Raw genomic sequence first — 72,089 nt, forward strand, 5'->3', positions numbered from 1 at the left:
GATCCAAAATAAACTTTTGGCACCAAAGTGAGCGCCGTATATAACTTTTGGCACTGATAGTGTACTTACCCTTATTAATGAGCTTAGACTTGGGCTCCCTCTTGGTGATCTCTTCAAACGAATGTATTGGGTTTCTATTGTGAGCTTCCAACAAATATTCGAATATCCGAATTAAGGGGAGCAAACCTAATATTGAGCTCATATGTAATGGGAAGATTTTTAGGATGTGTGAGTGAGTTGTGTTAGGGAAATCCTACTTCGGTATGGTATAAAATAATTAATATATACTAATTGGCCTGTAACTCATCGGATTTCTATTGTATGCTCTCAACAAAGAGACATGCATATCAGGGTTTGCAATTATAATATAGGGGTCCTCTATAATTTTCCTTAATCATCTCATTATTTAAAATGAAATATATTTCTTTTTTGATACAATGGAAAAGTAAAAGGATGGCGATAAAGTAGACAACAACTCGAGAAGGGGAAGTTGCAGGGATCATGGAGGTGATGTTGATTTAATTACTGAGTGGTCAAAAGAGTTCCTATCTCGGCACCTAAACTAACGATGGATTACTTTGTTAAATGTCCTTGTCCAATCATGTTTGACTTCCCTTTCAGCAGATCGATAAGGTAAATAAACCTCACCTAAATCATCATCATGTCATTGCCATACAAGAAAGTGCGAAAAGTATCAAATCGGATGGCAAGAGTGGTGGTCGGTGCCCTTTCCAATGACCTTTTCTTTTAACTTGTGGGAACTTTGTTATGAATCATCTATAGACTAAGTATTCTGTTCGGTGGTCTTGGACCTCTCTCATCCTAAAAGCTAGCTTAAGGGGTGAGACTTTTTCTCACGCTTATAAACTAACCACCAGCCCCTTTCACATCCCCTTTCACAATCTATGTGGGGACAACCTCAACAATCTCCTCCTCTCACACTGGGCCAAGGTCAGAGACGCAATAACCCGTAACTCTTCCGTGTGACTTTTTTTGGGTCCAGGCTTATTGGCAACCTAGGTTTTTGTGTAACATTCGAAATTCGGCCGTTTCGATAAAGTGAAATGGGCGTCTCGTCGACGTGTTTAGAGTCCTTTTTCTTTGAGGATGATCACTCATGAGTTAACTAACATTTGGGTGAAGCCGTTAAGGGATGTATCTGCAATAAAATCCCTAAAAGCTACTCAATTTGTTGGATTAGACTAAAACCACGTCGATCGATTTTTAACCACGAAATTGAACTCGATTTCGGGAATCGAATTTTAAGCGTGTCATAATTAGCATTTTTTAGGATCTTTGTCTCGTCGTTTGTCAATTTATTGAAGTCAAATTTCAAAAAGAAATTATCGGAAGAAAAATTGAAGCCCGAAAAGAAATAAAAAGGGAAAGAAAAGAAAAGAAAAAATAAAATTAAGGCTATTGTTTTATTTCTTTTCTCTCTCTCCCTCTCTTTTCTTTTCTTTCTTTTTCTTTCTTTTCTCTCTCCTCTCCCCTCCCCTTCGTGCGGACAGCTCTCTTTTTCCCCCCACCGACTTCTCTCTTCTCTCTCTTTCGCACTCTCTCTCCTTCTCCCTTCCGCGGATTCCAGCGAACGAAGACAGAAGCTCGAGCAGAAGCTGCAGCCCCCCGTCGCCGCCCTTCCCTCCGTCACGCTCCGTCGCCCGCACGCCGCCCACGCATCCCGCCGCTCGTCCCTCTCGTCCCCGCCGCCTAGCAGCTCCGTCCAGCAGCTGTTTGGTCTCTGTCCAGCTTCGGGAGTAGCTGAAGAAGCCGCCGAACCGCCGACCAGCTCCATCTCCGGCCACCGTTCGGACCGCCAGAGCTCCCCTTGCCCTTCGCCGGCCTCCCCTCGCCGCCCTAGCCGCCGGAGCAGCTCCGACCAGCCCAACTCAGCAAGTTGCCGAGTGGGTATCCAGCACCTTCGGGCCCGCTTTTGGGCCGTTTCCGGGCCTCGAACCCGAGCCGTGCTTTGGGAAGAATTGTTCCTCGCGTCGCCCCCGTCGGATTGATCCGATTTGGGCGCGATTTGGTGAGTAATCTCGCTAATCCCGGATTAGTTGGCTAATTATGTTTAAGGTTGGTTTAATTTTAATTAATTATGTTTAGGTTGTTAGATTAGAATAAATTAGCAATTATTAGTTAATTGTGATGCGATTTAGATAAATTGAATGTGTAATTAGCAAGTAGACGTGGTCTATTTATTGGAAGTGCCTCGGGATTTTTCCCGACCCTTGGTGGGCTCAATTAGAACTTTCGGGCCTAAGTGGAATTTTTAGTATTTAAATATTAATTTTCGGAATTAAATTAAATAATTATTTATTTTCCGAAAATTCAATTGAATGGTTTGGAACCGGAATATTATGCTAATGACCGTGGTGAAGTCCGTTTATTTAATCGGGCTTTATTTTGAGCTAAATTGAATTTTTAATATTAATTATTTAATTTCGAAATTAATTATTTATTTATTTATTTTCCGAAAATTCAACTGGGATGGCTCGTGACCGGAAATTTATGCTGGTGATCGTGGTGCAGTCCGTTTATTTAATTGGGCGCTTATTTTGAGCTAAAAGGAATTTTTAATATTTAATAATTAATTTTCAAAAATTAATTAGCTAATTAATTATTTTTCGGAAATTAAGATTGAGATGGCCAACGACAGAAATCTTGTGCTGATTGTCGTGGCGTAGTCCGTTTATTTAATTGAGCTTTAATTTGTGCTGAATTGATTTAATTGTGGATTTTTAGGATATGTTCCTAAATTGACTATTTGGGTAAATTGAGTACAAATTAAGGTTGTGGATAATTACTTTAGAAATGGGATGAATTATCATGAAAGGCACGTGGCTCAGTGAATAGTACATCATCTCGGAGAATGCACGTGGCTCGGTGATTTGGTATATCGCTTCGGAGAATGCACGTGGCTCGATGATTAGTACGTCGCCTTGGAGAATGCATGGGGCTTGATGTTTAGATATGTCACCTCAGAGAATGCACATGGCTCAGTGACGAAATATGTCGCATTGGAGAATGCATGTGGCTCGGTGATTGGTTCTATCAGTTATGACTGAATAGCAATATATTATCAGCTTTGGGTGAGCATATGGTATACTATATCGGCCTTCGAGCGATATGTCAGCTTTGGGTGAGCAGTATACCGGTATACTATATCGACCTATGGGTGATATGTCAGCTTTGGGTGAGCAGTATACCTTATTATTAGCTTTGGGCGAGCAATATATTATCAGCTTTGGGTGAGCATATGGTATACTATATTGGCCTTCGGGCGATATGTCAGCTTTGGGTGAGCAGTATACCAGTATACTATATCGGCCTTCGGGCGATATGCCAGCTTTGGGTGAGCAGTGTACTTTATTATCAGCTTTGGGCGAGCTATGCTATCTATTTATCAGTTTTGGGTGAGCAGTCCTGATTTGATAGGACTTCATAGATAGTATTGAATATGCCGACCGAGCATGGGCCGTGATGTCATGTAATCGACTAGGTCGATTGATCATTACTTTGATTTGATGTTGTGAATTGATTGACTGAATGGAAATGACCATGGGTGGTCTCTCGATGCTTCGATCTGTGATATGATTATTTGGGTGCCTATTGTGAATTGTACTGACTTGCAGGTGGGATCTGAGGCCAAGGTAAGTCATCTGCCCTGTGCGTGTTTAGGCAGCCTATAGTATAATGGTTTAGTAATCGGGCTTAGTGTGGTAGAACTCGAGACGTAGTCTCATCCAGGTTTGGGGAAAACATTTCGGACCCCGATGAGGAGCTGATGAGGAGGAGTCTCGAAAGGAGAACTCGGAGGTGAAACTTGAGGAGAAGGATTTTGGAAGAATAAGATAATCCCGAGGGGCCTTAATCTGACTGAATGGACTGAGAGTCTATCTTCTTTTGAGAATTCCTTTTGAAGTGAATAGTTATGAATTGGTTTGTGTTTTGTATAAAAGTTTGATTATAAATTTCAATATGAAAAATATGGCCTACCTTTTCTATCCCATCGTTTTATTGTCTCATTTTAACTTTCCGTGTGCTTAATAAATGAAAGGGTCGGCGATACATTGTCCTGGGATATCGCATTATAAAATCGACCAATTGAGAATGATGTGTGCGTGCCCGAGGATCGGGGCGTGACACTTTGATACCGTGTTGGGTGGTCTTGAGCCTTCCGCATGCCAAAAGCTCAAGGGTTGAAGATTTCCCTCACACTTATAAACCAACCATTAGCCCATTCCACAGTCAATATGGGACAATCTCAACACCCTCCCAAGACCAACATTTCAGTTGAACATATACAATTTCATGCTTAAAGCACGAGCAAAACCCAATTCGGCATAATATTGCATGACTCTTGGATGAGAAGAAATTATTCCTAGCGAGTAAGTATAGAAAGCTTTTATTTGACTAGATCCAAGTGAACTACACTAAATATCATCTCACCACATCATCATTGATGTTCCGACAGCTTTGCAACTCCACATACATCTAGCTGGACAAGTTTTTAAATAGATGCATCTAAATGTGGAAATCCCAACATGATGAAACATTTTATTGGCATGCAAATTGATCCGGCAGAGTCATTCGGATAGCATATTAAGGATTCAACCTACGCCATCAATTTGCAACTCCAAATTTGTGTTACTAACATCTAGCTGGACAAGTTTTTTAACAAATGCATCTAATTGTGGAAATCCCAACATGATGAAACATCCTATTGGCATGCAAACTGATCCTGCAGAGTCATTTGGATTGCATATCAAGGATTCAACCTACGCCATCAATTTGCAACTCCAAATTTGTATTTCTAACATCTAGCTGGACAATTTTTTTAATAGATGTATCTAATTGTGGAAATCCCAACATGATGAAACATCTTATTGACATGCAAATTGATCACGCATTGATCACGCAGAGTCATTCGGATTGCATATCAAGGATTCAACCTACGCCATCAATAAGTTAACATGTTGGCTCTATAATCCTTAAGTCTGTAATGAGAGAGAGAGAGAGAGAGAGAGAGAGAGAGAGATGGCATATGCAATTATGTAATTATGTTAGACTAGTAGTCTTTTTTGGTCAATTGGGTTGAAATTAGGAAAGGGATTGGGGTCAAAACTGAAGGCCTTGGGTGATGACAAAATGAAGGAAAGTCTTTTTTGGTCAAAAATTTTCAAAACTGAAGGCCTTGGGTGATGACAAAATGAAGGAAAATTTTAAGAGAAAATGATACATGGACCACTTTTCTTTCTACCATGTTTTCAACATGTGTCACCATATCACATTGATTTATGAGGATGAATTGAGTGTAAAAATTCAAAAACTCCGTACCGTAAAAAAGAAGAAAAAGAAGAAAAAATAACTCCATGTGACTTTCATCTTTGAATTTATACTTTAATATAAATTTTACGGCTTACGCATTTTGATCTTCTTAAAAAAAATTAACTTTTGAAACTTTCACAACATTCAAATATTGATGTGTAAATGTACATATAATTTTTTTTCGGCAACTATCAGAAATATGAATAATAATTCTAAAGCTGGCCAATGTTTGTCTTTTTCTATAGCAAGTTGCGCAGCTTGGTGACGATATTGCCTTCTCCGCCTCATTAAAAATCTCTTACTCCTTGGGCGTATCCAACGAAAATATCGCAAGCCTGTCTATTCGGAGCTTGCTTTCAAGACCATGACCGATCATGGTGACTAGTGAGGTATAATTCGGGTCACTTGATGCTTGGACTCTTGCATCCCGCAATATAGACAATTTGCAATGACTTTGGAGTCTATTGAATTTGGCATTTGTAGATGATGTATCGATCCGATCATGACATGTGTGGCCTATAACGTATTGAATTTAGAACTATTTTTCTTTCTCTATTGACTAGTAACGACTCGTGGGTCAACTTGCTATGTGCACCCCCACAATCATGTGATAATGCTAAATGTCTATTATTTGCATCATAATCCTATCACAAAATTGTTGTTGTGCTATATTTGGTCCTCATGGTTATAGCTATCGTATATAGATGGTCTTCGTAATACCTATCATATGCCTATTATAATTATGCGTGATAAAGATTTGTATAAATCTCTCCATTTTCTCTTTTCTCCTCCTTCCTTTGCCTCCACTTTAATAGAAATCATTTGATAGGTCGACGATAAAAGCATAAGATTCGGTGAGGGCGACCCTTGCCTTTGGCCAGTAGACCATGGAGCCCACGGAGAAAGAAGAAAAGAAAAAAAAAAGAAAACAAACAAAAAAATTATTAAGAAATTTGAATTTTTCAAAGAAATTGCTAACATTGTCTACATTAATGCTGATCATATCACATAAGATGGCCGACATCCACGTCAGTAATTCCTAGCCAAAATTGGTTGGAATGACTAAATTAGCAAAAATTGATAAGGTTTAGTACACAATTAGCACAACTAAAAGATTTAGGATTGAACTAGCACAAGTGCAATAGATTTAGGATTTCTATTTTCTAGATATGAAACTTATTGATCTCACGATGATGCATCTCATGTGGTCCTTGATATCAACCAAACTTGTTTATTCAAAAGGCAATTTCATGGGATGATAAAACATAATCAAACTCATAATTTGTCAATACAACCGGAGAAAAAAACACTATACATAGCCACCTAATGGAAAGCTCAAAGTGCCAAGTCAGAGCTACCAAATACCTCTCCAATATTAATAATGAGGAAGGCCTTACTTCTTGTTTGCGTTTGCTTCATCTCGTTCGCTCTTCTCTTCCTTCCTTCCACTGAAGCTCGAGCACTCCTTCAAAGAGGTAATCTCTCTCTCTCTCTCTCTCTCTCTCTCTCTCTCAATGTTGGTTGAAGAAATACGATAAATCTTTTATCTCATAATCTAAGCAGGACCGGAAAAGGTGCCACCGTGCAGTCGAGAGAGAGGGAGAAGATATACACCGTGCATACCGTCACCAACTCCGCCTCCGCGAAAAAGGTGTGAAATTTATAGACGTGCTTGCCCTCCGTTAGTTGGCCCTACAGAGCCATGAGACCAGGGACCTAAATTAAGCCGCTCATGATGGCCAAATCACTTCATAGTATGAAGTATATTTCGCAGCACTGTCGTTGCGAACAAATAAAGAAGTGCAGTGAAGAAGACAATGAAGCAATGTAAGAATCGTTTAGTTTAAGATATTGTGTCCTTTAAGGAAATAAAAGGAATGGAGACGAAGCCTGTCTCTCAGGCTTCTATCTTCTTTTCAAATGCCAATGTAATAAGTAATCAAAATGTATGTGCAATGAGGTGCTTGTGCTGCAATCAATTATTGTTTAATGAACTCATTGGAGTATTTAAATACTAAATCCTACCTTTATTAGAAAAGCTGGCATAGTTTTCCCCAAGAAGAAGATAATTCTCTACTTCTTCAGGAAGAAAGAGATGAGAACACTGTTCTTTAAAAATGCGTGTGTACATATATATTATAAGTAAAATAATTTCATTGCAAAGATCCATACCTAGAGAAAAATTGTCCAAAAATTCATAAATTTATTACACGTTTACCAATTTGATCATAAATTTTCTTACATTTTGTCTATTGAGTTTTAAATTTTCTCACATTTTGCCAATTTAGTCTATTCGAAAAGTGTTGATATGGACCGGCCAATGTGGCACGGCTAGTGTTGACTTGGATAATTGTTGGAAAAATATTTTTTGTTCATTCATTTTTGTAACAATACAAACAATCATTTTTTGGGAACTTTTTTTAAATCATCCATTTTTCATGAAATAAACAAAGCCTAAAGTAAAGAAAATGAGGAAAAATCCAGTGATAGAGAATATCCTAAAAACAAGGGGAATAAATGAAATTAAAATCTTTATGCTTGTCTGGCATGAATTTAGAATCAGGCGGAGTGACAAAGTGGGGTAATCTTTGCGAGATACGTAATCGCTCAATCAAAAAAGGTGAAACAAACTTTATTCCTTATCTGTTCACAAGCATGGGTAAACGGAAACTACTGATATGTGGCGAAGCGACAAGGAGGACATGACTCCCTCCTTTCCGGCCACTTGCTGATGCACTCTGGATGGACATATTTCCAATTTGTCCGAGTGGCCATAGACTCGGCTCAAAGCTCCTCACGATAGATCAAAGGAGCCCTTTCAATCCCAATCTTGCGCTGTGACTCCCCCACCCTGCAAGTTTCAATCCCAATATTGATCTTGTTAGAATTCAAGTCGGCGGAAGACGACTTACCTGATTCCGATGCGTAAACAATAATTAACCTCGGAACGAACATTGAATTACGGATAAATCACGAACAACGCTACCTCACGTTGGTTTGAATGCAATCACAAGGAAAGCACCTGATTTCCACGGTGTAAATGCAAACTGTTTTCGTAAAAGAAAGAAAAAATGGAACGCCTTGATGGAAAGGGGAGAGAAAGGAGCATACGTTCGCTCTAAGCGTATGTTCTGCCAACAACAACTATCAACGGTTGTCTTCAGAAGGTTTTTATATGTCTTCCTTCATACCCTTTCGATGATGTCTTTCAATCGTAGCGTGTGAAGGTGAAACAGTGCGTTCTAATCGCACCCCATCATGGATGAATCATTTAGTACAACGTCTCCCACTCAGACATGATGGGCTTGATAGTGCCCTATCAAGAATATAAAGCATTCAACATTTATCAACTTTACAAAATAATTTATACTGGTAAGTAAGTCGTGCGACCAGTGAGTACACCTGCACTTGGGAGCTTAAATTATATACCTGTTAGGGATGACATAATGGTTACAACTCCGAAAAGAAATAAACAATCGATGTCTCACAGTGCCCCAGACATATTTTGTTACGTCAGTCCAAGTATACCTATCTCTTAAAGGCTACACTTAACTATTCTCAAAATACCACGTATTTACAATTATATCTGCAACCACAAAAAAACGATATAATTGATCGACCAGTAAATATATGTAATAGATGTAAAACAACAATAATCTTCCTTCGCACTCATGTCTCTCTCCATTTCAGAACAACTATTTTCCTAGACACGTCCCATAAAGCCATATCCATTTATGACCGCCGAAAACATGCTAAAGTAGCAACTTTTATCTTTCACTTTGAGAACATAGTCAGAAGTAACATATGGCACAAAAATGAGGTAAATTATAAATTACCTCAAAGGCTCACACGATGAGTAAATAGGGATAATTTTACTCACCTTCCCTTATCGGTCGTATAATGCACATGTAGTATGAATTACATGCTATAGTGGATTTTTCTTTCTATAAGAGCGTATGCCATTTATTAAATATATCCACTATACAGATCTTAGCCTAAACATAGTCACGTGCCTCTCACGTACTCATGTTTAGCTTGAGTGCTATATTAGCTCGCTTTCTATAGCGTCCAATTAAGTACTCGCATTCGGCATCTTACAGACATACATGAATTATTATAAACAAATCACAGACCTCATCTTGACTCTAATCAAGGCGACATATTTTATGTACCAAACTTGCTCTTCAATATTTATTTGTACATAACATCTCATCTCAACATGCTAACTATAGCATTTGAGGCGATTGCTCGTGTGAGTGAATCAATCATTGCTTGCTGACATACTTTCCAATAATATATGTGTAGTGCTAGTCTCATATTGTATTCGTACTTATTGATAAAACATCAAGTCATTGATAAACAAACAAGTACAATACATATGTTCACAAATACATAAACCAATGATCCTCTGCAATAATACATATCACATTCTACGCAATCCTAGTGACATCCTGTGGGTCAAGAATATGTCTCTAGGAACAGCTTTCGTAAATGGATTAACAACCATTCGATTGGTTGAAACATATTGTAGGATCACTTCTTTATGCGCTATTATATCTCTTATGAAGTTGTTCTTTATGTCAATGTGTTTTGTCATTCCATGATACTTGGGATCCTTCACATAGGCAATGGCTGCTTGACTATTGCAATAAATTATTACCGGTCTTAGAACCTCAGTCATAGTGGCTAAATTTTCTAAGAAACGTTTTAGACATACTGCTTCTTGTACTACGGCAGAGCATGCAATAAATTTTGCCTCCATCGTAGATAAGGCCGTGCATGTATGTTTCTTACTATTCCAAGAAATCAAACCTCCATTGAGCAAGAACGCATATCCAGAAGTCGATTTACGCTCATCCAGGTCTCCACCCAAATCGGCATCTAATTAGCCTAATAAGCGTAAATCATTCTCTTGGTAATAAAGTCGATAGTCCATGGTGCCCTTTAAGTATCTCAGAATCCTCTTCACTGCTTTCCAATGTGTTTGACCAGGATTTGATTGATATTGGCTCACCAATCCCATGGCATGACATATGTCGAGTTTAGTACACATCATAGCATATATTAAACTTCCGACCGAACTAGCGTAAAGAACAATTTCCATCACTTTAATTTTTTCTAGAGTCTTAGGACATATCTTAGTACTTAGGCCTTCATCTTGCATGACAGGGGTATTACTGGGATTACAATACTGCATATTAAAACGCTTAAGAATCTTCATTATATAAGACTTTTGTGATAAAGCAATGAGTTTCCTTGATCGATCTCTTTCAATCTTAACTCCTAATATATAAGCAGCTTCTCCCATGTCATTCATTTCAAAATTGGAGGATAACCATTCTTTTATGATGATAATCAAAACCTTGTCATTTCTAGCCAATAGAATATCGTCCACATAAAGTGATAAAATCACAAACTTATCTTTGGATCGCTTGATATATACATAGTAATCTTTTTCAATCATCGTGAAGCCAAAAGTGGTTATGGCTCAATGAAAACGAAGATACCACTGTCTAGATGATTGCTTAAGGTCATATATTGAGTGATGAAACTTGCAAATTTTACACTTTTGACCTTTAGCTATGAAACCTATTGGCTGCTTCATGTAGATTTTTTCATCTAGTTCTTCATTGAAAAATGTCGTCTTTACATCCATTTGATGTAATTCAAAGTTCAAATGTGAAATGATGGTTAGGATAAGGCGTATTGACGTAAACCTTATAACTGGTGAAAATGTTTTCTCATAGTCTATACCCTCTTATTGAGTATAACCTTTCGCCACAAGGCGAGCATTATACTTTTCAATGGATCCATCCGCCCTTTACTTAATCTTGAAGACCCATTTGTTTCCAACGGCCTTACGATTGTGTGATAGATCAACCAAGTCTCAGACATGATTTGCCCCCATTGACTCCATTTCATCTTCCAAAGTTTTTATCAATTCTTCCTTATCAGAGGATGAGAGAGCCTCTTGAACAGTCTTAGGGTTGGCATCGTTTTTCTGAGCAATCATAAATGCTTCCCCTTCAATCTCAAAACGACGACGATGAATACTTTTACGATTACTTTTACGCAATTGAATTTCTCTTGAATTCAATTCGTCAGGTGATGCAACACTTCCACTAGGTCTTGCATGTTAAGATAAATTTTCATTTCCCCCTACAACATTAGTGGGTGTGTTATTAGAATCTTCCATCTCATATAATTGGATATCCTTATCAATCTCACATTTACTAGGAAAATCGTTCTCCAAGAACGTGATATCTTGTGACTCCATTTCAATTACACTTTCATCAGCTTGTTCATCTATGAACGCGTACCATTTGGAGTGCTAAGAATATCTTATAAAAATACATTTCTTCCCTCTAGGGCCTAATTTGCCATATTTGTGGGAAGAATCATGAACATAAGTTGCACATCCCCATGGACGTAGACTACTTAAGTCTGTTTTCTTACCAGTTCATAATTCATAAGGGGTGGAAGTGACCAATTTTGATGGCACTCGGTTGAGTACATAGGCAGTAGTCAATAACGCATCTCCCCAATAAGAGATAAGTAAATTTGTTTGCGCCATCATGGACCTAATCATTTCTAATAGGGTTCTATTCCTTCTTTCAACTACTCCATTTTGTTTTGGAGAATTAGGAATAGTCAATTGTCGTACAATTCCCTTTTCATTACAAAAAACCTTGAATTGCTCCAATAGCTATTCATGTCCACGATCGGTTCTCAATGCCTTTATTGTTTGGTTCAACTAATTCTCTACCATCGCTATATATCGTCTAAAGCAGTCTAATGTTTCTGACTTATGGGAGATCATAAAGACATAACTGAAAAGCGTGAAGTCACCTATGAAAGATGAAATATGAGGCTCCATACCTCGCCCTCACACTCAAAAGATCACAAATGTCAGAATATATGAGTTGCAATAGAAATTCAGTTTTAGTCTCTTTATCGAATGGTTTTCTAGTTACTTTTCCTACTAAATAATGTTCACATACAGGTAAATCAACATTAGTGAGTGACCCTAAAAGGCATTCTCTAGCTAATCTTTGTATTCATTGCAACCCAATGTAACCTAATCTAGCATACCAAGTATTTGCATCAATCTAAACATTATTAGAAGATGCGATTAAAGAAAAACAACCATCGACTTTAATATTGTACTGATCATAGTCAATGTCTAATACAATAAAACCATTCAATACATGACCTGAACCATAATAAACTGTTCCATACAAAATGTCAACACAATCACCATGAAAATTCAATACATAACCTAAGCTAAGAAGAACAACTACGGAGATCAAGTTTCGCTGAATATCTAGAGTAAAAAAGACATCATGTAGGGAATATGTTTTGACCACAACGTAAAATTAATTTACATGTGCCGATACCCTTCACTTTAATTCTTAAATTATTTCCAACATATATCCATATTCTTCCAAGCTGAATCCGACGATACTCCACAAATGTTTCTCAGTCTCTAGCTACGTGGTCTGTTGCTCCTAAGTTTAGAGTCCACATTGGATGGGATTCAGCAAGCATTACAATGCTAGAAATGAAAGCATTACTTAAAGTAATTGAGTAATAGGGTACCTCTTTCGGCTAAGTGCATTCACGAGTAAAGTGACCAATCTTGCCACAATTATAGCACTTCATCTTGGTCTTGTCCTTCTTCCCACCACGTTTCTTGCATTGGAAGGTCTTAGCTCTCTTAAGTGCATGATTAGTCTTCTTCCCTTTTGTTGTTGAATTGAAAATTCCTTTTGCGCTTAAAACCCGAAGCCTTGCGCGAACTCGATTCAGCAACATAAGCATGGGTAGAGGATCTCGCAGCCTCTAGGCACTCATTCTCTAATTCCAAATTATGTGCTATATCATCAAAAGTGACAATATTCTCATTATGCGTCATATTGATCTTCATATGCTCCCAATTGTTGGGAAGAGATCTTATAACAGCCTGAACTTGCTGTTCATCAGTAAGGGAGTGACCTGCCGATTTCAGCTCACGAATCATGTTTGACATCTCCCGAAGATGCTGCCTCATCATTACATTTGGGCTCTTTTCGGAATGTATAAAACTTGATGGTAAGTCTCCTCAGTTTAGTTGCAAATGTACCCCCAAACTTATCTTTCAAAGCAACCCACATAGCTTTGAGCTTTATCATAACTTTCAAACTCGCACATGAGACTATCTTGCATACAACTCAACAACGTGATACGAGCAATGCTATTTTTCTTTTTCCAAGCTTGATAAGCTTCTAGATCTTTCCTGTGTTGAGCTGAAGTTTCATGCTCAGGTTCATCCATGGTGTGGTTGAGGGTTTCCAAAACCTCTTGCTCCTCAAGGATGTACTGAACTTTTCGATGCCAAATATCATAATTGTCACCATTCAGCTTCTCACCCTTATTGAGGTCAACCACAATGGTCTTGGATGCCGAAACCATAATCAATTGTTATAACACATTGACATAATAAACGCAAAATAAATACTAGCACACTTTATATAGTAACACACATATTTAATTTGCAGTAAAGATAAACTAAATTAATGATAATTCAACAAAGACACAGAAGCAAAAGTTCACTATGTTCCTAATTAATTTCTATGTTCGATTGTTCTATTATTATTAATTAGTTTAATTTGCGCAAATTTTAAGTTCTATGTGAGAACTCATTCGAATTCTACCAATCTACGAACTCCCACTAGAAAAAATAATTACATGACCTCATGTAATTTCTACATTTTTCCATTAACACAAAAAGCATAGCATGATGTAAACCAACATACAAACAACAATCATGCTTCACTTATAATCAAAACCGCAATTTAACATGTAACGGAAAGATATGGATTTTCTACCATTATTCGAATTTTCTTGAAACTAGAAAATTGCAAGCATATTAAATTATATACATGCTACCATTGAACCAAGCTATACTCAGCATATGTGATATCATTTTCATAAAGGCCAGCTACTGTATTTCCTAAAACTTAAGAAAATGCAAGCTAAAAAAATGAATAAACCATGCATTTGTACCTTAAAATAAGGGTAAATTGGGTTCCGTACACAATTTCATACATTTATAAAATTCAAACATAAAAAATAAAAATATCACAGTGTAGAGGACACTCATACGAACCAAACGTCGCTAACCATGCTTCAATCAAAGTTCCCACGCGCCCACACGCGCCGCCTTTGAGTGTGCGACGCTTGTGGCGCACGTGCCGGTGAGCCAAACGACTCCTGGCTGGTCCCACCGGTCCGATCGATCCAACCAGAGATCGGTCCGATCGGTACAACTAGTGACTGATCCGATCGGTTTGACTGATCGGTACAACTGGTGACCAATCCGATCGGTTTGACTGCCGGACCGTTGGGCGGTCCGACCCATTGACCAGTCAGGTCGGTCGGTTGAGTCGGGTCAGCCTTGGGTCAAGTCGCCAACGGATGACCGGTCAGCCAACCGCCGCCGACGATGACATCATCGATGACGTCATCCGTGATGTCACCACGCGTCGTTTTGTCGACGCACACGTGTCGCTCACGCGTTGACGTCACGGTGACGTCATCACGTGCCCGGCTTTCCTAGAGCTTCAAGCGCGAGGCCCACGCGCAGCGACTTCGGCCGTGCATGTACGCTTGTCCGGCGTCTTTCAGCGGCGTTTGACCCATCGTTAGACTCATCTCGACGAGTACTTTCACCCTGTATATTTAAAAATTGATTTTGGCCGAAAAAATATTTCGAAAAATTGCAAAATCCGTACGGGTGTGCATGACCCCAAACCCTTTCTTCGCTTTGGTTCTATTTCGAGGATTTAGATTGCAATTCTGAGTGATAAACATCCAAAATAGAATAGAATTCAATCTCTTGATCTCGATATCATGTGGTAAATGAAAAAATTTGATGAAAACATGGCAGAAAACACGACCCGAGCTCTAATACCAATGTTAAAATTCAAGTCAGCGGAAGATGACTTACCTGATTCCAATGCACAAACAATAATTAACCCCAGAATGAACATTGAATTGTGGATAAATCACGAACAACACTACCTCACATTGGTCTGAACGCAATCACCAGGAAAGCACTCGATTTCCACTACATAAATGCAAACTGTTTTCGTAAGGAAGAAAAAATGGAACGCCTTGATGGAAAAGGGAGACAAAGGAGCGTATGTTTTCTCTAAGTGTATGTTCTGCTAACAATAACCATCAACGGTTGTCTTCAGGAGGTTTTATACGTCTCCTTTCATACCCTTTCGATGCTGTCTTTCCATCGTAGCGTATGAAGGTGAAACAGTGCGTTACAATCGCATCCCATCATGGACGAACCATTTAGTACAACAGATCTTAATTTGTCAACTGTGATATTGATTTTGTAAAATCATTATCAGACATCCAAAAATATGCAGATACTTACAAACAAAACATGTGGAAGAAGAAGAGATGCTAAATTAGAGAGTACTAGGATTAAAGATTTACTAAAATGACTATGAAAAATAAATTGCAGAGTAAAGCTCGCGTGGGAACAGGCAACATGGCTCGGTGTGACAAGAAATTTACCCACATTAATATGCTTTGAAGCGCTTTGCTGCAATCAAATAATGTCCAACGAAGTCACCCATGTTTATCCCAATATTCAATTATTGTTCCCCAAAGAAGATTATGCTCTACTTCTTCAGGAAAAAATTATTAAAAACAGTATAGTTTAAAGAGAACACTTAGAAAACTTCGTAACGATGCATACATACGCATCTCGTTTTCCTAGGTAAGATCATTCTACTGCAAAGAGATATGCATTTCAGCGTGTGCAATTGTAATACAGGGTAATATTTCTTAATCATCTCAAATTTGAAATAAAATATATTTCTTTTGTTATATGGATAAAAAAAAAAAAAAGGACAATAAAGCAGACAATAACTTGAGCGAGGGAGAGTCGCAAGGGGTCATGGAGGTGATGTTCCTTCAATTAGCGAGCCGCAAAATAACGTTCCTAGCTCGGCACCTAAACTAATAATGGATTACCTTGTTAAATGTCTTAGTCCAATTGTGATTGACTTGCCTTTGAGCAGATAGATAAGGTAACTAAACCTGACCTAAATCACCATCACTGCATTGCAATACAAGAAAGTGTGAAAAGTATCAAGTCGGATGGCGAGAGTGGTGGCTGGTGCCCTTTTCAAATGACCTTGTCTTTTAAATTGTGGGAACTTTCTTATGAATCATGTATAGATTCGGTATCCCTCGCAAGACCAACATTATAGTTGAATAGATAAAATTTCATGCTTAAGGCACGAGCTAGATTAGTCAATATCTCAAGTTCAAAACCCAATTCAGCATAATATTGTATGGCTGTCGGTTGAGAATAATTTATTCCTTTCTAGTAAGTCTAGATGGCTTTTATTTGACTAGATCCAAGTGAACAGCTCTAAAATATCATCTCACCGCATCATGACCCACGTTCCGATAGCTTTGTGGCTCCAAATTTGTATTTCTAACATTTAGCTGGTAAATTTTTTTATAAATGCATCTAATAGTGGAAATCCCAACACAATAAAATATCTTATTAGCATGGAAACTGATCCTGCAAAATTATTCAAATCACATATCAAGGATTTGACCTATACCCTCACTAACAAGTGTCCAATTTTGTGATATGGGTTGGCTCTATAATGCTTAAGTCAGTAGAATATGAGAGAGATAGAGAGTTGGCATTTGAAAGGGAAAGGATGGTACATATATGCAATTATGGAATTATGTTGGACTAGTAATTTTTTTGGTCAGTTGGGTTGGAATTAGAAAGGGATTAGGGTAAAAACTGAAGGCTTTGTGATGACAAAGTGTGGAAAGTTTCAAAAAAATGACAAATGGACCACTTCTCTTTCTATCGTGTTTTCAACATGTGTCGCAATATCATTTAGATTTATGAGGAAAAAAAAAATCAAATACTCCGTACAGTTAAAAAAGAAATAAGACGAATCAACTCCATGTGACTTTCATCTTTTAATTCATACTTTAATCTAAATTTTTGCCATTCAGATCTTCTTAAAAATTATTTCGTAAAACTTTCACAATACTCAAATGTTGATGTGTAAAAAGCATAAATAGTTTTTTTTTTTTTGTAACTATGTGAAATATGAATAATAATTCTAAAGTTGGCAATTTATGTCCTTTTCTATAGGAAGTTGCGGGGTTAGCGATGATATCACCTTCTCCGCCTCATTAAAAATCTCTTACTCCTTGGCGTTATCCAATGAGAATAATTCAAGTTGCTTTTAAGACAATGACCGATCTTGGCAAGGTACCATTATGGTCACTTGATGCTTGGATTTTTGCGTCACACGATACTTGACAACTCGCAACGACTTTGGAGTCAATTGAATTTGGCATTTGTAGACGATGTATTTTCAACAAAAGAAGGACTTGAACTTGAGACACGTGATAATGGGTGCCGTTAGAAATGTCTATTTTTGGATTTAGTTAACATTTTGGTCCTCTTTTAGATGCTTTATCGACTCGTAAGAAAGACTTGTTTTGGGGTCAACTTGCTAACGAGGTCTATGCACCCCATTTAGCACAATCATGGGTGATAATGCTAATGGTGCCGTTAGTTACAGCAATGTCTATTATTTGCATTTTATCTCACCTTAGACAATCCTATCACAAAATAGTTATTGTGCTATATTTGGTCTTCATAGTTATAGCTATCATATATAGCTGGTCTTATACCTATTACATTGCCTATTATAATTTATGTTTGATAAAGATTTGTATAAATCTCCCATAGTTTCCCTTTTCTCCCCCTTGCTCTGCCTACACTTTAATAGAAATCATTTGTTAGGTTGACGGTAAAAGCATAAGATATCATTTGAATTTTTTTAAAAAAGTCTAGGCCTATTGTGTTTGTTCTAATTTAACGTTAAACATTTTAATTGTGCCAATTGAGATTTAAATCTTTAGATAATTTACCAATTTACTCATTTTGGCTAATTTCAGTAGGAAATTAATGACGTGGACATTGGCCATCATATGTGGCATGATTACTACTAACACGGACAATTTTTGTAATTTTTTCTCAATCGAATTATTTAATAATTTTCTTTTCTTTTCTTTATCTTTATCTTTCCTTCTTCCTCCACCAGTCGTGATGGCAAGTAATCATCAAAGGCGAGGGTCACGCTCATTGAGGCAAGGTTCAAACTCGTCGGCAAGGTCGATCGGTCCTTGCTAGATCTAGTGAAGGTACCCTCGCCGGCCCTTGAAGAAGGAAAAAGGAAAATAATAAAAAAATTAAAAAAATTCCAATTTAAAAAAAAATTCCAAAAATTGTTCATATTAACATTGGTTGTGCCACGTAGGAGGAACAATATGAACATCAGCAATTTTCTGTCAAAATGGTTGGAAAATGGACTCAAATGACAAAACTTTGTGAAAATATCATTTATATGAAAGTTATTGGTCTTACGACGATGCATCCTATGTGGCCAAGCTTGTCTATTAAAAAGACAATTTACACCGGATGATAAAGCATAATCAAATTTACAATTTGTTACTTCAACGGAGAAAAACAATATAAATAGCCACCTCATGGAAAGCCCAAAGTACCAAGCCTAAACTACCAAATACCTCTCACCAAAACTAATAATGAGGAAGACCCTTGTTCTTGTTTGCGCTCTCTTCATCTCCTTCGCTCTTCTCTTCCTTCCTTCCATTGAAGCTCGGGCACTCCACCCTGTTGAAGTCCATCCAGGTGAACTCACCATCTCTCTCTCTCTCTCCCTCTCTCTCTCTCTCTCTCTCCATCATTTCAAATTGATGTGAATGGTCGAAGAAATATGATGAATCTTCTATCTGATGACGTAAGCAGGACCTGGGAAAGAAGCCACACGTTGCACAGGACGGAAAGTAGGGGCATATACACCGTGCATACCGTCACCAATCTCACCAAGTGTGATATTTTTCAACGTGGACGTTGCCCTCCGGGAGCTAGTCCTCCAGAGCCATGAGACCGTGCAGCCAAAGTAAGCCGCTCATGATGGCCAAATTGCATTATAATAATATGAGTACTTTTCGCGGCACCGTCGTCATGAACGAATAAAGAAGCGAGCGAAGTCAATTACTTGAATGGAGACTTGTCGCCACGAACCAAATATATTAGGGATAATATTATGTCGGATGCATTTTAAGGTAGGAAACAGTAAAGCAATGGAAAAATCGTTTTGTTCAAGGTATCGTGTCTTTTGAGGGAAAAAAAAAAAAGGAATGGAGACGGAGCTTGTCTCTCAGGTTTCATCTTCTTCTTAGACTCCTATCTAAGTGTGTGTGCCATGAAGTGCTTTCGCTGCGATCGATTATTGTTAAATGAACTTATTAGAGTATTTAAAATACTAAATCGTACCTTTATTAGAGCAGCTGGCCATAGTTTCCCCCCAAGAAGAAGATATATATTTCATTGTAAAGATGCATACCTTTATATCAATGTGTACAATTGTAATAGAGGGGGTACTTTGTAATATTTCTAGATATTTGGAGAATATGAAATGATATATCTTCGTTACGCGATGGAGCAAACGTCACTTCTTATCAATTGTTCTTAAGTATCATCGATGCAATGTTTCTTGGCGACTTTGCGTGATGAACATGTATTCTCTTACGATTGTTGCGGCTCTTGTCAATAGAGCTAATAGTTCGTCGTGTTATATCATATCTAGGTTAATTTAATTATGATACTTTCGTCAAATGTGTCGAAACCAAGTAAGATCCTACACAATAATCCGTCATTTGACAGGTTAAGGAAATGATCTCACATAAAACGCGTAAAAAATATATTTTAGCTTATATTTGTGTCTAAACGAGAGGGTCACTTTGCTATGGTTATTAACATGCAGACCTGTTTGTAACAAAAATGCGATGATCAACATGCGTAATTAACTACATCTTGTGTATTTGTGTAAAATGGTCATATAAAAAATTGCTAACCTTACTTATCAATATACCTAAACAAGAACCCATATAAAACGTAAATGATATTATAATATATATGTTCCAATTCGTAGCGAGGTTTTCATGCTTTTCCTTGTAATAAATTTAGGGTAACTATAAACTCTTAGCAAATTTATGAGGAGAAGACAAATTCCATGACTTATAAATTCTAAACTTAGCGATTTTTTATTTTTTTATTTTTTTTTATTTTAGTTTTTGGCTGTAAAAAAATGAAAATAATCTATGATTTTAATTCAAACACTGTACGATAAATTGTTGATGAACCATATACTTTTATGCATTTTCGTGCATAGCCCAAACGTGATTCTAGTATCTTCTCCAATTGGAGAATTTATTAGAGTATGATCCATCAGGAATAGGTATGCCATAAGTCAAATTCACAATCACCTTTTTCATCGACGAGAGTAGTATCCTTTCGAAACAAATTCAATGGAAATGAGGAATTAATCCACATGATATAGAATATCCCAAAAATAAGGAGAATAAATGAAATTAAAATCTATAACATTGTCACAAGCGAATTTAGAGTCACTTGGTAGAGTGACAACGTGGGCTAATCTTCTGCGAGATATGTAATCGCGCGATCGGAAAGGCGACACAAGCTTTATTCCTGATCCATTCATAAGCATGTGTAAACGGGAGCTACTGTCAACTGATACGTTGAATGGTAGGGAAAAGTCAGGAGGATTAGCTTGGACCATAAGACGGCATGGCGGAGCGACGAAGAGGACCCGACTCGCTCCTCTCTGACCACTCGCCAATGCACTTTGTGTGGGCGGCTGCAGACACGGCTCGAAGCTCCTCCCGACAGATCCAGGATCGCCCTTTCAATCCCAATCTTGCGCTGTAACTTCCCCGCCCTGCCTGGCAAGTTCCAAGGCCATCATGTCGTCCAACGGCATCACTGCCGCAACAAGGACTCGAAGACCAGGGGCCGAACCGCTTCCATTCGGGGACGCCGCAATTTCTTTATCAAAAGAAAAGGGAAAAACAACGAGGTCCTCTCTACTTGGAGACCCGGGGCCGAACCGCTTGCATTCAGGGAGTTGTTTTCAGGATGTAAGATGGGCATTGACGGGCTGATCTAACAACTTGGATCTTTTACTGGTGATTTCTTCCATTATTATTCAATCTTGCCACATAATACACGAGGGAGAAGTCTTGGTTCGCTGTTCTTAAAGGCATATTAGTCAAGTTTATGGTAGCATCTTATATCTACAAGACAATGGATGGCAGAATGTGACCATACTAAAGATATGCAGGGCTATGGCTATGACCATATGGTGGACAAATTACTTTGAGTTTGGAGAGTTAATAATTCAGAACGGAACTCTCTTTTCTCATCTTTCAGTAGAATTTTTTGGAATTTGAAGATACTTTGAATATTTCACTGAATATTTCTTCTTTCCCGCTCTGACTTGTGCTCTCTACCAAAGACAATGCATAATAGCTTGGCTTCCAGTCCACAATCAACTACTCACCTGCAAATTCAATGATTTTAGTGTTAACTCTTCAGGACATCTTTCCTCGGCCAGCTAATTTATTATCAACTTTTATTGAATGGCAAAGTTGATACCTAGGAATAACTTATGCAGGGCTGGTATAGAAAATATAATTCATTTATTCTTCCTGTGTGAATGTACAAGCCGCATTTGGTATAGTATCCTTGTGCAAGATGCGATTAGGTAGTCTTTAGGAGAATGGAATGAGGAACTTCAATGGATGATTAGGACAACAAAGGCCAAAGATTTGGCTGCGAAACTCCTCAAAATATCTTTCCTAGCAACCATATATTTCATTTGGATGGAGCACAACCATAGACGATGTCAAAACAAATCAACTAATATCCATATTATTTTGGCTAAGGAGCGTATAATGTAAGAGGTATACCTTCACTTTACCAAAAGATTGAACCTTCCCAGTCAAATATTGTATTGGCTACTATGTGGAGACTTCCTACCTCCATGTTTTTGAATTATTTGATCTATTTGTAATGTTGGGAGATGCCCCTAAGCTGTTGTACTTCATTTACTCTACAATACTTACATATTAAGCCAAAAAAAAAACTTTGACCGAATGGCTTAAGGTCAATCTTCACTTCTAATTTTTCATGGGCAAATAAAAGCTATGCACGCAAAAAGATGGAAAAGATATATTTAGAGGTTAATGGCACTTGCTTCATTTTTCTTTTCTTTTTGCTGCTTCTTATTATTATTATTTTTAAATTTGTGCAGTTGACAAACCTCATTATTCATATTCTTAATTCAACTGATATCCAATTTCACCAAGAAATAAAGAAGAAAAGCGATTTCACATTTCAAGCCGGTTTGTCAAGCGTGCCATAAATTAATCATTTGTGGTTAATTGCAATTAATTATTCTAGGATGGCAAGATTGGTTAAGACCTTATTTGGTAACCACCCCCAGCTATTTCTATTCTTTTGTTTTTTGGAATGAAAAAAAAAAAAAAAATAGAAATTCGTTTGGTAAAATTTTTGTTCTCGTAATAAAAATTTATTTTTTTGTTCTCAGGATAAATTTAGAACATAATTAAGAAGTCGAAAAAAGTTACTTCTTGTTTTTAGGAACAATTTCAAGAATCAAGCCTAACTTTATATTTTCTCTTTTTTTTTTCTTTTCTCCTTCTATCTTCTTCTTCCTTCTAGTCCCAACTAGGCATCGACCATTGCCGGCCACCACCGCTGTCGTTGACAATGGCCAGCCGACGACTGGGTGAGATCTAGCGAGCTTGTCAAAGGTTCATTTGGCCATGATGAGCCTCGGATCGGCGAGGCTGAGCGAGGCCAACTTCACACTGCCTGGGCAAGGTTGGGACTTGCCTGGCACCGAGGCCACAAAGAAGGAGAAAGAAAAAGAAAAGAGAAAAAGAAAAATATAGTAAAAGTATTAAAAAAATTAAGAATTCTACCAAACACATTTCTATCTCGAGAATATAAATTTTGTACAGTTATCAAATACGTTCTTTTGTTCAAAAATTATTCTCGGTAACAAAATAAAAAAAAAATCATTTCTAAAAAAAAAATTGTTCTTGGGAATATAATGGTTACAAAACACGCCACAAATGACTCTTTTTCGCTACGAGGAAGGAAAACTTAGCGTGTGAACTCGAGTCTTACCGACCGGGATGAAAGATCAAAGTTGACGAGGACATATCACAGCTTGCGAGGGCCCGGAGACATCAATTACGGTTCGGGCCAGGTTTCATTTTTTTTTTTTTCCTTCTTTTTCTTTCCTTCGTGCTCTTGGTCGCGGCAACAGCTCCAAAAAATGGAATGCCATGGACGGATCTTGGGATCCGCCGCCACAAGGATGGATCCTGAAATGCTTATCTGCCACGTACGGGTTCAGCCCTTGAAATACTTCCAGAACTTTGAGGCCATGTTGAAGAAAGTCTGTCTGATCTAACCAGCCGTCCCGGTTCATCTCGTTCCGCAAACAGCATTTAGCATCTCGTGTGCAAGTCTGCAGAATATTTTGTCACCCCAAATGTTCAATTTAAGAAGCCTTGCTCCTACACCGAGAGCAGTGTTGGTAACATGGTTCCACCTTGTTCAACCCCGCTAAATCTTCAGTACTCTGACGCCGCGCACTCAACCCTTTTTATTTGATTTTAAATCGTGTTCATATATGTACAGAAGGTAGATACGTTTTTTCATGAAGAAGGGGAAAGTAAGGTGTTTGATTTTTGTTTTTCCCTTTTCTGGATGTTTCCCGTTGCATTTTCCAGAATCTGTGGCGCTGAGAATAATAGATGCGCAATAGGGAAGAAGAAGAAGCACAAAAAAGAGAAACCTGAAACCCAGCTCAGCTGAAATGATCATGGTTCGAGTCACATTTGGTTCAAATCAAAACATGCACGCATCTCATATTGTTTGGTTCAATTTGGGTATCATGGAAATTCGATCTGAACCTTAGACACCCCTAATACAAGCAACTTGCAATGACTTTGAAGTACATTGAATTAGGCATTTGTAGATGATGAATCTATTTGTTAATGACATAAGTGGTCCACATCTCATTCTGGCATAGCTTAATGTGTAGGACACGGTACAGACCCCTTGCAATTACTCTCTCTCTATATATATATTTGGCATTGTTTACGGTGACTTTGAAGTCAATTGAATTTGGAATTGTAAATGATGGATCTTTTTTGATAATGACATAAGTGGACTGCATTTCATTGGCCTTTATTCATTATCTCTAGTTCTTCGGGAAAAGAGAGATGAGAACAATTTTTTCAGAGATGCATACTTGTATATCTTTTTTATTTATCAGCAAAACTATATATCAACGTGCACAATTTAGGAGAAGGAAATTAGAAATATTGAGAATTATGTACAATGCTCAATTTAATGTTAAAAATTGTGGTCGATTTATTTAAGTGCCAAATCAAAGAAAAAATAGCCACTTAGATACCTTCGATGACCAACCAAGAAAAAAAAAAACCTTTGGCGAGAAATTCAGGCTGACATTTTTTAAAAATAAAAACCAGTCCACGGGGGTGGATAATTGTGTAAAATGAGGTAGTTCCCTTTCACCATCGTCTACACCACTGCCTATGGAGCCACCACCCACCATGCTTAGCACCGCCACCTCCTCCATACCTTGACGAATTTGGCGACCGCGGCGAGAGCGTTGACGTCAACTCATCAATCTCCTTCGAGAACCCTTGCATTCACGACGCCTTCGGTGCTCCAATCCCTGAAGCAGGCCATCATCACCGACCCCAACAACTTCACCGCCAATTGGATTGGGCCCTTGCCTTCGTTGCTTGCTTTCCCTTATCGGTCACGACAGTGATAAGGTTTGCGATCGAGAAAACCACAGTAGAGAGCCCAAAAATATGCACCACTAACCTCACGAAAAAAAAAAAAATCCTCTCTCGAGGAGTTTGAGAAGTTTCTATCATTGGCAATCCTTCTCCATCACTTTTTGAACGTCGTAACCATTGCTGATTGATCTGTTCACTGCCTTCAAGTTTTACCGACTAAGCCTCTATTCTACTCTGTTTTTCTGATTAGAGTGACCGAGGTGCTTTGCGTTTGCCTGATCCTTCTTCGTCGGCGCCGATCACCATCATTGATGCCTCTAGGACATCATCGATGCCTCTAGTTGATCCCGTTTGTGATCAACAATCGCACCTTCAAGGCCATATCCACCACCGCACATAAATACTTTGTTCTGCCCTGCTTCTGGGCCAAGGATTGTGAAGTGCCTTAGGTTCGTTCATTACTCCCTCAATGGCTTCAATCTCCGTCATCCGCATTTCCAGGAGTTCTTTTTTTTACTAACATGATTACTGTGAGATTTTGGTAGGACTACAATCAATAATTATAAAAGCTTAAGTCTTTAGATGAATGTATGGTTTGATATTTAATTACTCTAACACTCCCCTCACATTTAATTTAGTCTTTTTTTCCTAGTATTAAGCGTGAATATATTAAGCTTTTAGAACAATCAACTATGATTCCACCAAATCTCACATGATATCAGAGTTGATATAATAAGAGTAAGAGGTCCTCAATTCAAATCTTCCTAGGCTCCCATTTGCCTCTCAAATTTAATATTTCCATGCCTAGTATTAAGCAGGAAAAAAAAAAAAAAAACAAACTAAGTGTGAGGGGAAGTATTATAATATTTAAATAATAAATCACGTCTTCATCTAACAGCTTAAATTTTTAAAATAATTGATAGTGGTCATAAAAAATCTTATAATTATCAACTGCAACTAAGATTTGCTTCATTAACAAGGTAATATCTCGTCCTCAATTCTGGTAAGCGAGAGACCGAGAAGATGATTTAGGCTTTCCATTTTGAGGCAAAACACATAGACGATGTTGTTTTGGGCTATATATGATAACCGGGCACTTCAACTAGTCACATTGGAGGGAAATTAATAAAAAAAATGGTTATGTCAAATTTCCGATTACAATGGTAATTAAGTGATCATTTTTTTAAGTGACACTTAAGTGCTTTAGATTTTTTTTTTTTATTATAGTGATTGTTGTATATAATTTTTGACATTTTTTAAGTAATTCTCTAGCATGGTTGTAATCGTGGGGGCTTTGCAATTTTTCACATAATAATATTGAACAATATATTTTTGTTACGAGGAAAAGCAAAGAAAGATGGGGATAATTATTCTCGGATGTTAAGATTGGCGCACCGACTCCTTTTCACTCGCGAGGTATTACGGCGTGGACTCAGGTCTTTCCCAGCCGGGACGAAAGATCAAAGTTGACTTGGACATGACAAGTCGTGGGTGGTAGGACACCAATTTTAGTGCCCTCACTCATCCCATACGTAGAGACTACTATATCTAAATATCTTAATGGTAGTTAAAATCAAAATCTTAACGTGGTGTCTATTTTCATTATCGTGAGGCCTCTAAATTTCCTATCTATTTTTGTATTCCCGATAGAGAGGGAATACGGAAGTGACATTACAGGGTCTTCCACCCCAAAACAATTCTCCTGCCTTTTTCTTCCTCTTGAGCATTTTAAAGACTTGCCCAGATTGTAGGAACCTATCTTACGTAACACCCAAAAATAAAATAAAATGAAGATGTATTCATAGTAATTGCAATAATTATTCTCGGACGTCAAGATTGGCGCACCGACTCATTTTCACTTGCAAGGTATTATGGCGTGGACTCAAGTCTTCCCCAGCTGAGATAAAATCAAAGTTGACTTGGACATGACAAGTCTTGGGCGCTAGGACACATCAATCTCAGTGCCCTCACTTATCCCATATTTGGGAGACTATTATATCCACATAACCAACGGTAGTTAGAACTGAAGTCCCGATATGATGTCTATATTTACCATTACGAGGCTTCTAAATTTTTATCTATTTTTGTATTCCTAATAGAGAGAGAATACAGGGGCGATATTACGGGGTCTTTCACACCTAGGGTGGTTCTTCCGCCTATTTTTTTTCTTTGAGTTTTTTAAGGACTTGTTCACAGATTGTAGAAACCTATCTTACGTAACACCCAAAAATAAAATAAAATGAAGAGGTATTCGTAGTAATTGCATAATTATTCTCGGAGGTCAAGATTGGCGCACAGACTCCTTTTCACTCGCTAGGTATTACGGCGTGGACTCAGGTCTTCCTCAGCCGGGACAAAAGATCAAAGTTGACTTGGACATGACAAGTCATGGGCGCTAGGACACATCAATCTCAGTGGACCGGAAAACGTCCTTTCAATCATCGATTCACCCGATAGATATGAGCTCTCCGTATCCCCTAAATTACGTCGATATGGGGCTAAGTCAATTGACAAAATCACACGGTGTGTGATGTCCACATCAATCATCCCGTGGCTCGTGGAAAGCCACATACTACTCCTATGGTGAAGATAATGCCATTTTTAACCTAGCTAAGTTCATCCTGTTGGAAGCACTATAAATTAGGCCACAATCCAGTCTTCCCAATAATTTCTCTTGATTAAATGACTCTTTTTCGCTGTGAGGAAGGAAAATTTTTAAGCATGAATTCAAGTTGTGATGTCCTGAAATTGGAGTCCTTTTAAAGGATGAATGAACATGAATTTCTTCAATACATTATTAGTTGTTCTCACTCGAAATTAATCACTCCCGAGATACTGATTTTGAGCGGAAAGGCTAATGAGGATAAAACTTATGCGACTAAAGAACTTAACTTGAGAAAACGATTTGACCGTGAAATTTGCGTGAAGACGATCTTGTAGATAGACAGGCCATATGACTTTCATCTTTTAATTCATACTTTAATTTAAATATTTGCGATTCATATCTTCTTAAAACTTTCACAATACTCAAATGTTGATGTGTAAAAAGCATAAATAATTTTTTTTTGTAACTATGTTTAATATGAATAATAATTCTAAAGTTGGCAATATATGTCATTTTCTATAGGAAGTTGCGGGGTTAGCGACGATATCACCTTCTCCGCCTCATTAAAAATCTCCTACTCCTTGGCGTTATCCAATGAGAATATTTGGAGTTGCTTTTAAGACCATGACCAATCTTGGCAAGGTACCATTATGGTCACTTGATGCTTGGATTTTTGCGTCACATGATACTCGACAACTCGCAATGACTTTGGAGTCAACTGAATTTGGCATTTGTAGACGATGTATCAATCCGATTGAGACACATGTGGCTTAGAACATTTTGGATTTAGAACATTTTTCTTTCTTTATTGACTCGTAAGGACTTGGGGGTCAACTTGCTAACGAGGTCTATGCACCCCACAATCATGTGATAATGCTAAAGGTGCCGTTAGTTATAGCAATGTCTATTATTTGCACCACAATCCTATCACAAAATAGTTATTGTGCTATATTTGGTCCTCATAGTTATAGCTATCAAATATAGCTGGTCTTATACCTATTACATTGCCTATTTTAATTTATGTTTGATAAAGATTTGTATAAATCTCCCATAGTTTCTCTTTTCTCCCCCTTGCTCTGCCTACACTTTAATAGAAATCATTTGTTAGGTTGACGGTAAAAGCATAAGATGTCATTTGGAAAAATTTTAAAAAAAATTCTAGGCCTATTGCGTTTGTTCTAATTTAATGTTAAACATTTCAATTGTGCCAATTGAGTTTTAAATCTTTAGATAATTTATCAATTTACTCATTTTGGCTAATTTCGGTAGGAAATTAATGACGTGGACATTGGCCATCATATGTGGCATGATTACTATTGACACCGACAATTTTTGTAATTTTTCTCAATTGAATTATTTAATAATTTTTTTTTTTCTTTATCTTTCTCTTTCCTTCTTCCTCCACCAGTCGTGATAGCAAGTGATCAGCCAAAGGCGAGGGTCGCGCTCATTGAGGCGAGGCTCAAACTCGTTAGTGAGGTCGATCGGTCCTTGCTAGATCTAGCGAGGGTACCCTCACCGGCCCTTGAAGAAGGAAAAAGAAAAAGAAAAGAAAATTAAAATTTTCTTATTTAAAAAAATTACAAAATTGTTCATATTAACATCGGTTGTGCCACATAGGAGGAACAATATGAACATTAACAATTTTCTATCGAAATGGTTGGATGGACTCAAATGACAAAACATGAAAATGTTTAGGATTGAATTATCACAGGTACAAAAGATTTAAAACTTTTTAAGTAATTTTCCAAATATCATTTATATGAAAGTTATTGGTCTCACGACTATGCATCCTATGTGGCCAAGCTTGTCTATTAAAAAGACAATTTACACCGGATGATAAAGCATAATCAAATTTACAATTTGTTACTTCAACGGGAGAAAAACAATATAAATAGCCACCTCATGGAAAGCCCAAAGTACCAAGCCTAAACTACCAAATACCTCTCACCAAAACTAATAATGAGGAAGACCCTTGTTCTTGTTTGTGCTCTCTTCATCTCCTTCGCTCTTCTCTTCCTTCCTTCCATTGAAGCTCGGGCACTCCACACTGGTGAAGTCCTTCCAGGTGAACTCACCATCTCTCTCTCTCTCTCCCCCTCTCTCTCTATCTCTCTCTCTCTCTCTCTCTCTCTCATCATTTCAAATTGATGTGAATGGTCGAAGAAATATGATGAATCTTCTATCTGATGACGTAAGCAGGACCGGGACCGCCGGCACGTTGCGGACGAAGTGGGGGCAGATATACACCGTGCATACCGCGACCTAAGCCAAAGAAGTGTGGTATCTATGAACGTTGCCCTCCGGGAGCTAGTCCTCCAGAGCCATGAGACCATGCAGCCAAAGCAAGCCGCTCATGATGGCCAAATCGCATGATAATAATATGAGTACTTTTCGCGGCACCGTCGTCGCGAACGAATAAAGAAGCGAGCGAAGTCAATTACTCTAATGGAGACTCGTCGCCACGAACCAAATATATTAAGGATGAATATTATGTCGGATGCATTTTAAGGTAGGAAACGGTAAAGCAATGGAAGAATCGTTTAGTTCAAAGTATTGTGTCTTTTGAGGGAAAAAAGGAATGGAGACGCAGCCTGTCTCTCAGGTTTCATCTTCTTCTTAGACTCCTTTCTAAATGTGTGTGCCATGAAGTGCTTTCGCTGCGATCGATTATTGTCAAATGAACTTGTTAAAGTATTTAAAATACTAAATCGTATCTTTAGGAGGATAGATTGAGGAACTTCAATGGGCGATTAGGGCAACAAAGGGCAAAGATTTGGCTACCAAACTCCTAAAAGTATCTTTCATAGCAATCATATATTTTATTTGGATGGAGCGCAACCATAGACGATGTCAAAACAAATCAATTGACATCCATATTATTTTGGCCAAGGTGCGTATAATGTAAGAGGTAGACCTTTACTTTACTAAAAGATAAACCTTCCCAGTCAAATGTTGAATTGGCTACTATGTGGACACTTCCTACCTCCATATTTTTGAATTATTTGATCTATTTGTAATGTCGGGGGATGCCCCTTGTTGACACCTAAATTTTACAATTTTATTATGTACAAGATTAGAAATTAGTCACCAAAAAAAAAAGTAAAGAAAAAAAAAAAAAAAACAAAAAACAAAACATAAAAAACGCTTAGAGGTTGGGTCGGGCCGTATCCGGCCATGGCCCAGCCCGCCCCCTTTCTTCCTCTTCTTTCCCCCTCGCATGGGCCTAGGCCCAGCCCGGCATCTTTTCCTCCTTCGCGGCCCATCCCATTTGTCTTCTCTCTCTCGAGCTCAAACCTGCAAAAAAGTAGAAACAGCAGCGGAGACAGAGAGGAGCAGGAGATCGCGAGGGGCAGATGGTAGCGTGATCCGCGGGTCGGGATCGGTCTGGCCAGCAAGCTCGCAGTGGCAGAGGCCATGTGCGCCTGCTGGTCACCCTTAAAAGTGAAGGTCTCGCTCATTTGCAACGGGGGGTGTTCTGGGCTGTTTTTTTGGGGTCGAGAGAGAAACAGAGAGTACCGAAGAGCGAGCTGGAGAGAGAGCGAGCTGGAGAGAGAGTGCAAGCTCGAGAGAGTGTTTGGTCGTCGCCGGAGGTCCGTTCGTCAGTTGCCATTCGCCGCAGTCCTCCTCTCGAACCAGGTAGGCTTTTGTTTCGACCGTGTGTCCCTTGTTTCTTGGGAGGCGTCGGGCCGGAGCTTGTGCCGACTAGTTCGCGCGAGCTTCGGTCCGAGCCAGTTCTCCCTGAAAGATGCTAGCTGTTCTAGTACGCGTCGTAGGGGTTTAGATTTGTCTCGCATACCAAATAGAAATGCCTAAACGATAGCTAATGTTCTGCAAGTTTGTTGAAGCTTGGAGATAGTCATTCTTCGTCCATATCTGTTTCGACTGTGATTAACCTGTCCATGAGCAGATCTTTAGCATTGCTTGTGCATGTCGTGTTGATGTTTGCCCAAATCTATGTCCCAAGTGAGACTAGGTTCCTTTGTTAACCGGTGCATCCTACATGTTCGACGAAATGCCTCAGAGAAGGCCGAAGGCTAGCACATGTTTAAACCGGAGATCAGCCCATCTTTACTGTTGTAACGGTTGTTCGATGTTCGAGTCTTGTGTGTTGCTGTGCTTTGGCGTCATTTTCGTGAAATGGCCATGTATTGTCGAATCGGCAAGTGTTTTCCTTCGCGCCGAAGAGAATGTCAGTTGGTTGCCGGAGAAAATGGCCGACGGCAGTCGACGCCGGTCAGAGCGGACGACCGTCAGGTGGTGGTTGCCGGTGGCGATTGGCGCTAGTTACTCCGACCGGTGCTGGTGTGCGGGCTAGCTTCAATGGTCAGTGTCGGGCGTGGGAAGAAACCATCGAAGAAGAAGATGGGTAGAAAGAAAAAATAAAAAATGTAAAAGTGGGAAAAGACAAAAGGGAAAAGAAGACGTTCGGAGAGGAAAATTTGTGGGGAAGAAGGCCAAAAGGGATGAAGGAAAAAAAAAAAAATTGCAGAAAAAGTGAAACACAAAAGCAGGCTTCGGGAAGAGAAGCCGCAGAGAAGAGACGTAGTAAAAAGATGAAATAGGGAAAAGACAAAAAAATCGATTAAAATATTAATATTAATATAAAGAACGAAAAAACAAAAGAAACAAAAATGGGTTTTAAGAAATCGATTTCGTCTTTTTTAGTTTTACTCCGAGTTTGTGTCAAGCCAGAGGACCGGGTTGGGTTTACCGGTCCGGACCCATTTTCTGATTATAATATTATTAACTATTAAAAGAATATTAAAAAGAACAAAAAAAAATTGAAAATTCGAGTTTTTTAATTAAAAAATCAAAAAATCAAAAAATTGGAAAATGTCAAGAAATTCAAATTTTCTTTTGAAAAATTTTACAAAAAGATTTTATGAGCTTTTTTTTTTTTTAAATGGAAGTTTCTTAACTCTAGAGTTGTGCTAAAAATTTGATTAAGCCTTTGGGGCTTTACCTTAGGGTTTCAACCTTCTTTGAGTGCACAATGTTGATATGTGGAGTTTGGCTTCTCTTTAGTCTAGTCAGGATTAGCATTTGTCATCTCTATAGTATTAATTCTTTTCTTTCTCGTGCAATTTATTTAACATTTTCCTTAGTTGCTAATTGTTATTTTAATGACTACGCATTCGCATGATCACCTCACATGTTAGTGGATAAGTATAAAATCAATCAAAACTGCCTGCCAAAAATCATTTTGTTAAAATGAACAAGATTAGGTATCGAAATGTCACTAATTGGTTAATTAGTGTAATCAAGTCTCCAACCGTAGATTATCTGGTTGCGTAGGTGAGGCACCCTCTCATGCTTCACTTGGTTTCTAGCCGACCCCAATAGGCTAGTGGCGACTCCGTTTGTGCAAAATTCCTAAAATATATCCTAACGTCACGCATGGTATGGGCTTGGGAGCACCTACACCTAATCATGAGCCTTAGGTCGATGATGTAGGCAATACCCCTAAACCTGTTTCCTCCCCCCGATGGTAGATCGCGACACCCCTAAACTGTTGTAGTTCATTTGCTCTATAATACTTACATATTAAACCCAAAAAAAAAAAAAACTCTAACCGAATGGCTTAAGGTCAATCTTCACTTCTAATTTTTCATGGGCAAATAAAAGCTATGCACACAAAAAGATGGAAAATATATCTTTAGAGGTTAATGGCACTCACTTCATTTCTCTTTTCTTTTTGCTACTTCTTATTATTATTATTTTTGAATTTGTGCAGTTGACAAACCTCATCATTCATATTCTTAATTCAACTGATATCCAATTTCACCAAGAAATAAAGAAGAAAAGCGATTTCACATTTCAAGCCGGTTGAATTTGTGCAGTTGACAAACCTCATCATTCATATTGTTAATTCAACTGATATCCAATTTCACCAAGAAATAAAGAAGAAAAGCGATTTCACATTTCAAGCCGGTTTGTCAAGCGTGCCCTAAATTAATCGTTTGTGGTTAATTGCAATCAATTATTCTAGGATGGCAAGATTGGTTAAATGACTTTTTCACTACGAGGAAGGAAAACTTTGCGTGTGAACTCGAGTCTTCCCGATCGGGACGAAAGATCCGAGTTGACGCGGACATATGACAGCTTGCAAGGGCCCGGAGATCTCAATTACGGTGGAGACATCAATAAGTGAAGGAATTTGGGTCATAAGACGGTTCGGGCCGGGTTTCATTTTTTTTTTCCCTTCTTTTTCCTTCCTTCGCGCTCTTTATCGCACCAACAGCTCCAGAAAATAGAATGCCATGGACGGATCTTGGGATCCGCCGCCGCAGTGATGGATCCTGAAATGCTTATCTGCCACGTACGGGTTCAGCCCTTGAAATGCTTCCGGAATTTTGAGGCCATGTTGAAGAAAGTCTGTCTGATCCAACCAGCCGTCCCGGTTCATCTCGTTCTGCAAACAGCATTTAGCATCTCATGTGCAAGTCTGCAGAATATTTTGTCGCCCCAAATGTTCAATTAAAGAAGCCTTGCTCCTACACCAAGAGCAGTGTTGATACATGGTTCCGCCGTGTTCAACCCCGCTAAATCTTCAGTACTCTGACGCCACGCATGCAACCCTTTTTAGTTGATTTTCAAATCGTGTTTATATATGTACAGAAGGTAGATACTGTTTTCTTGAAGAAGGGGAAAGTAAGGTGTTTGATTTTTGTTTTTTCTGGATGTTTCCCGTTGCATTTGCCACAATCTGTGGCGCTGAGAATTATAGATGAGCAATAGGGAAGAAGAAGCGGCACAAAAAAGAGAAATCCAAAACCCAGCTCGGCTGGAATGACCATGATTCGAGTCACATTTGGTTCAAGTCAAAATATGCACCATCTCATATTGTTTGGTTCAATCCGGGTATCATAAAAATTCGATCCGAACCTTCACAACCCTAATACAAGCAGCTTGCAATGACTTTGATGTAGATTGAATTTGGGATTTGTAGATGACAAATCTATTTGATAATGACATAAGAGGCCTACATCTCATCATAGCATAGCTTAACTTGTAGTAGACGGTCCAGACAGCTTGCAATTACACTTCTTCTTTTTTGGCATTGTTTGCAGTGACTTTGAAGTCAATTGAATTTGGCATATGTAGGTGATTGATCTTTTTTGATAATGACATAAGTGGACTACATTTCACTCGCCTATTTTCATTATCTCTACTTCTTCGGGAAAAGATAGATGAGAACAATATTTTCAAAGATGCATATTTGTATATCTTTTTTATTTATCAGCAAGCCTATATATTAACGTGCACAATTGAGGACAAGGAAATTAGAATTACTAATAATTATATATGATACTCACTTTAATATTAAATTTCTTTACTTGATTTACTTAAGGCGCGTTTGGTTGTGTTTTGTTTAAAAATTGTTAGGAACGAAAATAGAAAAAAGTATTTCTGTTTCGGGAACAATTTTTGAACAAAAATACGCATTTGATAAACTTGTTCGGGAATAAAAATAAACGAAACATGTTTGGTAAATTTGGATAATTTTTTTATTTCTTTTATTTTTTCTATTTTTTTCTTATTTTTCCTTTTTTTCTTTTTTCTTTTTCATTTTTTTTTCTTCTTTTGGCCGGTCGCCGGCGAGGGCCGAGCTCGCCCAGCGGCGGGCGAGGCGCGGCCTTGCCGGGCCACCGCCGAAGCGAGGCCGAGGCTCGCCGTCGCCGGCGAGCTCGGCCTCGCCGCCCGGGCGAGCTTGAGGCGGATCTCGGCGAGATCGAGCTCGCCCAAGCCGGCGCGAGGTCGGCCTCGCCATGGCCGGGCGAGCTCGAGCTCACCCGGATCCGGCGAGGCCGACCTCGCCCGGCCTACGGCGAGCCTCGGCCTCGCCGGGGACGGCGAGTGTCGGCCTCGCCGGGGCGGCGAGCCTCGCCGTGGCCGGGCGAGGCCGCCGCCCTCGTCGGCCGGGCCGCCGCCATGGCCGAGGCCGACGACCGGCCAAAAGAAAGAAGAACAAAAATAAGAGAAAAAGAAAAAAAAAAGTGTTTCGATTTGTGTTAAAACAAAAACACAAAATTTGTGTTTCTTGTTTCTTTTTTTTTGTTTCTGGAACAAAAGAACAAAAAGGAACAGAAACGCACCCAAACGCGTTTCTGTTTCATTTTTTTGTCCTAGAACAACAAAAATGAAAAAGTGTTTAAAAACACAAAAAAGAAATACAAACAAACGGGCCCTAAATGTCCAATAAATAAATAAAAACCAGTTAAGTCCGACGAAAATTTTGAGTAAAAGAAATTATATGATTTTTATAATTAAAATTTTTATCTGAGATGACTTCTTTTAAAATACAAACCAGTCAACGCGTGCAGACTATTGTGTAAAATGAGGACGTTCCTGTTCACCATCGTCTCCATCGCCGCCCATGGAGCCACCCCCAACCATGCCGAGCACCGCACCTCCTCCACTAACTTGACAAGTTGGCAGCTGCGGCGAGAGCATTGACATCGACCCATCCATCTCTTTCGAGAATCCTTGCCTTCGCGATGCCTTCGTCGCTCCATTCCCTGAAGCAGGCCATCATCTCCAACCCCAACGACTTCACCATTGCTTGCTTTCCGTTACCGGTCACCAGAGTCACGAGGTTTGTGATCGAGAGAACCACAATAGAGAGCCCCCATATATGCACCGCTGACCTCGCCGAAAAAATAATCCTCTCTAGAGGAGTTTGAGAAGTTTCATCATTGGCAATCCTTCTGAATGTCATAGCCATCGCTGATTGAGCTGTTCACTGCCTCCGCGTCTTGCTAACTACGCCTCTGTTCTACCCAATTTTTCTGCTTAGAGCGACTTTGCGTTTGCCTAATCCTTCTTCGTCGGTGCCGATCACCATCGCCAATGCCTCTAGGACATCAGCTCTCTAGTTTGATCGCTGTTTGTGATCAACAATCGCAGCTTCAAGGCCATATCCGCCACCGCACATAAGTCCTCTGTTCTGCCCTGCTTCTTTGCCAAGGACTGTGAAGTGCCTCAGGCTGGTTCATTCGCCCCCCGCTGGTTCAATAACTGTCGTCCACGCTTCCAGGAGTTTCTTTTTCCAACTTGATTACCAACTGCAACTAGGATTTGGTTCTTGACAAGATAATAATTCGCCCTCAAATCTGATAAGCAAGAGAACGAGACAGTGATTTAAGGTTTCAATTTTGGGGCGAAACACATAGGCGGCATTGTTTTGGGCTATATGCTCTAATTAGGTGTCCCGGCAAGCCACGTCATATGGAGAAATTATTAAAAGATGGCCACATCGAATTTCTTGGTTATGATAATACTAAAGTGATCTGAAAAAAAATAATTAGACTAAAGTGAGTGTTATACATAATTTTGGACACTTTTAGTGCCATTCCCTCACACAATTGTAACAGAAGGGGCCTCTACAATTTTTCATATAATTAAAAATATTAAACAATATGTTTTTTTACAAGAAGAAAGACGTGGATAAAGCAAACATAACTTCTCACGTGGTAATCGGCGTTGACTTTGGCTTTGTGAGCGGCGGTGAAAGCTCCTAGCTCAGCACGATCTCCAGGAATTTGTGAATCACGAAAAAAGAAAAAAAAAATTGAAGAGGTGATCGTAGTAATTGCAATAATTATTCTCGGACGTCAAGATCGGTGCACCGACTCCTTTTCACTCGCCAGGTATTCCGCGTGGACTCTGGTCTTCCCAGCCGGGAGAAAAGATCGAAGTTGACTGGGACATGACAACTCGCCAGCGCTCGGGCTTTTTTGTCGATGATTTAGCCGATGGATATGAGCCCTCCCTGCTAGGGGTGTCCATGAGAATCGGGATCCGAATCGTTTGGAACCGAAAAAAAAAGCCCATTAACATAAGACGAGTCTGTTTTATACTTGTAATTTGATATCTTATGAACGTGACTTCTCCTTTAAAAAGAGCATCACTGTATATAAGGAAATACTGAGGAAGGGAATCGTACTTCGAAAGGCGGGGAAATCAAGTTCACCCGATATTATTATTAAGAAAGTGGGATCACAAACTATTCATGCTTTAACAAGGTACCGATAAGAAATTAATGTTGCTTTCGCTCAGCGAGGGGCTGGCGAAAAATCCTAGCTCGGCACGATCACAAAGAATCCTAATCAGTAAAACAAATCGTGAATGGCTTGTCTTTGAACATGAGCGAAACAGTCAAATTTGTCCGCCCACAAGTCCGACCTAAACTATCGTTTGAATGTTACGCGAGGAAAGTTCTTGCAATAATTATTATCAGATAGGAAAAAGAAACGAGTTGACTCAGTCTTCCCAAACCGGGACGAAAGATCAAAGTTGATTTGGATGTCACAACTTGCAAGGGCTCGGAGACAAGCCATCCTTTTCGGACAACTCTTCAATTTTGAAGGCTTCATAGAGACATCAACGGGAGACGTTTCTAACTCTACGACGGTCACCTTTATATGCCGTCAAATGAGCCTATATCCTTAGTCGGGACGATATGATTGAAGAGCACTAGCCTAGCCTCTAGAGTGTACCTGTTGTTGAGGCCCTTCTAACCTCTAGAGTATCAATCGATTCACAATTATCATTGTGGCAAAGCTTCTGTGCAACTTGTGTGATGATATGTATCCTCGTATCATCATCGCAGCTCTTGTCAATAGAGCTAATAGTAATATTTATTGAGTCTAGGATATCTGAAGTGTCAAAACTCAGTACAAAAAAAAAAATACATAAGTGCCAAAAGTTAGGAAATTAATATTTAAGTGTCAAAATCGGAGCAAAATAGATCAATTAAGCGTCAACAGTGAGAAAATTTGACCAACGTGGCAATTTTTTGGCGAGCCAAGTACAAATGATGTCATTTTACACGTTGATGTGAGTAAATAATCAATATAAAAATTAATTAAATTTAATTTAAAACCAATTTTTTTTTTTTAAAAAAAATAGAAGATGAAGGTAGTTAGTGGCTGAGGGTAGGGGTGTAAACGGGTCGGGTCGGGTTGAGTCTTGATATTACCCGACCCGACCTGAAACACGTTAAACTCGCATAGGGAATTCGGGTCGGTTCGGTTCGGGTCGGGTCGGGTTTCCGGTTTTTTTTTTTTCTTTTTTTTTCGGGTGAGAGTCGAACGGGCATCGGGCTGCAAATGAATGTATCTTCTACAAATGAGCACAAGCATAATTTACTGCCACATTGATGTAGAATGTCAAATAAATAAGGAGCTTATCCGCAGCACTCTTTATATCGAAGTTCCTAAAAAAGACATTGACCCGGAAGAATGTGATTGCTTCATCAACAATATCGGTTCTATCTGTAGGAGGCATGCATCAGAAACTAAGCACACAGAATCAAATATATTTCAAAATTCTTGATGAAATCAACTACTACCTTGCTCAGAAGTTGGAGCTGGGCCCTTTATATGGCTTTTTAAGGGAAGCAATGGACACCCACATGCCCTAGTAATCCCTTCTTCATCCAAAAAACTTGAATGGTAAACCTGCCCTTTATATGGCTTTTTAAGGGAAGCAATGGACACCCACATGTCCTCGACTGGAAACATAAATAAAAAATGAAATCATGCATCATGCAAGATTGGCCATTATCTATCCTATAATTGATCTGACACACACCAAAGATACACAAAAATTAACAAAACCATATTCTCCTCCCAATGCAGTCTTTCACGCAAGAATTTTAAGAAGGCAAACAAAATTCACTCTGTTGAACAAGGGTATAGGCACTGGCCTACTCATGTGTGTGGAGAGTGGGGGCTTTTGATGTTCTCTCTATTTGGTTGTCCCTACATTTTACCATTTGATTGGCCTCACAAGGTTTGACTTGATGTCCTCGAGACTTCCCTGCAGAAAAAGGAAAAAGAAAAAGAGATGGTGATATGAGAAGCTAAAGGCAAAATCATACTCTTTAGTACAATCATCTTTAGTGTATGCAGAAACCCAAATCAGAACAAGTATGACAAACAAGTGGGACATTAGTCTCTCATACTTCTAATAAGAAATGTTTGAAGAGGTTCAACTATACTGCAAGGGGATCCACTATAGCTATTGCAAAAGATGAATAATTGATGTACTGAACAGTTCATTTTATGACAGCCTGAAAAAACATAGGTCCTATCACATTCAGATCATCCACTTTCCAGCACAATTAAATTCAATTACAGTGAATGACTTGTAAAAATAGATATCAGAACAGCTTCTTATGAGGTCATCTTTGCTTGGAAAAGAGATGCTGTGAAATAGCATACTCTGTGTAAAATCTATGCCCTGAGCAGCGAATATTTACTACTCATACCTCAGAAGTTCAGACAGTGAGCAGGAAAATGCTGTAAGTCACAGTGGTTTTGTCTACACAAGCGTTTACATTACGGTGAAACTGCAAGGGGCTATAGACTTCCAGCAATGGACTTATGACAATTCTGAATATAGATTTCATATAAGCTTGTTTCATAGGAAACTACACAACGCAGTTTCCGATGTCAAATGCGCCAGAATACCCAGAGACATATTCAAGAGTAAACATAATAATTTAAAATAAAGAAATTTTCACTTTGCCCAACCTACAAAATCATAGAAGATGCTCTAGAATGAACACGATAAAGCAAATCAACACAGATCACAAAGAGGGCATTCCTAAATCAAACTGACCCACTGTGATGGAGGATGGACACGAAACGAACGCCCAGAATCGAGGCTAATATGAGATACTGAAACACTAAAGCTTGATAAAAGGCGAAAGACATTGCCTACAGCCTTCTTCCTCTTCTACCGCCCATTCACACTCCAACAACCTTTCATTTTAACAGTTTTGCTCGAACAAGAAAGACCCATCAATCAATTTTAAAGAACTTTACCTCCTGTTCATGATGTTGTTCAGAAAGCACATACAGCTCACTCGCTTAGCTAGCTGCTTCAGCTTAACTTTTAACCTGAACCTAAAGAATTTCATAGACAACTAAATGCATCAGACAAGCAATTTCCTTAATACAAGAATCTAAAAATTCAAGCGCACGAAACACAATCGCCGAATCAAATCGCCCGCAACGAAGAGCAACAGACAATCATCAACAATCGCCCGAGCGGAAAGCGGCGACTTTGCGAAACGCAAAATTCCCGATCTCCACGACCAATGTTGAGCGCCATCGAGCAGAAATTCGGGACGGCATTTGACGAGCGACGAGAGGGGGGAAGGCACGTGGATCTGGAGGGGGGGCTCCTCACCTGCCAGGACTTGGAAACGAGGCGAGAAATGAGCGCCATGATCATCGAGCGAACCCAGTCCCCAAGTTGTCGACGATGGTCGGCCGCACGCGGCGGCAAGGGTTTCGGCGTCGGTGAGGCGGAGGCGAGGGGTGGCGACAGCGACGGTGAGGCGGAGGCGCGTCGATCGGAGGGCGGCAGCGGACTCCACGAGAAGGCGCACTCGTCAGAGAAGAAGGCGGAGCCGACGAGGTTGTGTTCGACTGTTCGTGTTTTTGGGGCTAAAGCCTAAAGCGTTTGTGTTTTTGTGTTTTGGCGTGTTTTTTAGAAAACTTGTTTCGGGTCGAACAATGTTCGAACCCTGACCCAACCCGAAACACATTTTGTTTGCTAGTTTTATATTTGTTACCCGAACACGACCCGAACACAAAATATGTTAATACATGTTTTGTGTTTGTTTTGTGTTTGGGTCGGGTCGGGTCGGGTCGGTTCGGTTCGGGTCTTTTTGACACCCCTAGCTGAGGGCTCAGCCCTTGTTGCCGCTACCTCCCGGCCGTCACCAGAAAGGTGTGGGGAGGGTCAGTCGGAGTCACCGAGCCCGGCTAGGGGGCCGGCGACCCTTGCCTATCCTCCCCTCACCTTTCTAGCGATGATAGGGAGGCAGCAACGGCAGCTAGTTACCTTCATCTTCCTTTTTTTTTTTTTAAATGATTTTAAATTAAATTAGATTAAATTTTTATATTAAAATATGAATTGTGCCAAATCAACGTGGTTTTTGTATTTCTTTGCTAAGTCAGCGTTTCGACAAATTATGTAAGCCAACAAAATTAATAAAAAATTATCACGTAAGATTTTCGGCGGGGTTCACTGAATGTGGCACCCAAGTATCCAATTTTTCAAAAAAAAGTGACAGTTAAGTGTTACTTTACTAACTTTTAATACTTAAATGTCATCTCATGTCAAGTTTTGGCACTTATGGTGTTCTTTTGCCAATATTTATTCTTGAACTAACATCATGTGCAGGCTCAATCTTCCTAACCAGCACGAAATGTGAAAGTCGACGTAGGTATCGCAACTTGCGACTGCTCCGAAGATCATCCTTTTGCTCAATCGATTTCGGAAAGGGCTTTGTGCCCGACGCGGGAAACTATTGGGTGAGCCCACATACCGCGCCTAATCAGCTAACAAGCTATTATCAAACTTGATTGAATGATCTCATCCATTGGACGTCTACAAAACGGAGAAATTCTCTAAGTTCAGTCATATTAAACAATCCCGACATGCTGTTTACTTGGTTTGGTATAAAGCATTGCAGTCAAGGATGGGAGTCCGTTCAATGAGGGTTCATCTTACTCCTCGATTTCACGGATACTTGGTTGATGCATGAGTCTTCTGGTTTTCCATGCAGAATTCTTTCTGTTTTTTTACATCCTAACTTTTATATTAAAAGACCGAATTTCATCTCCCCTCATATTATCAAATTTTCTCAACATATGCACATGAAAATTGGAAATGCTTTTCCGAATTGAAGAAATATGTTTCATAAGGACAACAGAGCAATGTGTTTTGTGAACAAACATCATCATTGGATTGGACGTAACGGTTAATTTCCAACCGACATATTGCCCAAAAAGTTAACATTCATTAAAAAGAAATTCTACTAATGTTTAATCACAACTTTTCATGAATTTCGAGTTTCGACATTATTGTAGGCTTTTTAGATCTAGGTAAACTACTTCTAAGTACCATCTCACTGCATCATCACTGACGTTCTAGCAAAGTGCTGCCACGAATGTGCATTTCAACCGCTAGATCTAGTAAACAAGATTTTTATACATAAGAGTTTCATACATTTAACGGTCAAAGCGTTTGAATTTTTTGACTCATGGTGGCTTTATGATGCCTAAGTTAGTAGTTAGCACAGAGAGAGAGAGAGAGAGAGAGAGAGAGAGAGATAGTTGTGGGTTGGGTGGCTCTTGGTCTTTGGGTAACGATTCTACCGTCATCTCCTGTAATGAGCTTAGCTTCTTTAGGGAGAACGTTTCAACAAAGGTCACGCCGGCCGCCTTCAACTGACCTGCATGCCATGTCCGACGGTGGCTGTCTTCCTCTCCAGCATGTCCAGGACACGTGTCGATCGCTCGTAGGTTTTGTCAAATCTGTCGTTAATCATCACACCTAATGTAGATCCACAGATATGAAAGCCTGTAAGAACTATGCGTGACGAAAACTTGAGTCGCTGTTGGAAAATAAATGGTGCACATTGACTAGTAGTAGAAGTCTATGGCGAGCTCACCGTCTTCTCGTCAACTGGATCGGAACTAGGAAAGGGATTATGGTCAAAACCGAAGGCTTTTTGTGAAGACATAACGTGGAAAATTACCAGGAAATATGATGAATGGACCGCTTTTCTTTATACCATGTTTTTTTATGTGTGTTCCAACGTTACGTGTATTTATGAGAATTTATTAACTGGAAAAGTTCAATTTTTGCCAACTCACATACTTTGAAATTTCTGAAATCCAAAACTTCTGAAATTTTGGTCACGATCCAATATTTATATGTAAATTTACATATTACATTTTCATAATTTTTGGAAATCTTAATAATATATTTCAAGTTTTGGCAATGTTCGCACGTTCTCTGTCTTTTTATTTTCTGGAAGAATTTGCCGCCCTTTAGGAGCTTTATCCAGATATTCCCCTTGGGTTTATGCAATAATAGTATTGCGAAAAAAGTTTATTGGGAGTTATTTGACTATGCTGCAAGGTAAATAATCTTAAGTAGAAGCTTTAATTAATACGTCTCTTCTATTGTTGTATGGTATTATTTATGCAAGATTACAATTCTTCGCATTAAAGTGTCACACATGACACTTAAAATTGATGAGACAGCGTGTGGATGTTTTCTTTTTAAGGGCAATAAATAAACTAGGACCGATCTAGATGAGGTATAATTTTGGCCACTTGATAGTTGGACTCTTATGTCACACGGTATAAACCACTTGCAATGAGTTTGGACTCTTATGTATCCGATAGTGATACATAGTAGTGACCTTTATGGTCTTGGATTTAGAACATATCCTGTCGTCCATGAGAACAAGGGAGCTTGTTTATTAAAGATAGAAAATATCCATGGGATGATCAACTTAACATAATCAAATTCATAATTTGTCACCTTAACCCGAGAGAAAAACTTTATAAATAGCCACCTAATGGAAAGCAAAATGTGCCAAGCCAGAGCTACCAAATAGTCCCCAATATTCATAATGAGGAAGGCCTTTCTTCTTGCTTGCGCTCTTTTGATCTCGTTCGCTCTTCTCTTCCTTCCTTCCACCGAAGCTCGAGTACTCCTTCAAAAAGGTGAACTCAACATCTCTCTCTCTCTCTCTCTCTCTCTCATTATTTCAAATTGATGTGTAATAGCTGAAGAAATATAATGAATCATCAACATGATAATGTAAACAGGACCGTTAGACCCGACAGGGCCAGCATGCGGACGACAACCTGGGGGCAGGTATAGACCGTGCACAGTGAAACCACCTCCGCCGACGTGTGGTCGTTATGTACGTCAATGCCATCCGCCAGTTATCCCCAGAGGGCCATGAATCCAGGGAGCTAAGTTAAGCTGCTCATGACAGCGAAATTGCACCATAATATGAAGTACTTTCACGACACCGTCATCGTGAATAAATAAAGAAGCTGAGTGAAGTCAGTCACTTGATGGAGCCTTGTTTCAATACCTAAAAACGAATTAAGGATGAATAATATGTAGAAGATGCAAGTTAATGTATGAAACAATAAAGCAATGAATGAATCGTCTAGTTTACGGTATGTATCTTTTGAAAGGAAAAGGGAACAGCGACAGAGCTTGTCACAGGCTTCATCTTCTCTTTCAAATTGCGATATGATGAATTATCTAGATGTAAGTGCAATGAAGTGCTTGTCTAATCTGTGAAAGTAGCTTCCAAGAGTTCCTGAATTTCTTGCCTGCCTGTGATTTTCTTCATCGAGGATGGAGAAGTATCTGTCTCATCTCTGTTTTCACCACGAATTTTTCATATCTTAGCTTATTTTGAAAACAAATAGGTGTGGCTGTTTGGAAGGGAATGATTAATAAGGCAATCTGTAGCATTCGTCGCTAAAGAGTAAAGAGTATAAACTATGATAAAAAAAAATTTCCAGTCCAAGAAATCCTCCAGTAAAATCGAAGCAACATCCTTCCATTCACAGTCATATAGTATAAGGTGCAAGTTCAACATCTTTGTGTTCTAACCAAAATTGAGCTTGGTCAATTGAGGACTTTCTAGCTTGAAGAAGTTAATAACAGAAAAGAACTCTCGCAGAAATGGCAGCAGACTTTCTTCGAAACCGATAACAACTTGGCACATAATTGGCTTCACATCAACCAATACTAGTTAAACGAAGCAGATAAATTTTGCATTGCATTTGAGAGAAATCAACCACAACAAAAAGAGGTTCTCAATGTTTCAAGGGCATGCTTTCTCATTCAGTTCTGATTTCATAGAACAAAACCAATGTCAAAAGAGCCAGACCATTCCTTGCCAGAAAATGGCCAATGTGAAGTCCGTCTGGATCTTAAACAGCATATACCCCAGCATAAACGTGCAAGAGAATGAAAGCATCATCCAACTGACCATCCTTCGTTTACTTCTTTTTTTTCTTATGACTGGACAGTAGACTCATCTTGATGTTCCTCTGTACGAGCAAGTCTTGGATTAACGCGGTGAACCTGAGCCCAGCTGACATGCATCTATCGTTGGATGAAGCGCGCCGAGTGGAACCCACATAATCCTACGACGCATGTAAGCCGGGCTATATTATTTACATACTTGATGGTTGGACGCTTACGTTACACCCAATTTTGCCACCGCACTTACGGAGAAAATTGAGTGGGCATTGCAAGATGATGTACCTATCAGATTCTGATAGGGCCTATAGTGGATGACTTAAAACATCTCTTTCGTCAACTCGCTAGGATTAACTCAATTGAGATAACGCACCCTCAATTACGTTGATATAGTGCCAAGTGAATTGATGACACTGCACAAGATATTATGTTCATATCGAGCATCATTACACCCAATTTTGCGACCGCGCTGACGGAGAAAATTGAGTGGGCATTGCAAGATGATGTACCTATAACATTTTTTTCAATTGAATCCTAAATCTGTTCATATTTTGCTAATTGAGTCTATCCAGAAAGTATTGAAGTGGACCGGCCAACATGGCACGGTCGGTGTTGACATGAATGATTGTTGGGAAAATATTTTTCGTTTATTCATTTTTATAGCAATACAAGCAATCATTTTTGAGAATTTTTTTTTTCAAATTCTCCATTTTTCGTAAAATAAACGGAGCCTAACACAAAGAAAATGAGGAATAAATCCAGGTGACAGAGAATATCCTAAAAAAGGGGAATAAATGAAATTAAAATCTTTATGCTTGTCACGCGCGAATTTAGAATAAGGTGGAGTGACAACGTGGGTAATCTTTGCGAGATATATAATTGCGTAATCAGAAAAAGCAAAACATGCGTTATTCCTAATCCGTTCATAAGCATGGGCAAACGGAAGCTACTGATACCTGGTGGAGCGACAAAGAGGACATGACTCCCTCCTCTCCGGCCACTTGCCGATGCACTCTGCATGGAAGACATGCTCCCAATTCGTCCGAGCGGCCATAGACTCGGCTCAGAGCTCCTCACGACAGATCAAAGGAGCCCTTTCAATGCCAATCTTGCGCCGTAATTCCCCATCCAGCAAGTTCGAAGGCCATCATGTCGTCCAACGGCATCACTGCCCGCAACGAGGACTCGGAGACCCGTGGTGACGTAGGATATATATAATATATATATTGATCTTAATTTGTCAAATGTGATATTGATTTTGTAAAATCATTATCTGTTTTGTATGTCATAATAGACATCCATAAATATGCGGATACTTACAAAACAAAACATGTGGAAGAAGAAGAGATGCTAAATTAGAGAGTACTAGGATTAGAGATTTGCTAAAATGACTATGAAAAATAATTTGCAGAGTAAAGCTCGCGTGGGAACAGGGAACAATGGAACATGGCTCGGTGTGACAAGAAATTTATCCACATTAATATGCTTTGAAGTGCTTTGCTGCAATCGAATAATGTCCAACGAAGTCACCCATGTTTATCCCAATATTCAATTTCTGTTCCCCGAAGAAGATTATGCTCTACCTCTTCAGGAAAAAATTATTAAAAACAGTATAGTTTAAAGAGAACACTTAGAAAACTTCGTAATGATGCATACATACGCATCTCGTTTTCCTAGGTAAGATCATTCTACTGCAAAGAGAGATGCATTTCAGCGTGTGCAATTGTAATACAGGGTAATATTTCTTAATCATCTCGAAATTTGAAATAAAATATATTTCTTTTGTTATATGGATGGAAAAGCAAAAAGAGGACAATAAAGAAGACAATAACTTGAGCGAGGGAGAGTCGCAAGGGGTCATGGAGGTGATGTTCCTTTAATTAGCGAGCCGCAAAATAACGTTCCTAGCTCGGCACCTGAACTAATAATGGATTACCTTGTTAATTGTCTTAGTCCAATTGTGATTGACTTGCCTTTGAGCAGATCGATAAGGTAACTAAACCTGACCTAAATCACCATCACTACATTGTGAAGGCTTTATTAGTATTTGGCTTAAGGCCCGTCCGCCCAAGTTGGGCCGAGAAAGCCCGGCCCACGGGAATAGGGCCCGTGGAAGGAGAGAGGTATAAAAGGGAGGAGAAAGAGAGAAAATAACAACGTTTTGTTTAAAAGAAAAAGGACGTACGTACTCTCCCTCTCTCTGTCGTTTTCTCCAAAAGCAAAATGCAGTGAAGCGCCAAGGCCAATTTGCTTCATCGGATCGAACAGGACCAAGTTTCTCTTCCTCTAACGGCGTCGGTGTTTAATCTGTGGCTAAAAGGTACGCTCGAATCCGTGGTGTGCTTTAGGATCGGTGATACGTGTTGTTTATCCCGGGCTCGTCTTCCGCATTGATTTAGGGGTTCGATTTAGTGTCGAATCCGTTTTTCGGGGATCAGTCATTCCCAACATTGGTATCAGAGCCTTAGTTCACGTTTTCCCGACTTGTTTGACGATTTTTGATTGATTTTTCGCAAAAGCAATTCGGCCGTACGGATCGGGGCGAGAAATCTCGACACCCGAGCGTTCTTCGGCCAATTTTCTGAGTTTTCGTAAGTCGAAATCGTTTTCTGAATACATGGGGAGAAAGGCAACGTCGAGACGAGTCTGGAGATACGTCGTGCGCCGCCGGGCGATGCCCCACGCGCCCACACGCACGGCCAGAAGCCGCTGCGCGTGGGCGTGACGCGCCCGGAAGCGCTGGCTCGCCCAGCGCGTGCGGCACACGCGTCGGTCGGCGAACCGGCGCGTGCGCACTGCCGGCCAGCGAACCGGCACGCGCCGGTCCGCGGACCGGCGCGTGCTGGCGTCATCGATGACGTCGGCACGACGACGTTTCGCCGGGCGACCACCGGCCGACGGCCCGACCCGACCCGACCCGACCCGACCCGACCGCGGAGACCCAGCACGTGCGCGGCGCGTGCCGGCTGATGTCTGCGTGACGTCAGCCCGCGCACGCGCGCGGCACGTGCCGTCGGTTCGCCCGAGCCGGCCCCACCAGCCCGACCGGTCCGACGACCGTTGACGACCGTTGACCACCGTTGACTGTTGACGACCGTTGACCGACGACCGTTGACCGTTGACCCCAAAAAAAAAAGAAGAAGGAAAAGAATGTGTTTCTTTTTCAATTAAGTCTATTTGGATTATAATGTGATCCCTTATTTGTTCTGCATTTGTTGCGGGAACAATGCCTCCCCGAGGTTGCGCACACCTATTCGCGCGATTCTGGATGAACAAAAGAATAGGCTGTCTAAGTTGATGGGCGGCGGATCGATCATCGATGGGAGAGAGGTGACTTAATTGATCATGTCCTTGAAGTCAACGGGAAGATTCAACAGGTCATATGGAATGGTCGTCCTATGTCACAAGTCGAGAGATGGTGCGATTTTCATAAACACTCTTCCACTTGAATGGCAAGATGTGTTGAATCGCATATGGGATGTCAACGGAGCTGCTTCCTATAAGAAAATTGTGATGGATTTTGTAAATGAATATTATTGTATTGTTTCAAGGGAAAAGATCAAGAAATTGAACAAAAGAGGATCTTTCCTAGTTCGTGTGCTGACTTGGTGTTAGTTGTATTGGCTGATATATGTTAAGTGTGATTTGTGGACATATTATGTAATGATTACTACCTAATTGTGTTAATTGAAAGCATTGTTGTTTTATTGGATGTCTATTATATATTGCTTTCTGTTATTGCTGGTTGCTTTGTGGGTAATTAGTCAGTGGGTAGTTTTAGAAGTTTTTGTAGCTTCATAGAATTGATTTTGCATAAGACAATTATATTGATGATAGTTTTAAGTTAGGATTTTGGAGGATGATTGGAAACATAGTGACATTTTGATTCTGAAACATTACTTGAAATTATTCATTAATATGATGGGTCTATGTAAATAGGGATGCATAAATGATAGGCATTAATAATTCGTGCATATTTGTCGATTTGTTCGATCAATGGCTTCAGCCACAAAGAGCATAGTTGCTGAGCTGAACAAAGGTGAAAAGCTCAATGGTGACAACTATGAAATTTGGCAAATGAAAATCCAGTATGTGCTGGAAGAGCAAGAAGCACTTGAGGCTCTCAACCTGACTATGGTAGAACCTGAAGAGGGAACCGCTGCACAGCACAAAAGAGACAAAGAAGCTTTTTCTTCGTGGAAAAGAAAGAACTCTCTAGCTCGCATCACGTTGCTGAGCAGCATGGAAAATGACGTCATGCGAGAGTTTCGGCGTTTTGACAATGCCAAGGAAATGTGGGAGGCATTGGCAGCTAGATTTGGTCATACTTCGGTGACTAGGCGAGGCAGCTCACTATCGGGTTTGACTCTTATAAGAAGCCTCATGGTCAGACCATGAAGCAACATCTTAGAAAGATGTCAAACATGATAACGAGCTGAAAGATGCTGGCCATGTCCTCACGGATGAGCAGCAAGTGCAAGCAGTGATTCGTTCCTTGCCTCGAGTTGGGAGCATATGAAGGTGCACCCGACTCATAATGAAAATATCAAAACCTTTGAGGATGCAATGCGTCATCTTGAGCTGGAAGAGGACCGCTTTGTTGGCGCTAAGCCGGATCTTTGAACTCTATGATGCAAGTTCTAGCTCAAATGGAGCTTCGAGCTCCAAGCGCAAGCGCCCTAACTGGTTTGATAAGGGGAAAGGCAAGGAAGAAGTAGGTCCTTCAAGGAAGAAACCCAAGTTTAACCAACATGACAGAGGGAAGCGTCCTCGCATGAAAAAGCTTGCAAGGGTGAAATGCTACAACTGTGACAAGAAGGGTCACTATGCTCGCGACTGTCGTGAACCAAAGAAGGTATGCACCCCTTGTACTTTTCAGAACTATGCTTTTGTGTCGAGTTCTGTGTTCTTAACTGAGTCTAATCCTTTGTGGACTGTGGATTCAGGAGCGACGGACCATGTAGCGAAGGATAGAGGATCCTTCGTGGAATTCCGATGAGTACCAACTGGAACTAAGTGGATCTATGTGGGAAACAATTCCAGAGCTGAAGTGAAAGGAATTGGCACATGCCAACTGAATATGTGTGGTGGACGCACTTTGTTCCTTCATGATGTATTGTATGCTCCAGAGATTCGTCGGAATTTAGTGTCTGTATTAGTGTTGGTTAAATTAGGTTTTAATATGAACTTCTATAGTAGATGTGTGAATTTGTTTTTGGATACAAATTACTATGGTTGTGGTTATTTTCTAGATGGTTTTATTGTATTAGATATTGATTATGTTAATGATAATGTTTGGTATTCCCTTCTCACGTCTCCTAATAAATATGATAATGATGTGAATGTGTGGCATGCTAGACTTGGTTACATTGGCCAACAGCGTATGAATAGACTAGCCAAAGAGGGCTTGTTGGGCAATATTGAAAAAGTCGATTTGTCCATATGTAAGCATTGCCTAGAAGGGAAAACGACAAGGAAACCATTTGGAAAAGGAAAAGAGCTGAATTTCCTCTGCATTTAATCCATTCTGATGTCTGTGGTCCAATGAATGTGAAAGGAAGGCATGAGGCTGTTTATTTCATCACTTTTATTGATGATTATACTCGATTCGGATATGTCTATTTGATTTCTCATAAATCTGAAACAATAAGTTGTTTTAAAAGGTTTATGAACCTGGTAGAGAATCAATTAGACAAGAAAATAAAAGCATTGAGATCCAATTGAGGTCGAGAATATTTATCTGATGAGTTCAGAAAATTATGTGATGAAAAAGGAATAGAAAGACAGTTGTCTATTCCATATACTCCTCAACAAAATGGTATTGCGGAGAGAAGAAACGGAACCCTACTGGAAATGGTTAGGTCCATGATGGCGCATGCTAACTTACCTATTACTTTTTGGAGTGATGCGTTGTTAACTGCTGCCTATATACTTAACCGTGTGCCTTCCAAATCAGTTACTTCCACTCCATATGAGTTATGGACGGGTAGAAAACCGGACTTAAGTTTTCTTAAGCCATGGGGTTGTGCCGCCTATACACATGAGTCCTCTCACAAATTTGGGAAATTGGGTCCCAGAGGAAAGAAGAGTATTTTCATAAGGTACTCTGAACACTCGAAAGGATATGTGTTCATAGGTGAGCAGGAAAGTGGGAGTATAACTGAGTTTGAATCACGAGATGTCACATTCCTAGAGGACGAATTTCCTAAGAAGGGCGAAATAGGGGAAGATCGTTCCCTATTTGAGACCTTGGATCAGGATAATGATGTTAGTGGAGTTCGTCCAAGTGGGAGTAATATGAGAAGTGATGAATTGAATTCAACTCATTCTCAATTGCAACCACATGATGAGACGACATCATCATTACCTAATCCAAGTGGGAGCATGATGGGGGATGATGTGCAAAGTGTATAATCTCCCATACGGCGAACAAGTCGCCAAAGTATTCCCCGTCGACGTTTTGACATTGAAGGGGAAACTTTTATGATTGCTCCACAAGATGAGGATGAGTCAAGAAATATTAATGAGGCTTTGAATTGCCCTAGTAAGGAAAAATGGATTAATGCAATGGAAGAGGAAATGGAGTCAATGAAATCAAACCAAGTCTCTGGGAACCGGTTGATCTTCGCAAAAGGACGCAGCTATTGGGAACAAATGGGTTCTCAAAATAAAGCGAAAGGCTGATGGCTCGATAGAAAGGCATAAGGCTCGCCTTGTGGCGAAGGGTATAATCAACGGAAGGAATTGATTATGAAGATACGTTTTCTCTGTAGTAAGATTTACCTCGATTCGCATTATTCAGTAATAGTGGCTAGTCTGGATCTTGAGTTACATCAAATGGATGTAAAGACTGCTTTCCTCAATGGAGAATTAGAGGAAGAAATATATATGGAACAACCTGCTGGTTTCATAGTGAAAGGCCAAGAAAAAAAAAGTATGTCGACTTTTGAGGTCGATATATGGTCTTAAGCAGTCATCAAGACAATGGTATATAGGTTTTCATAATGTCATAATGGCATATGATTTTACGATGATTGATGAGGATCATTGTGTATATATCAAAAGATCCAAGGATCAATTTGTGATCATATCATTATATGTTGATGATATACTAATTGCTGGAAGCAATATGGAGTTTGTTAAGACTGTCAAGAGTTGGTTGTTTTCCAACTTTGAGATGAAGGACATGGGTGAGGCTGCATACATTCTTGGAGTTAAGATTTCAAGAGATCGTTCGAAGAGATCATTGTCTCTTTCGCAAGAAACCTATATAAATAAGGTTCTTGAACGATTTCGTATGCAAGATTGTAAACCCATAGACACTCCTATTGCAAAAGGTGAAGGATTGAGCCATAGACTGTGTCCAAGGACTCCACAAGAGAAGGAACAAATGAAACATGTTCCTTATGCAAGTGCTGTTGGGAGCTTGATGTACGCTATGATGTGTACAAGACCCGACATATGTTTTGCAGTTGGAATGGTGAGTAGATACCAATCCAATCCGTCCAAAGACATTGGAAAGCCGTTAAGAGAGTACTGAGGTATCTGAAGGGAACTGCTGATTATTACAAGTTGAATTATCAAGGAAAGGATCTGCGACTTGAAGGCTATTCAGATGCTGATTGGGGGGAGATTTAGATGAAAGGAAATCTACCTCAGGATTTGCTTTCTTACTGAGCAATGGCACCATATCATGGAGTAGTAAGAAGCAAACGTGCATAGCCTTATCCACGATGGAAGCTGAGTTCGTGGCATTATCAGCAGCAATACAAGAAGCAGTTTGGCTTAAGAGATTCTTGGATCATTTAGGTGTTATTGAGAAAGCTGCAAATCAATTATTGGTTAACTGTGATAGCCAAGCAGCTATAGCATACACCAAAGATCCAAAGTATCATGGCAAGACCAAACATATAGATACAAAGTATAACTTTGTAAAAGATATGGTTGCACGAAAAAATGTGAACTTACAGTACATATCTACGCATAGAATGGTAGCAGATCCTATGACAAAACCAATACCTAGAGATGTGTTTTGTGGTCATGTAATATCTCTAGGATTGCGTAGAGTATGATATACTGGATTGTAATTTCCTTGAGTTGTTCACATTTATGAACTAGTGTTGTTTCATTATTAATGCCTATGAATCTTTGTTTGATCTTTATGCATCTTAATGCTCAGTGTATTACTTTATGTTGAGAAAGTATGTCGGACAGATAAAAGATTAGCCCACTCACACGGGTAATCGTCTCTATTTACTGTGTGATAAATAGAGATGAGACTGTTTTTAAGCTTATTATCTAGGTGATAATCGAGAGCTCAAGCTTAAAATACGAATGTCGCCTTAACTGAGTGTTAAGATGAGGACATAATACTTACTATGTCCAAAAGTAAAATACCCCACATGTTTTACTTTATCTGTCTAAGATGCCAGATGTGAGTTCTGATGAATTTTGTAAATGAGTAGATACGTGAACTCAAGTTAGACATTCAGGATGTCTGAACTATCATCTGTATGGTATTGAAAGGTGTAGACATACGCTCCATGGGAAAAGGAGTTAATATCGTAATACGTATTTCATACTACGTATGCATGAGCCGACCAAGAAAGAGTGGCAAAAAGTTTTGATCTCAACTTTTATGACGTGTGAGACTCTTGAGGAAAAGAGTTCCTCAATTTAAGTGCCCTCATGACTTTTACTTATTCTCAAGGTTTCTATTTAGTGTTTGCTATCTTAGGATGTTGCCAATGGTCATGAGTTGATTCGATCTAATGGGACATTTCTAGAAAAGCAAGCTGAACTGAAATTGAGAGTTTGAAGGAAAGAGGAAGATCGATTTTGGAGAATCACATTGTAGTTTTTGTATTCACTTTAGTCGACCAATTATGATTGTCTTTGTGATAACTGTAATTGTGAATATATATATATATATATATATATATATATATATATATATATCATGTTTGAAAGAGATCAAGAGAGATATAAAATGTGATCGATCGATCTAGGGTACTGCATACTAAATCTACTCAGAGTGTGACGCCCATTATGAGCTGCTATATATTCCTAACAGATGTATAGCAACGAGCTCTCAAAGTATGCTGGTCGCACGGATCATTCACCGGTATGAATGTTGAAAAGAGGTAAAGAGAATCCTGTTCGGCCCACCATGTGCGAGTGGGAGATGAAGGCTTTATTAGTATTTGGCTTAAGGCCCGTCCGCCCAAGTTGGGCCGAGAAAGCCCGGCCCACGGGAATAGGGCCCATGGAAGGAGAGAGGTATAAAAGGGAGGAGAAAGAGAGAAAATAACAACGTTTTGTTTAAAAGAAAAAGGACGTACGTACTCTCCCTCTCTGTCGTTTTCTCCAAAAGCAAAACAGTGAAGCGCCAAGGCCAATTTGCTTCATCGGATCGAACAGGACCAAGTTTCTCTTCCTCTAACGGCGTCGGTGTTTAATCTGTGGCTAAAAGGTACGCTCGAATCCGTGGTGTGCTTTAGGATCGGTGATACGTGTTGTTTATCCCGGGCTCGTCTTCCGCATTGATTTAGGGGTTCGATTTAGTGTCGAATCCGTTTTTCGGGGATCAGTCATTCCCAACACATTGCAACACAAGAAAGCGTGAAAAGTATCGAGTCGGATGGCGAGAGTGGTGGCTGGTGCCCTTTTCAAATGACCTTGTCTTTTAACTTGTGGGAACTTTCTTATGAATCATGTATAGATTCGGCATCCCTCGCAAGACCAGCATTATAGTTGAACAGATAAAATTTCAAGCTTAAGGCACGAGCTAGATGAGTCAATATCTCAAGTTCAAAACCCGATTCGGCATAATATTGTATGGCTCTCGGTTGAGAATAATTTATTCCTTAATAGTAAGTCTAGATGGCTTTTTTTTTACTAGATCCAAGTGAACAGCTCTAAAATATCATCTCACTGCATCATGACCCACGTTCCGATAGCTTCGTGGCTCCAAATTTGTATTTCTAACATTTAGCTGGTAAAGTTTTTTTAATAAATGCATCTAATAGTGGAAATTCCAACACAATAAAATATCTTATTAACATGAAAACTGATCCTGCAAAATCATTCAAATCACATGTCAAGGATTCGACCTATACCCTCACTAACAAGTGTCCAATTTTGTGATCTAGGTTGGCTCTATCATGCTTAAGTCAGTAAAATATGAGAGAGAGAGAGAGAGAGAGAGAGAGAGAGAGAGAGAGAGAGAGAGAGAGAGAGGGGGGGGTTGGCATTTGAAAGGGCAAGAGAGAGAAGTTGGAAAGGGATTCGGGTCAAAACTGAAGGCTTTGTGATGACAAAGTGTGGAAAATTTCAAGAGAAAATGACAAATGGACCACTTCTCTTTCTATCATGTTTTCAACGTGTGTCGCAATACCATTTAGATTTATGAGGATTAATTGAGGTTGGCACTTGAAAGGGCAAGAGAGAGAAGTTGGAAAGGGATCGGGTCAAAATTGAAGGCTTTGTGATGACAAAGTGTGGAAAATTTCAAGGGAAAATGACAAATGGGCCACTTCTCTTTCTATCATGATTTCAACATGTGTCGCAATACCATTTGGATTTATGAGGATTAATTGAGTGAAAAAAATAAAATCAAATACTCCGTACAGTTAAAAAAGAAGTAAGAAGAATCAACTCCATGTGACTTTCATCTTTTAATTCATACTTTAATCTAATTTTTTGCGATTAAGATCTTCTTAAAAAATTAATTCTTAAATATGATACTTTTGTCAATAGAGCTAATAGTTCCTCGTGTTATATCATATCCAGGTTAATTCAAATATGATACTTTCATCAAATGTGTCAAAACCAGGGAAGATCCTATACAATAATCCGTCATTTGACAAGTTCAAGGAAATGATCTCACATAAAACGTGTAAAAAAAAATGTATCTTAGCATATATTTATATGCCTAAACGAGAGGGTCACTTCGCTATGGGTATTAAGATGCAGACCTGTTTGTAACAAAAACGCGATTGATCTTTAACTCAACACGCGTAATTAACTACATCTTGTGTATTTGCGTAAAATGGTCATATCGAAAATTGTTAACCTTACATCTCAATATACCTAAACAAGAACCCATATAAAACGTGGATGATATTATAATATATATGTTCCAATTCGTAGCGAGGTTTTAATGATTTTCCTTGTAATAAATTAAGGGCAACTGTAAACTCAATAGTCATGAGGAGAAGACAAATTCCATGACTTATAAATTCTGAACTTCGCATTTTTTTTTCTGGCTGTAGAAAATGAAAATAATCTATGATTTTAATTCAAATACTGTACGATAAATTGTTGATGGATCATATACTTTTATGCATTTTCGTGCATAGCCTAAACATGATTCTACTATCTTCTCCAATAGGAGAATTTATTAGAGTATTATCCATCAAGAATAGGTATGCCAATGGTAAGTCAAATTCACAATCGCTTTTTTCATTGGCGAGAGTAGTATCCTTTCGAAATAAATCCAATGGAAATGAGGAATAAATCCACGTGATAGAGAATATCCCAAAAATAAGGAGAATAAATGAAATTAAAATCTATAACATTGTCACAAGCGAATTTAGAATCACTTGGTAGAGTGACAACGTGGGCTAATCTATTTGATAATGACATAAGAGGCCTACATCTCATCATAGCATAGCTTAACTTGTAGTAGACGGTCCAGACAGCTTGCAATTACACTTCTTCCCTTTTATGGCATTTGTTTGCAGTGACTTTGAAGTCAATTGAATTTGGCATTTGTAGGTGATGGATCTTTTTTGATAATGACATAAGTGGACTACATTTCATTGGCCTATTTTCATTATCTCTACTTCTTCGGGAAAAGATAGATGAGAACAACATTTTCAAAGATGCATATTCGTATTTTTTAATTTATTTATCAGCAAGCCTATATATTAACGTGCACAATTGAGGACAAGGAAATTATAATTACTAATAATTATATATGATACTCACTTTAATATTAAATTTCTTTACTGGTTTACTTAAATGTCCAATAAATAAATAAAAACCAGTTAAGTCCGACGAAAATTTTGAGTAAAAGAAATTATATGATTTTTATAATTAAAATTTTTATCTGAGATGACTTCTTTTAAAATACAAACCAGTCAACGCGTGCAGATTATTGTGTAAAATGAGGACGTTCCTGTTCACCATCGTCTCCATCGCCGGCCATGGAGCCACCCCCAACCATGCCGAGCACCGCCACCTCCTCCACTACCTTGACAAGTTGGCGGCTGCGGCGAGAGCATTGACATCGACCCATCCATCTCTTTCGAGAACCCTTGCCTTCGCGATGCCTTCGTCGCCCCATTCCCTGAAGCAGGCCATCATCTCCAACCCCAACGACTTCACCGCCAACTGGGTTGGCCCCTTTGTCTGAGATTTCACATCAGCACCCGCCATTGCTTGCTTTCCGTTACCGGTCACCAGAGTCGCGAGGTTTGTCATCGAGAGAACCACAATAGAGAGCCCCCATATATGCACCTCTGACCTCGCCGAAAAAATAATCCTCTCTAGAGGAGTTTGAGAAGTTTCATCATTGGCAATCCTTCTTTGTCACTTTCTGAATCTCATAGCCATCGCTGATTGAGCTGTTCACTGCCTCCAAGTCTTGCCGACTACGCCTCTGTTGTACCCAATTTTTCTGCTTAGAGCGACTGAGGTGCTTTGCGTTTGCCTAATCCTTCTTCGTCGGTGCCGATCACCATCGCCGATGCCTCTAGGACATCAGCTCTCTAGTTTGATCGCTGTTTATGATCAACAATCGCACCTTCAAGGCCATATCCGCCACCGCACATAAGTCCTCTGTTCTGCCCTGCTTCTTTGCCAAGGACTGTGAAGTGCCTCAGGCTGGTTCATTCGCCCCCCGCTGGTTCAATATCTGTCTTCCACACTTCCAGGAGTTTCTTTTTCCAACTTGATTACCAACTGCAACTAGGATTTGGTTCATTGACAAGATAATAATTCGCCCTCAAATCTGATAAGCAAGAGAACGAGACAGTGATTTAAGGTTTCGATTTTGGGGTGAAACACATGACGGCGTTGTTTTGGGCTATATGCTCTAATTAGGTGTCCCGGCGAGCCACATCATACGGAGAAATTATTAAAAAATGGCCACATCAAATTTCTTGGTTATGATAATACTAAAGTGATCTGAAAAAAAAAAAAAATAGACTAAAGTGAGTATTATATATAACTTTGGAGACTTATAGTGCCATTCCCTCACACAATTGTAATAGAAGGGGCCTCTACAATTTTTCATATAATTAAAAATATTAAACAATTTTTTTTTTTTTTACAAGAAGAAAGATGTGGATAAAGCAAACATAATTTCTCACGTGGTAATCGGCGTTGACTTTGGCTTTGTGAGAGGCGGTGAAAGCTCCTAGCTCAGCACGATCTCCAGGAACTTGTGTATCACGAAAAAAATAAAAAAATTGAAGAGGTGATCGTAGTAATTGCAATAATTATTCTCGGACGTCAAGATCGGTGCACCGACTCCTTTTCACTCGCCAGGTATTCCGCGTGGACTCTGGTCTTCCCAGCCGGGACAAAAGATCGAAGTTGACTGGAACATGACAACTCGCCAGCGCTCGGGCACATTAATCTCAGTGGACCAACCCGGGATTCGCCCCAGTGGCCACTCTTCCAACATGGAAGGGGGAGGTGAGAGGTTCAAATCCCCACATTCTCGGGGGGAATGGGGGTGGGGACATGTAAGTTTCAGGAGTAGGTTTCGACTCCTACGCCCTGCAAAAGGCAGGGCAAAAGTTTGAGAGTAAGTGTAGAGTAGGAATAGAGTAGGATTGACTAAAAAAAAAAAAATCTCAGTGGACCAGAAAATTCCTTTTTGTCGATGATTCAGCCGATGGATATGAGCCCTCCATGCTAGGGTTATGCATGAGAACCGGGATCCGCCCAAACCGTTCAGAACCGAAAAAAAAAAAAAAAAAAAAAAAGCCCATTAGCATAAGACAAGTCTGTTTTATAGATGTAATTTGATATCTTATGAACGTGACTTCTCCTTTAAAAAGAGCATCACTGTATACAAGGAAATACTGAGGAAGGGAATCGTACTTCGAAAGGCAAGAAAATCAAGTTCACCTGATATTATTATTAAGAAAGTGGGATCACAAACTATTCATGCTTTAACAAGGTACCGATAAGAAATTAATGTTGCTTTTGCTCGGCGAGGGGCTGGCAAAAAATCCTAGCTCGGCACGATCGCAAAGAATCCTAATCAATAAAACAAATCGTGAATGGCTTGTCTTTGAACATGAGCGAAACGGTCAAATTTGTCCGCCCACAAGTCCGACCTAAACTATCGTTTGAATGTTACACGAGGAAAGTTCTTGCAATAATTATTATCGGATAGGAAAAAGAAACGAGTGGACTCAGTCTTCCCAAACCGGGACGAAAGATCAAAGTCGATTTGGATGTCACAACTTGCAAGGGCTCGGAGACAAGCCATCCTTTCCGGACAACTTTTCAATTTTGAAGGCTTCATGGAGACTAGGGGTGTAAACGGTTCGGTTCGGTTCGGTTTTTTTGAAAACCGAACCGAACCGAACCGTTAGAGAAATTTTCCGAACCGAACCGAATAAGTCCCGAACCGAACCAAACCGAACCGAACACGGTTCGGTTCGGTTTTTCGGTTTTCAAATTTTGGGTTTCGGTTTTCGGTTTTCGGTTTTTTTTTTTTTTTTTTTTTTTCCGGGACGGCTTACCTTCTATATAAGCTCCTTGAAGCATTGATTGATGTTCTCTCTAGTTTTTGTGCTATATTCAAGAAACGAACATCTATGTCTTTGAGCTAGATCTCTTCCTTCTTCCCTTGTTACAACCCTTTCACTCTCCTGAAATTATCACATCATGAGAAGCAAGATGACTTCTCTTCGAAGAGAAGTCAAGCAAGAAGAAACCAGGGAGGATAAGAAGCGATGATGAGGACGGGAGCTCGGAATGTTGTGTAAGAATTCTTTGGAAGGAGGATGGCGTCCTGAGATGTGGTTTCTTTTGTGGGCTTGTCCCAGTTGAGCCTGGAAATGGCTCGAGTTTTGCATTGCTTCCAATCTAGTTGGGTTTCAAAAGGAAGCGAAAGCTTCACTTTTGACTTTTTAGGTTTCATGGGCAACTGGTCTGGATCAAAAATTGCCTTGCTTTAAGCTTTTCCAATCTTAATTTGTTCCTAGAAGGAATATTTGGTCCTACATATAGTGTGGCGATTTTAAGTGTTTTTTTTTACACTAGTGATTCATAAATACAGCCATAAGCATATGAAATCATGATAAAGTATGCTAACAACTTATCTTCTCATCTGAATGTTCTACTAGAGTCTTTATGCCTCACATCACATTTCACTCAGCAAGTATACCCATTTAGTCTAGGAAATTGTCCTTCTCCAAGGACAAGAGAATCAAGACTTGCTGAGATTTCAAAAAGATGCTGTGTAGCATCCCCAATGTACAACAAAAATCGGTGTTGACAAAGCTCTGAAATAGGGATTCTGTTCACCAAAGAAGAAGAGAAAAAGAAGAAGAAAGAATCCCGGATTAACAAGAACTCAAAGGAAACTAGTGCTTTTCATCCATAAAACAAGTATCATAGGGCAATTAATTATTGCAAGAATCCAAATTATAGTCATGGCAAGGAGCAAAAGTAAATCACATTAGACATCCATTCAGTCACTTCTTTAACCCCACGATGCTGAGACAAAGCGACAACATATATCTCCGTTATATTACAACCGCTTCTTCTATATGATTCAAACTACAGAGTTCTCCAATGGCTCAAGGCCATTCTGCCTCGGGAATGGCAAGTTTCTCACGCATCTCCACAGGAGTTGTGTGCACGCTAAGCCCAATAACCACAATGTTGCTCTTTTCTTTTGTATACCCTGACCAAAACAATTGAAATAAAATTAGTGATCTCAACTTAGGAATCTGATGTCACAATATATACTTTCCGCTTCTGTGTTTTCTATTTGAATCATTGCTTGAAAAGGAAGAAAGTCACTCTCTATGAACATGCAGGATTGTTTTAAGCTCAACATATCTAAGAAGAGAGGGAAATAAGTAGTTCCACCTCAAAGGTGAAGAAAGGGGTACATCACCATAGGAACAGAATAAAATCCAAATTGCTCAAACCTCATACTAGATTCTCAAGTTCAATCAAATCATTATGGTTTTAACCCAATTTGGACATCAAAACATCAAGAGAAATTACCTCTTTGAGCTTTCTTCGAGCTTAAAGACGACATTCAATCATCAAGAGAAATTGCTATTGAATTCAGGTCCATGGTCGTAGATGACAACTCTGCATTAAATTCACAATGAAAATAGGAATTGAAATATCAATTGTAATATTGAAAAATATAAATATTCCATGGTTATTTTTTTCTCACCTGACTCAAAATTTTCAAGTTCTTCTAAGTTCTCCTCGATCGATTATGAAAGTGGTGCAGATCATAGCCAATCTTGAGTACATATAAGAGCTTCTACCATCAGTGGGGTCAAAGAGCTACGAAATATATCAAGTACTCGACCCCGGTGCTGAATGCAGACTCTGATGCTACAGTGGAGATGGGCACGGCCAAAATATCTCGAGCAATAGAAGATAAGATAGGATATCTAGAAGAATTGACTTTCCACCAATTTAATATATCAAAGGTGGAGCTATACCGTTCACATCCTTCTTCTAAATACTTATCTAATTCAGATTTTTCTTCCACATATTCTTGTCCCGTTTGGCTAAGATACATTGCAGTCATAATGTCCGCACCAACCACAGGAGACATTGAAACGTTCACTGTCCTTGTCCCCTTTAATCTCATGTTGCTTTGAGGGCATGTACCGGTGCGATATTGCTCAAATAATAACGTCAAAGATTTTGTCACTCTATCTCGCAAAGTTTCTGCCCGGTTGCCGTCATACACTTTATTAATCATCCATTTCACATACTCCATCTTATGTCGAGGGTCAAGTATACATGCAATGAACCATGTGAGATTTATGTTGTTCACATTCCCAAAATACTTATTGAACTTGATCTTCATTCTCTTGGCCGTTTCTTGCAAACTCCTATCCTCATCCCCACAATATTTATCAATCATCATATAAATCCCATAGACATCTTTTGCCATATCATTGCAAGTAACGTAAGAAGAGCCCGATACTTTTAAAGTTGCATCATAAAACAACTTCAAGAAAGGAAGAAATCGACGGGCATAATCCCAATCATCATCAGTAGGCAACCCTCTCACATTGGAAAGCTCTTCGGCAAATCTTCTATCCTGAATATCTAATGAGATGAAGGCATTTCGAAACTTCAAAGCCACTTCCAACATCAGGTATGTTGAATTCCACCGAGTCTCCACATCCAAACATACAAGATTATTGGAATCAATATTTTCCAGTAGAATACACTCCTTAAACCGTTGCAATCTCGACGGAGAAGATCTCACATAACGTACAGCCGAGCGTATTCTAACAATAGAATCATCTATATCTTTCAAACCTTCTCTTACAATCAAACTGAAAATATGAGCACAACATCTCACATAGAGTAACTCACCTGATAATATCAGAGCATTCCAAGAGTTAAGTCTTTTCTTCAAGTATTGAACTCCCGAGTCATTGGAGCTAGCATTATCAACGGTGATAGAAAAAATGCCTTTGATCCCCCAACTAGTTAAGCATTTCTCAACTCCTTTCCCTATAATCTCAGCCGAATGTCCTGGGATTTGACAAAAATTCAAAATTTTCTTTTGCAACTTCCAATCAGCGTCTACAAAGTGAGCAGTAAGACACATGTAACTTAGATTTTGACATGAAGTCCACGTGTCAGTCGTAAGACAAACCCTTGGAGAAGTATCGGAAAAAATATTTTTTCAATTTGCTTCTTTCCTCCAAGTATAACTTATAACAGTCCTCCCTTAATGTGTTTCTTGAAGGGATTAAAAAATTTGGCTGAATTCTACTCACGAATTTCCGAAATGCCTCAAGTTCCACAAACTTGAAGGGTAGTTCACCAATAATAAACATCGCCGCTAAATCTTTTCGACTAGCATCTTGATCAAATTTCCAAGAACCAGCTGAAATAGAACTACTAACCCAACAGATTCATTCGAGGCACTTCTTTGCCTTTTCTCCACGTTCGCATATGGATAATTCTTACATCTACTTAAATGATTATGCATCCCACTAGTCCCTTAAGTAGTAGAACAACCAATAATAGCCCCACAATATAGACATTCGGCTTTATCTTGGCTATTTTCTATCCTTTTGAAGTGTTCCCATACAACAGATCTCTGCCTCCTTCTATTTGTACCGCTAGATTCACTTACTAAAGATTCGCTCATTGTATATTTGGCTTTGCAAATGATGTTACTACCTTGACAGGGAGATCTACAAATGGTTTATCCTGAGTAGAAAGAAACCCTTTTTAAATTCACAAGTTTGAAAAGTTGTCTAAAGTCATCAATAAATTAGATTAAGAAAAGCCATGAGAATATATAAAAACAAAATTTAAATTCTAGAGCTTGCTCTCCTACCGTTATTATCTTGAAACAAAGCATGAAATATGCATTACCCAGTTCATGTTTACCCCAAGTCTTATGTAATGATGGTTAACTATTAAAAGAATCCTGGGAATTCTCTACTAATGACGCAGTGACATACCTACGCCAAAATCCCAGCTGTCTGCTTCTCCTTCCACATTCAAGCCTCCTGCACCCGTTTTGCCAGCTCTTGCTTCTTCAAATCAGGAGGTGGACCATCAAATACGTAGCTATCATAACAACAGCAAAACATAATTCAGAGAAGCACGAGCTTCATTCTTCTAGCATTCTATCCCAATGAAAACACATGAGGTCAAGAAAAAATTGAAACAAAGCATGAAATATGCATTACCCAGTTCATGTTTACCCCAAGTCTTATGTAATGATGGTTAACCATTATAAGAATCCTGGGAATTCTCTACTAATGACGCAATGACATACCTACGCCAAAATCCCAGCTGTCTGCTTCTCCTTCCACATTCAAGCCTCCTGCAATGTATAGATAAAAAACATAGCTTCGGTATCAAGGAAGAAAGCAGCAGTTTTAGCACTAATTTTAGCACTAACTCGTAAAATATCCTCAAGTTTTTTAAATAAGAAAAGTTTAAAAAGTAAGATATAGCATGCCAGTATTTGGAAAGCCAATAAGATAAGAGATTGAAATAACAACGGATTTGGCAGATGAATTGACCAAGTTGCTCCACACAAATGGATTTGGACTCCAACTGCAGCATTACATCAAAATTAGCACCATCAAACTCCATCCTTCAAGCACCCGAAATTGAAAAATCCGGGTAAGACCCATCACAGTCCCATAACCAATATCCGTATCCTCTAATGGAAATCCTATCTCTTTAACAGGCTAGAACCCGCAACACAAGAGGACGCAGCAAAAGGCGAAATGATAAACCAGGCTAAACCCGAAAACATGCGACCGGCAAGTAAACAGGGATCTGGGTCACCGACTTGGAGACGTATCGGGTGCAATCAGGGCAATGCCCTCCTTCGAAGCGGCGCGTTGAGCTTCGGATTTCACAATGAAATTCTCGTCCGTGCAGGTGAGCCCAGACAGCCAGTACAGCACCTGCTCATCCACACAACAGGCCAAGCAATTAAGGAACGACAATCGAGCCACGTCAATTCCGCACGCCCCACGCCACGACGGACATACGCGCGCAAACCCACTATTTTTCATCCGAATCCTCGAAAGCGGGAAGGCTAAGACACGAACTTTCCTAATCCGCGGACGAACGAAACGAAACCCTAATAAGCCCGGGGGGGAGAGGGACCGAGAGATGTGAGCATTTCATGATCATTCGGCCCGATCGGGGATGAAGGGATTACCTTACACGCCTGACGGGAAATCAGTTGGTTGTCGGCTAACGTCGGAGATCCCCAAGATAAAGTGACGAAGGAGAGACTTTGGCCGCCCCCCAGTCCAAAGCAGAGCGCGCGCCGTCGCAGAAGGAAGAGGGGCTCTGTCCCTCAATCGGTTGCCATCGCCGTCGCCGTCGCAGTCACCGTCCCTACCGCCGTCGCCGTTGCAGTCGTCGTCCCTGCCGCCGTCGCCGTTGCACCTCCAAGCCAACCAAGAGGAGACACGAGACGAGAGGAGAGGGCCAGAGTCGAGACAGAATAAAACCTAGAGTCGGGACCGACGGGACGGGAGAGAATAAACCGAACCGATAAGAGAGATTTTATCGGTTCATGGTTCGGTTCGGTTCGGTTAACCGATAAAAACCGAACCGATAAAAGAGATTTCGGTTTTTAACGAGAACCGAACCAAAAACCGAACCGAACCGAAAAAACCGATTTTTTCGGTTCGGTTCGGTTCGGTTTTCGGTTCAGTTCTTGACACCCCTAATGGAGACATCAACGGGAGACGTTTCTAACTCTACGACGGTCACCTTTATATGCCGTCAAATGAGCCTATATTCTTAGTCGAGACGATATGATTGAAGAGCACTAGCCTAACCTCTAGAGTGTACCTGTTGTTGAGGCCCTTCTAACCTCTAGAGTATCAATCGATTCGCAATTATCATTGTGGCAAAGCTTCTGTGCAACTTGTGTGATGATATGTATCCTCGTATCATCATCGCAGCTCTTGTCAATAGAGCTAATAGCAATATTTGTTGAGTCTGGGATACCTGGAGTGTCAAAACTCAGCACAAAAAAAATTACATAAGTGCCAAAAGTTAGGAAAGTAATACTTAAGTGTTAAAATCGGAGTAAAATAAATCAGTTAAGAAATCTTACCAAAACACTGAAGTGGAGATTTTTCGGCAAGCCAAGCACAAACAACGTCATTTTGCACGTTGATGTGGGTAAATAATCAATATAAAAATTAAATAAATTTAATTTAAAATCAATTTTAAAAAAATGGAAGATGAAGGTAGTTAGTGGTGAGGGCTCAGCCCTTGTCGCCGCTGCCTCCCGGCCGTCACCCCGAAAGGTGTGGGGAGGGTCGATCGAGTCACTTAGCCCTGGCCGAGGGGCCGGCGACCCCGCCTATTCTCCCCTCACCTTTCTAGCGATGATAGGGAGGCAACAACAGCAGTTGGTTACCTCCATCTTTCTTTCTTTTTTTTTAAAGAAAAATTGATTTTAAATTAAATTAAATTAAATTTTTATATTAAAATATGAATTGTGCCAAAACAACGTGATTTTTGTATTTCTTTGCTAAGTCAGCATTACGACAAATTATGTAAGCCAACAAAATTAATAAAAAATTATCACGTAAGATTTCCGGTGGGATTTGCTAAATGTGGCACCAAAGTATCCAATTTTTCAAAAAAAAGTGACAGTTAAGTGTAACTTTACTAATTTTTAATACTTAAATGTCATCTCATGCCAAGTTTTGGCACTTATGGTGTTCTTTTGCCAATATTTATTCTTGAACTAACATCATGTGCAGGCTCAATCTTCCTAACCAGCACGAAATGTGAAAGTCGACGTAGGTATCGCAACTTGCGACTGCTCCGAAGATCATCCTTTTGCTCAATCGATTTCGGAAAGGGCTTTGTGCCCGACGCGGGAAACTATTGGGTGAGCGCACATACCACGCCTCATCAGCTAACAAGCTGTTATCAAACTTGATTGAATGATCTCATCCATTGGACGTCTACAAAACGGAGAAATTCTCTAAGTTCAGTCATATTAAACAATCCCGACATGCTGTTTACTTGGTTTGGTATAAAGCATTGCAGTCAAAGATGGGAGTCCGTTCAATGAGGGTTCATCTTACTCCTCGATTTCACGGATACTTGGCTGATGCATGAGTCGTCTGGTTTTCCATGCAGAATTCTTTCTGTTTTTTTACATCCTAACTTTTATATTAAAAGACCAAATTTCATCTCACCTCATATTATCAAATTCTCTCAACATATGCACATGAAAATTGGAAATGCTTTTCCGAATTGAAGAAATATGTTTCATAAGGACAACAGAGCAATGTGTCTTGTGAACAAACATCATCATTGGATTGGACGTAACGGTTAATTTCCAACCGACATATTGCCCAAAAAGTTAACATTCATTAAAAAGAAATTCTACTAATGTTTAATCACAACTTTTCATGAATTTCGAGTTTCGACATTATTGTAGGCTTTTTAGATCTAGGTAAACTACTTCTAAGCACCATCTCACTGCATCATCACTGACGTTCTAGCAAAGTGCTGCCACGAATGTGCATTTCAACCGCTAGATCTAGTAAACAAGATTTTTATACATAAGAGTTCCATACCTTTAACGGTCAAAGCGTTCGGATTTGTGACTCATGGTGGCTTTATGATGCCTAAGTTAGTAGTTATTACAGAGAGAGAGAGAGAGAGAGAGAGAGAGAGAGAGAGAGAGAGAGTAGTTGCGGGTTGGGTGGCAATTATGCTAACCTCGGTGGATGAACGGGCTCTCGGTCTTTGGGTAACGATTCTACCGTCATCTCCTGTAATGAGCTTAGCTTCTTTAGGGAGAACGTTTCAACCAAGGTCACGCCGGCCGCCTTCAACTGGCCTGCATGTCATGTCCGACGGCGGCTGTTTTCCTCTCCGGCATGTCCAGGACACGTGTCGATCGCTCGTAGGTATTGTTAAATCTGTCGTTAATCATCACACCTAATGTAGATCCACAGATATGAAAGCCTGTAAGAACTATGCGCGACGAAAACTTGAGTCGCTGTTGGAAAATAAATGGTGCCCATTGACTAGTAGTAGAAGTCTATGGCGAGCTCACCGTCTTCTTCGTCAACTGGATCGGAACTAGGAAAGGGATTATGGTCAAAACTGAAGGCTTTTTGTGAAGACAATAACGTGGAAAATTTCCAGGAAATGTGATGAATGGACCGCTTTTCCTTATACCTTGTTTTTATATGTGTGTTCCAACGTTACGTGTATTTATAAGAATTTATTAACTGGAAAAGTTCAAAATTTGCCAACTCACATGCTTTGAAATTTGACCGACCAAAAAAAAAAAAAAAAACATACTTTGAAATTTCTGATATCCAAAACTTCGGAAATTTTGGTCATGATCCAATATTTATATGTAAATTTACATATTACATTTTCATAATTTCTGGAAATCTTAATAATATATTTCAAATTTTGGCAATGTTTGCACGTTCTCTGTCTTTTTTTTCTGGAAGAATTTGCCGCCCTTTAGGAGCTTTATCCAGATATTCCCCTTGGGTTTATGCAGTAATAGTATTGCAAAAAAAGTTTATTCGGAGTTATTTGACTATGCTGCAAGGTAAATAATCTTAAGTAGAAGCTTTAATTAGTACGTATCTTCTATTGGTGTATGGTATTATTTATGCAAAATTACAATTCTTCGCATTAAAGCGTCAGGCATGACACTTAAAATAGATGAGACAGCGTGTGGATGTTTTCCTTTTAAGGACAATAAATAAACTAGGACCGATCTTGATGAGGTATAATTTTGGCCACTTGATAGTTGGACTCTTATGTCACACGGTACAAACCACTTGCAATGACTTTGGACTCTTATGTATCTGATAGTGATACATAGTAGTGACCTTTATGGTCTTGGATTTAGAACATATCCTGTCGTCCATGAGAACAAGGGAGCTTGTTTATTAAAGATAGAAAATCTCCATGGGATGATCAACTTAACATAATCAAATTCATGATTTGTCACTTTAAACCCGAGAGAAAAACTTTATAAATAGCCACCTAATGGAAAGCAAAACGTGCCAAGCCAGAGCTACCAAATACCTCTCCAATATTCATAATGAGGAAGGCCTTTCTTCTTGCTTGCGCTCTTTTGATGTTGTTCGCTCTTCTCTTCCTTCCTTCCACCGAAGCTCGAGCACTCCTTCAAAAAGGTGAACTCAACATCTCTCTCTCTCTCTCTCTTCATTATTTCAAATCGATGTGTATTAGCTGAAGAAATATAATGAATCATCAACATGATAATGTAAACAGGACCGTTAGACCAGCCGCAGCCAGGATGCGGACGACAACCTGGGGGCAGGTATACACCGTGCCCAGTGAAACCATCTCCGCCAACGAAGTGTGGTCTTTATGTTCGTCAATGCCGTCCGCCAGTTATCCCCAAAGGGCCATGAATCCAGGGAGCTAAGTTAAGCTGCTCATGACAGCAAAATTGCACCATAATATGAAGTACTTTCACGACACTGTCATCGTGAATAAATAAAGAAGCTGAGTGAAGTCAGTCACTTGATGAAGCCTTGTTTCAATACCTAAAAACGAATTAAGGATGAATACTATGTAGAGGATGCAACTTAATGTATGAAACAATAAAGGAATGAATGAATCGTCCAGTTTATGGTATGTATCTTTTGAAAGGAAAAGGGAACAGCGACAGAGCTTGTCACAGGCTTCATCTTCTCTTTCAAATTGCAATATGATGAATTATCTAGATGTAAGTGTAATGAAGTTCTTGTCTAATCTGTGAAAGTAGCTTCCAGGAGTAACTGGATTTCTTCCCTGCCTGTGATTTTCATCATCGAGGATGGAGAAGTATCTGTCTCATTTCCGTTTTCACCACGAATTTTTCATATCTTAGCTTATTTTGAAAACAAATAGGTGTGGCTGTTTGGAAGGGAATGATTAATAAGGCCATCTGTAGCATTCATCGCTAAAGAGTAAAGAGTATAAACTATGATACAAAAATTTTCCAGTCCGAGAAATCGTCCAGTAAAATCGAAGCAACATAGATATGATCCTTCCAATCACAGTCATATAGTATAAGGTGCAAGTTCAACATCTTTGTGTTCTAACCAAAATTGAGCTTGGTCAATTGAGGACTTTCCAGCTTCAAGAAGTTAATAACAGAAAAGAACTCTCGCAGAAATGGCAGCAGACTTTCTTCGAAACCGATAACAACTTGGCATATAATTGGCTTCACATCAACCTATACTAGTTAAACGAAGCAGATAAATTTGCATTGCATTTGAGAGAAATCAACCGCAACAAAAAGAGGTTCTCAATGTTTCAGGGCAAGCTTTCTCATTCAGTTCTGATTTCATAGAACAAAACCAATGTCAAAAGAGCCAGACCATTCCTTGCCAGAAAATGGCCAATGTGAAGTCCGTCTGGATCTTAAACAGCATATACCCCAGCATAAACGTGCAAGAGAATGAAAGCATCATCCAACTGACCATCCTTCATTTACTTCATTTCCTTCGCATGACTGAACAGTAGACTCATCTTGATATTCCTCTGTACGAGCAAGTTTTGGATTAACGCGGTGAACCTGAGCCCAGCTCGCATGCATCTATCGTTGGATGAGGCGCGCCGAGTGGAACCCACATAATCCTACGATGCATGTAAGTCGGGCTATATTATTTACATACTTGATGGTTGGACGCTTACGTGACACCCAATTTTGCCAGCGCACTTACGGAGAAAATTGAGTGGGCATTGCAAGATGATGTACCTATCAGATTCTAATAGGGCCTATAGTGGATGACTTAAAACCTCCCTTTCGTCAACTGACTAGAATTAAGTCAATTGAGATAAGCTCTCTACACACCCTCAATTACGTTGATATAGTGCCAAGTGAATTGACGACACTGCACAAGATATTATGTCCATATCGAGCATCCAATGGCTAGTGAAAGCAACATGCTAATCTCATGGTGAAACTAATGCCATTTGCAGCCTAGTTAAGTTCATCCTGTTGCAAGCATTGTAACTGCCTGAGAAAAAGTTGAGTAGCTGTTGGAAGTCCTATGGCTGATTAGATGGGTTCGTTTTGCGGAAAATGAGCAATTTGAAAAATATTTTTCAAATAAATAATTGCTTAGATCATCTAGAAAAAAGATGAATGGATTTTTTTTTTCATTTCCTACGAAAATAGTTAAGCATTGATTGATATTGATGATGAAAATATTTTTCATTTACTAATTTTTCTAAAACAATTACTTTTCTAAAAATATTTTTCGAATCATTCATTTTTTACGAAATAAACGCATCCCAAGTGTCTTTTCATTAATTGGACTGGAATTAGGTAGCTATTAGGGTCAAACTTGAAGGCTTTGTGAAGACAAAATGCTGGAAACTTGTAGGTAACATGATAAATGGATCATTCGTCTTTCTGTTGTCTCTTTAATATTTGTGACGATATCACGGACATATATGGGGATTAATTGACCGGAAAAGTTCAAATACTCTGTACTTTGATAAAGAAAAATCAACTCCGTATGCCTTAGAGCTTCTTCGATAGATTGTCAACTTATAATTCGTTCTTTATCGAAATTTTGCAACTCATGCACATTGAAAAATTTTCAAATCCAAAGCTACTACGATGCCCAGCAGGTTTGTTGCAAATAGGTCTCAGGCGAACTCATAACCTATGAGTCCAAAATAGATATACCGTAGGATCCTTTGGATTCCACATAGTCTACTTCATCCGACGATGCATGCATGTGATCGGGCTTACATGCAA

The 72,089-nt window shown here is 39.5% G+C and overlaps 4 long non-coding RNA genes across 4 annotated transcripts; all 4 read left to right on the forward strand.

The window, feature by feature from the left end:
• Positions 1 to 6,645: 6,645 nt before the first annotated feature.
• On the forward strand, positions 6,646 to 7,343 carry LOC108955298. The gene is made up of 2 exons (XR_001981348.2): positions 6,646 to 6,806; positions 6,895 to 7,343. It is a non-coding gene; the product is annotated as an uncharacterized LOC108955298 (long non-coding RNA).
• Positions 7,344 to 29,641: 22,298 nt separating this feature from the next.
• LOC104419491 lies at positions 29,642 to 34,415 on the forward strand. Its single transcript, XR_720816.3, has 3 exons — positions 29,642 to 29,807; positions 29,942 to 31,378; positions 33,732 to 34,415. It is a non-coding gene; the product is annotated as an uncharacterized LOC104419491 (long non-coding RNA).
• A 9,709-nt stretch (positions 34,416 to 44,124) lies between these two features.
• On the forward strand, positions 44,125 to 44,902 carry LOC104452625. The gene is made up of 2 exons (XR_005546475.1): positions 44,125 to 44,283; positions 44,389 to 44,902. It is a non-coding gene; the product is annotated as an uncharacterized LOC104452625 (long non-coding RNA).
• A 24,436-nt stretch (positions 44,903 to 69,338) lies between these two features.
• Positions 69,339 to 70,113, forward strand: LOC104419495. Its single transcript, XR_720820.3, has 2 exons — positions 69,339 to 69,501; positions 69,602 to 70,113. It is a non-coding gene; the product is annotated as an uncharacterized LOC104419495 (long non-coding RNA).
• The last annotated feature ends 1,976 nt before the right edge of the window (positions 70,114 to 72,089 follow it).

Source organism: Eucalyptus grandis, chromosome 9, assembly GCF_016545825.1.
Source record: "Eucalyptus grandis isolate ANBG69807.140 chromosome 9, ASM1654582v1, whole genome shotgun sequence".
Classification (NCBI taxonomy): domain Eukaryota; kingdom Viridiplantae; phylum Streptophyta; class Magnoliopsida; order Myrtales; family Myrtaceae; genus Eucalyptus; species Eucalyptus grandis.